At 32.9% G+C, this 64,897-nt stretch overlaps 9 protein-coding genes across 12 annotated transcripts; 3 read left to right on the top strand and 6 right to left on the bottom strand.

The window, feature by feature from the left end:
* The first annotated feature begins 1,626 nt into the window (after positions 1-1,626).
* On the top strand, positions 1,627-5,885 carry LOC100806071 (65-kDa microtubule-associated protein 1). Of its 2 annotated transcripts, XM_003519550.4 has the most exons (10): positions 1,627-1,829; positions 2,556-2,649; positions 2,749-2,952; positions 3,087-3,338; positions 3,456-3,671; positions 3,928-4,083; positions 4,165-4,476; positions 4,828-4,915; positions 5,045-5,193; positions 5,403-5,885. In XM_003519550.4, exons 2-10 carry the CDS (start codon positions 2,578-2,580, stop codon positions 5,700-5,702), a joined length of 1,749 nt encoding a protein of 582 aa, XP_003519598.1. In that variant the 5' UTR covers positions 1,627-1,829; positions 2,556-2,577; the 3' UTR covers positions 5,703-5,885. The 2 variants fall into 2 exon arrangements, with proteins under 2 accessions (XP_003519598.1, XP_006575692.1); XM_006575629.3 differs by having other exon boundaries at positions 3,928-4,476.
* Positions 5,886-7,740: 1,855 nt separating this feature from the next.
* Positions 7,741-10,446, top strand: LOC100806599 (protein HOMOLOG OF MAMMALIAN LYST-INTERACTING PROTEIN 5). The gene is made up of 6 exons (XM_003519551.5): positions 7,741-7,985; positions 8,123-8,223; positions 8,574-8,683; positions 8,949-9,024; positions 9,152-9,292; positions 9,404-10,446. The coding sequence occupies exons 1-6, from the start codon at positions 7,892-7,894 to the stop codon at positions 10,283-10,285; spliced, it is 1,404 nt and encodes a 467-aa protein (XP_003519599.1). The 5' UTR covers positions 7,741-7,891; the 3' UTR covers positions 10,286-10,446.
* A 5,211-nt stretch (positions 10,447-15,657) lies between these two features.
* LOC100805902 (indole-3-acetate O-methyltransferase 1) lies at positions 15,658-20,176 on the bottom strand. Its single transcript, XM_003518488.5, has 4 exons — positions 19,905-20,176; positions 19,368-19,793; positions 17,377-17,652; positions 15,658-16,398 (listed from the first exon to the last, which is right to left on the bottom strand). The coding sequence occupies exons 1-4, from the start codon at positions 20,013-20,015 to the stop codon at positions 16,042-16,044; spliced, it is 1,170 nt and encodes a 389-aa protein (XP_003518536.1). The 5' UTR covers positions 20,016-20,176; the 3' UTR covers positions 15,658-16,041.
* Positions 20,177-26,587: 6,411 nt separating this feature from the next.
* On the bottom strand, positions 26,588-34,331 carry LOC100807139 (uncharacterized). Its single transcript, XM_003519552.5, has 7 exons — positions 33,691-34,331; positions 32,524-32,911; positions 30,516-31,903; positions 30,182-30,295; positions 29,717-29,871; positions 27,801-27,901; positions 26,588-26,951 (listed from the first exon to the last, which is right to left on the bottom strand). The coding sequence occupies exons 1-6, from the start codon at positions 34,087-34,089 to the stop codon at positions 27,853-27,855; spliced, it is 2,493 nt and encodes an 830-aa protein (XP_003519600.1). The 5' UTR covers positions 34,090-34,331; the 3' UTR covers positions 26,588-26,951; positions 27,801-27,852.
* Positions 34,332-38,155: 3,824 nt separating this feature from the next.
* Positions 38,156-42,840, bottom strand: LOC100807666 (putative BPI/LBP family protein At1g04970). 2 transcript variants are annotated; one of them, XM_014770679.3, is made up of 6 exons: positions 41,989-42,840; positions 41,194-41,333; positions 40,575-40,935; positions 39,778-39,945; positions 39,259-39,384; positions 38,156-38,673 (listed from the first exon to the last, which is right to left on the bottom strand). In XM_014770679.3, exons 1-6 carry the CDS (start codon positions 42,391-42,393, stop codon positions 38,512-38,514), a joined length of 1,362 nt encoding a protein of 453 aa, XP_014626165.1. In that variant the 5' UTR covers positions 42,394-42,840; the 3' UTR covers positions 38,156-38,511. The 2 variants fall into 2 exon arrangements, with proteins under 2 accessions (XP_014626165.1, XP_014626162.1); XM_014770676.3 differs by having other exon boundaries at positions 39,697-39,945; positions 41,989-42,838.
* Positions 42,841-43,876: 1,036 nt separating this feature from the next.
* Positions 43,877-49,191, bottom strand: LOC100808198 (serine/threonine-protein phosphatase PP-X isozyme 2). 2 transcript variants are annotated; one of them, XR_005888608.1, is made up of 9 exons: positions 48,930-49,182; positions 48,396-48,548; positions 47,507-47,569; positions 47,284-47,369; positions 45,452-45,527; positions 45,107-45,375; positions 44,942-45,020; positions 44,426-44,583; positions 43,877-44,043 (listed from the first exon to the last, which is right to left on the bottom strand). XR_005888608.1 is itself a non-coding variant. In XM_003519554.5 (8 exons), exons 1-8 carry the CDS (start codon positions 49,077-49,079, stop codon positions 44,533-44,535), a joined length of 927 nt encoding a protein of 308 aa, XP_003519602.1. In that variant the 5' UTR covers positions 49,080-49,191; the 3' UTR covers positions 44,169-44,532. The 2 variants fall into 2 exon arrangements, 1 of the variants encoding a protein (XP_003519602.1); XM_003519554.5 differs by lacking the exon at positions 43,877-44,043 and having other exon boundaries at positions 44,169-44,583; positions 48,930-49,191.
* A 4,225-nt stretch (positions 49,192-53,416) lies between these two features.
* LOC100808722 (cell division protein FtsZ homolog 1, chloroplastic) lies at positions 53,417-56,630 on the bottom strand. The gene is made up of 6 exons (XM_003519555.5): positions 56,232-56,630; positions 55,618-55,717; positions 55,257-55,486; positions 54,726-54,893; positions 54,246-54,479; positions 53,417-53,822 (listed from the first exon to the last, which is right to left on the bottom strand). Exons 1-6 carry the CDS (start codon positions 56,493-56,495, stop codon positions 53,562-53,564), a joined length of 1,257 nt encoding a protein of 418 aa, XP_003519603.1. The 5' UTR covers positions 56,496-56,630; the 3' UTR covers positions 53,417-53,561.
* Positions 56,631-58,205: 1,575 nt separating this feature from the next.
* LOC100527042 (V-type proton ATPase subunit e2) lies at positions 58,206-60,203 on the top strand. The gene is made up of 3 exons (XM_003519556.3): positions 58,206-58,475; positions 58,844-58,891; positions 59,814-60,203. Exons 1-3 carry the CDS (start codon positions 58,378-58,380, stop codon positions 59,878-59,880), a joined length of 213 nt encoding a protein of 70 aa, XP_003519604.1. The 5' UTR covers positions 58,206-58,377; the 3' UTR covers positions 59,881-60,203.
* A 1,046-nt stretch (positions 60,204-61,249) lies between these two features.
* Positions 61,250-62,501, bottom strand: LOC100809798 (membrane bound O-acyl transferase domain-containing protein). Its single transcript, NM_001253080.3, has one exon. The coding sequence runs from the start codon at positions 62,415-62,417 to the stop codon at positions 61,362-61,364; it is 1,056 nt and encodes a 351-aa protein (NP_001240009.1). The 5' UTR covers positions 62,418-62,501; the 3' UTR covers positions 61,250-61,361.
* Between the last annotated feature and the right edge of the window lie 2,396 nt (positions 62,502-64,897).

The following is a 64,897-nucleotide window of genomic DNA, read 5'->3' on the forward strand; positions in this document are numbered from 1 at the left end:
GCCACCCCAAATGCAGCAATTATATGTAGGGATATAGAGGCTATCCCGTGCATGATCAAATATCAATTGATGATATAATTATATGATTATGCTAATAATGGATGGCTTACGTAGAATGAGAAGGCAAGTTATGGTCCAAGGAAAGTGATGAAATAAAAATGTTGTCACGTTGCAAAAGGGTTATAGAATACACTAAACAGAAATATAGGTAGCTTCACAGTGATGCTGTCATTACTCATTTGGACAGAGACGTGTTGGATTCGTAATGACAACCCTATCCCTGACCGCCAACTTTGCCTTTCCCATGTCTGGGGTTTTCCTATCCTCTGCTTTTTCCTTCTTTTTTTTTTTTCAGGTTAAATAATTATTCTCAATTTTTTTTAAGAAAAAGGGAAACATTCCCCCATTTGTTGCTAGCAATTGCCCCTGCCCTTAAGTTTTATAACGGTATTGGCCTTTATTGCACTCCATGGACTTGTCCTAGCCTGCAATTCCACGTTCTTATATATGCTTTGACTACCCATTCTCACTCTCACATCCAACATATGGTTTCAAAACAACTTAATAGATCACTATTGCACTTAGAGTACCATAGGAGATTTGAGTCTAGTGAGGGAGACAAATCTTCAATATAACCTGATTAGTCAATGTATGAATTTTTTTTTGTTAAAAAAGATATTTACATTTAATATTTGACAAGTATTTCGTATTATTTATACATTTTATTTTCTCTCTTTTTTATTTCTCACCAATGACATAAAAGTCATAATAAGACACACGTAAATTGAATAGCAGCTCAATGCTTACCCCACAACTGGTGCTGTGACACGGGCATGGTAATACTTAGTTGCCTTGTAATGTGATAAAATGGCTATTTGAGGGGCTCATTAAATTGCTTTTCCGTAAGCAACTTACCTTGTACTTAGAAGTGAATGATGGATTCTTTTAGCAATGTGTTTAGGTGGATGGAGATAAACGATTTCTGTCTTGTTTAAGTCTGTGTTTGTTTTTCTGTTGGGAAATCCCAAACAGACATGAATTCCTAACTTTTAGAAATAGCTGCTTCTCACAGAAAACAGAATATGAGAAGCCGCACTTTTTGACTTCAGCTGATATATGCAAAATAAACACACACTTTTGGCCGTTGTAAGAAGGTATTAAAAGATGATAAATTACAGTAAGATAATGATGATAAATAACAATAATAATTAAAATACATTGATAATGTAAGTTTTTTTTTAACATTATCATGTATGTGTTATAACTTTATGAAAAAAAAGTGTCAGAGAGATATAATATTGTTAACATTTCTTAATTTTAATAGAACAACAAGGTGAGACGACCGCGAGAGTGTTCCAATTTCAGTGAATATTAACTTTTTGAATTGAGAGTAAATTTATATCCTTTCATATGAGACAGATAGAGGGAGTCAAAGTCAAAGTTTTTAAGTAGAAGTAATTTGATGGTAGCATTTATAGTTAGATTTGAAAAAAATGAAGAGTGAGGTAGACAAGACACAGTGTCATGATCGTAAATAAAGGGGAAGGATTGGGGCAAGAAACGAATTGACTTGGAAGAGATAGATCATAAGATAGTCATTGTGGGTCCATTTTGTTTTCCTACACTAACACTGTACTCTGTGTCTTTCTAATAATCTCATCATCTAATCTTATTCTTATGACCCCATTATTATATCCACACTCTACACAACACAACAAAACCTCACTCTCTCTTTCTCTCTCTCTCTCTCTCTTTCACGAACTCACTCACTCAGTCGCTCACGCTCTGTTTCAGATCTGAAGAAGCCACATAACCCTAAGCTTCAAACGGTACGCATTTTTCTCCCTCGCGATCTTCTTCTTCTTCGTTTGATCTCCGCATTCCCCCAAGATCTGCTTCTTTCTCATAGCTCTGTGAATGCAAGCGAGCTCTGTCTCAAGTTGTTGTTTCACTCTGCATTTCTTTCAAGTTTCGTTCTTCTCTTTAGCCTGACCGTGAGCATTTCCTTTTTTTTTTTTTTTTGTGGATCATCTCATTTTCTTGCTACTTGTTCCTGATCATTGGGTTATTTTAGCTTCCATTTCGTAGAGTCATTTCATTCTGCTGTGATCGTTTGCTTAATTAGCTTTACCCTGCATTGGATTATGATTGTATCATATCATCATATGTAATGAACATAATCTAACTTGTTTGGAGATTTTCTTTGCAGATGCAATTAAAAAACTTCTTACTTTTTAACAATAATTATTAATAATAATAATATAATTATTATTATTAATTATTAATATTAAGAAGAAAAAAATTGGCTTATCTTTTCAAAGATCCTTATTTGAATTCGTTAGTTTAACTTATTAGGATGGGTAATTTTGGGTTACCGGAATTCAACATTTACCCACAATGGATTGCAGGTTTGCATTTATTATGCTTTAATTGCATTTGCATTGTCTTATAACAGATGTCTTCTACTTTCTTGATCTTCATAGAAGAGATGTTTCTCTATTCGTTTGGTGGAAGGAGAAAAATTTTTCATGTCATTTTTGTTTTTTGGGGTGCAGGGTAAGTGTCGCTGGGACTTCAATGGCAGTGACCGAAGCTCAAAATCCTCTTCTTGGAGAAAACACATGTGGTTCCTTGTTAAAAAAGCTTCAGGTAACTAACTACATTCAGCTATTCATCTTTGTCACTTAAGATGCGAATGCTCTACAGAATAATGGGATTAGATAATTACATTATCTTTATACACTGTAGGAAATATGGGATGAGGTTGGTGAGAGCGATGAGCAACGAGACAAGATGCTTCTTCAGTTAGAACAGGAGTGCTTGGATGTGTACAAGAGAAAGGTTGAGCAGGCTGCAAAGTCAAGGGCGCAGCTACTTCAAGCTCTGTCTGATGCTAAGCTTGAGCTTTCCACTCTTCTATCAGCACTTGGAGAAAAGAGCTTTGCTGGAATTGTTAGTAACTATTTTGACTATGTATTATATTGGCAATAATACACTACGCATTAGCTAAAGATTTTACTCTGTGATGCATTTAAATAGTAAAGTAGCAAACTAATTTCCTATGCATATTGTTTATTCTTTCACAGCCTGAGAATACTTCTGGAACTATCAAAGAACAGCTTGCAGCTATAGCACCAGTACTTGAACAGTTATGGCAACAAAAAGAAGAAAGAATTAAGGAGTTCTCAGATGTACAGTCACAGATCCAACAAATATGTGGAGAGATAGCCGGGAACTTGAACCTTAATGATGTTTCACCTGCAGTTGATGAGTCTGATTTGTCCCTGAAGAAGTTGGATGAATATCAATCCGAGCTCCAAGAACTTCAAAAGGAAAAGGTAATTCTGTTATAATGTTCAATAATGTGTCAGTTTGTCATTAATTTGGAAAATTCCATTTGATTTCATTCACAAAACAGCTCATTGAGAGTTTTGTTGCATTGCCTTGTTTGGCAGAGCGAGAGGTTGCACAAGGTTCTTGAATTTGTGAGTACGGTGCATGATCTATGTGCTGTCCTTGGTATAGACTTCTTCACTACTGTAACTGAGGTTCATCCAAGTCTAAATGACTCTACTGGTGTTCAATCCAAGAGCATTAGTAATGACACCCTTGCAAGGCTGGCTAAGACAGTCTTGACGCTGAAAGAAGATAAAAAACAGAGGCTGCACAAGGTAATGCATTTAGAACATTTCTTCTTAATTTTTATTTATGCAATAACTGTTAATGGTATAAGCTCTCAAATGTTAGGAATTTTGATATGTCGTGGTTTTTGTCTTGCTAATCATGTGTATGTTTTAAAAAAATCACCATCAATTCTGACTTTGGCACCCCAGAGTGATATTACCTACAAAATGTTTTTGCATTCATTTCTGCTTGACTTTTAATCTAATACCATTTTCTTTACTTTGACCTGGATATTTCATGCAGCTCCAAGAATTAGCTTCTCAGTTAATTGATCTTTGGAATCTAATGGATACTCATCCCGAGGAAAGGAGACTATTTGACCATGTTACCTGTAATATGTCAGCTTCTGTTGATGAAGTCACTGTTCCTGGTGCCCTTGCTCTGGATCTGATTGAGCAGGTAGGTACTAAAGAACTTATGAAGTTTACAGATTCGAGTTCCAAGTATGATATTAACTGTTTTTTTCCTTTAATAATAAAGGCTGAAGTGGAAGTTGAGAGACTTGATCAGCTGAAAGCCAGCAGGATGAAGGAAATTGCTTTCAAGAAGCAAGCAGAGCTCGAAGAGATATTTGTCTGTGCTCATATAGAAGTAGATCCAGATGCTGCCCGGGAGAAGATTATGGCCTTGATTGATTCAGGAAACATTGAACCAACTGAATTACTGGCTGACATGGACAATCAGATAGCAACAGCAAAAGAAGAAGCTTTAAGCCGAAAAGATATATTGGACAAGGTTGAGAAATGGATGTCAGCATGTGAAGAAGAAAGTTGGCTTGAAGATTATAATCGGGTACTTAAAATCTCGCTTCTGCTTTATTTTTTTTCTGAGTTTGAATGATTGGTTGTGCACAGTCGTGGATAGAGAGGTGAAGTAGTATTATGATCAGAACATTTACTATCATGTTAACAAAAATTGTAAATCCTTTAACCAGAGTCAATCTGTATCCGTCTTAAAGTCTGCTAGTTTTCAGTTTAAGTGATTTGTTATTTGACAAGATAATTGAAATGTTTCTTGCCCTGTTTCCAAAAATATATAGATTTTTTAGTTTTAGCTTTGCTGCAAGGTATGATCTTTAAATGGTTGCCTAATCCTCCTCATTTGGATTATAATTTTACACTCTGACACAACCTTGTAAAACAGGATGATAACAGGTATAATGCAAGCAGAGGTGCACACTTAAACCTCAAACGTGCAGAGAAAGCTCGGATATTGGTCAACAAAATTCCAGGTATTTGTTAAATGAGATTATAATCACCATCAGATACTGTTCTTATTAATTTAATCTGCTGTCGTTGTAAGCAAAACAAAATGATGCCACATTATTGGAATAATTTTGTTTCTGTTGGTGAAAATGCAGCTTTGGTCGATACATTGGTTGCTAAAACTCGTGCATGGGAAGAAGATCATGGCATGTCATTTACATATGATGGTGTTCCTCTTCTTGCCATGTTAGATGAATATGCCATGCTCAGACATGAACGGGAAGAGGAAAAACGGAGGATGAGGGTAAGTAACACTAATAAGATGATTAGGATTTAGGATTGACTCATTTTCAGCTTGATTTGAGCACTTGCTGATAATAATAAGACCACCACTCTGCGAGGAAATTAAAACTATCAGCTTGGCCTATTTCTGTTCTGTTCACTACTATTCTATATTTGTTGTACATACTGTGGTACTGAGAGGTCATAACTTATGGACTTTGCACTCTGTAGGATCAGAAAAAGCATCACGAGCAGCGAAACACGGAACAAGAAACCATCTTTGGTTCAAGACCCAGCCCTGCTAGGCCAGTTAGTTCCAGTAAGTCAGGAGGTCCTCGTGCTAACGGAGGAGCCAATGGTACTCCTAACCGACGGCTATCGCTTAATGCTCATAAAAATGGAAACAGGTCCACATCAAAAGATGGAAAAAGGGATAACAGACTATCTGCTCCGGTGAATTATGTGGCCATATCAAAAGAAGATGCTGCTTCCCATGTTTCTGGTACTGAACCCATCCCGGCATCACCCTAATGACGAGATCTTCATTTTCAACCCTATAATTTCATCTTTGTAGCATTGTCAAATTACTAGTTACTGCTTTAGGAATTATAATATGGGAGTGACAAGTAATTAGAGAGGAACTGTTCTGAGCTGTGTATGTTCAATTTGCCATTTTGGAGGTTTTCTCAATACATATGCCCTTTAATATGAAAATATACACAGTTAAGTCCTTGCCTTATTCCAAACCCTAGCTCCTATTCATTGGTTTGTTTCACTTTCCGTGTTTGAAATGGTGTTATTTCACGTCAAAGAATGGAAAATGCAGAAGCAACAAATAGTTGCCTCACGCTGTCCGGATGGTAAAAGTTCAAACAGGGCTTTGTTTTTGCAACCGAGGAGGTAAATATTATGGAGATTTACACTATGAGTAAAATCAGTGAACTTAATATTACACTTTAATTCAAAATCTTAAGATTCAGATTTATGTATATTTTTTTCACTTATATGATGTTGAATCTCTCTATTTTTACACGATTTGAGATCTCACTTAACATTTATATTCTAACATGATCAAACTCAGGTGAATACCTAAAGCTCAAACAGGATTCAACCTCAAAATTAAGATGAGATAATTTTTCACTAGTTAAATTTTTTTTATGCATTTTGCACTGGTTAAACTATGCATTCGGTGGCGAGATTTGTTTATATGGAATTATGCATGACTATTAAAGTTGAATTGATGATACGGAATAATTAAGAATTGAGAACTTTGTTTTTATATTCTACAACAGCAATAATAAAATTTGAATTTAAGATTCTATATAAATTTCTCAAACCTTCCACCACCTAATAGATTTAACCTCTTTTTTTTCTGTTTTCTTTTTTAAAAGCAAATGGGTATTATAAACTAGAAATTACCCAAAAAAAAGCTATGGTAATTTTGTCAACTAACAAAGACATAGATAAAAAAGTTAGAAATTAACAATGACAATACCTAATGCATTTTAACTGTCTTTATATTTACTCCTATACAAAGTCAGTTTTTTTTTAAAGCATGTCAAGTCAGAAATTAATTCATAACACCTTAGAATTTTCTTTTAAATATTTTTTTGAACTATCTTACTAATTGAAATGGTATTATCAACAAATTAGTGGTTCTGTTAAAAAAAATATAAGTGGCATTTGAACTTATTTTACTTATGCGGTAAAAAAACTTATATTTTGTACTATAAATAACTCATTTTACTTATACTTTAAAACCTCTGAAACATTTAATAATATGAGAAATGTTAACGGCGCTGTCTTGGACGCTTTTTTTCATTAAAGATCAACAACTTTAATCTCACTTATTATTAATGATTTTATTTTCTTATTTAAATATAAAACCTATCAAATTGATGATTATCAATAAATTTCAATCAATAAAAGATAAAATGTTGGAAAAAGAGTATTATAGAAAGTGTTGATAGTAATATAGTCTAATTTCTATGTATGATCTGCGTAGTATTGTAATGCAGTCAACTAACTAAAAATTATAATAGATATAAAGTATAAGATAATTATTAAAAAAGTAAAAAAAAAAAAAAAAAACAACCTTGTAACACGTTAATTTGAGATTGAATAATAAAAATGTAAAAATTCTTTACATTAGTGCATAAATAATTTCAATATTTTCTCTTACTACTAACTCTTAAATAATCAAATTAAACCTTTAATCGTAAAAAGTTCTTACTTCTCTGGCCACCTAAATTTAGTTATTGAGTTCCACTAATTAAAATTGTATTTATAGAATATTTTTTTTCAAACTTTCATCTATTTTTCTAAAATTCAAATCGCTGAAGCATATAGTCTACGAAGATCTAATTAACTGAATTCATGAAATTGAATTGTATGGTTTTAAAAGTCATCCTTTTCATCAATGATCTTGCAAATGACTAAATTTAATTTAAAATAAAAAATAAATATGATTTAAATATAAATAAAAATAACATGAATACATCCATTAATTTTTTTAAAATATAAAATATTCATCAATAATAGCTTTTTCTGTTTTAAAATATAGCAGCAATTTTTATTTTCTTAGTTGAGAAGTTTTTTCTTTTTCTTAATAGTTGCTTTGGCAGGGAAAGACGATCGAAGGCAGAAGCTTGGAATAAAGCCAACAAACGACGTCGTGTGGTTTCGAATACCTTGTGCGTTTTGAATCTCTGGAAATTGAGATGGCGAACGAGAACGAACCCGCGAAGCTGCTGTTGCCATACCTTCAACGCGCCGATGAATTGCAAAAGCATGAACCACTCGTCGCTTATTACTGTAATTCTCTCGTTTATTTTTATTTTAGATCGATACCTGCTATTTTTCATTATTGCAATTTTTGCTATTTCACTGATCTGAAATACTCCAATTGATGCTATAAATTCTTATGGTTAAATTACTTTTGGTAAAATTAGGTCGATTATATGCAATGGAACGGGGGTTGAAGATTCCGCAAAGTGAGCGCACGAAGACCACTAATGCTCTTCTGGTTTCGCTCATGAAGCAGCTTGAAAAGGTTCTAAATTAAACCTTGTTGATTTTTTGTGCTGGTTGTAGTCACAATTAACTTAAACTCAAAGGTGATCCGCAAATAAATAAATAAATAAATAAAGTGTTTTTTTTAATTAATCTCGTGGATCCCTAACTTTGTGTTGTTTTTTGAAAATAAGAAGGGAATATACTCTTGTTAAATGGATGTGTCTGAATCTGAATAATAATGAGTTAATGATACTATGGCATGTTTCAGTGACAACCAGCAGTTTCATTTTCCTTTGAAAGATGTTACTGGCTGACATGTTTGATTGGGTATGATTATGAAATTTTTATTTACTCAATTGATGTATCCGAAATATGTTGTTTTTACAGGATAAAAAGTCAATCCAGTTGGGGCCTGAAGACAATTTATATCTCGAGGGATTTGCTTTGAATGTGTTTGGAAAAGCAGACAAGCAAGATCGTGCTGGAAGAGCAGATTTGTGAGCTAAAATCACTTTTTTTTAAAAAAAATTCTGGGATTGAAACAAATAAGCCTTCAAGTTTGTATGTTGATTCTGTCGCATCATTTTCAATTCCTTTAATCTCAATTGTGTTGAGGCTTACAAGGGATTTTTGTATCTTGTTCGTTTCTCTTGAACAAAATAGTAGCTCATTTTCTTTACATACCATGTATCTGTCTTTTGCCAATTTTTTGCTATTCCCTTCACATGTGATAAGTTTTTGATATTCTTTCACGCTTTGTAGGACTACAGCAAAAACATTTTATGCTGCCAGTATCTTTTTTGAGATTCTTAATCAATTTGGAGCAGTTCAGCCTGATGTGTGTATTTCATCCGTTAAACCTTTCTTTTTTTTTGCATATCTCTTTGCATTTGGAAACAATTTGCAGCAAGAATATAACTTCCTGTAAGTGTATGTTTGATGCTTTTTTGAATTTCTTTTTACAGCTGGAGCAGAAACAAAAATATGCTGTGTGGAAAGCAGCTGAAATAAGAAAAGCTTTGAAAGAAGGAAGGAAGCCCACAGCTGGCCCCCCTGATGGTGATGAGGATCTGTCAGTTCCTTTGAGTTCTTCAAGTGATAGATATGTATGATTCAAAACTTAACCTGGTGTCTTCTGAGTTTGATCAGTAAGAAAAACATATAAATTGATTAATAAACAATTAATTTTCAAAACCTAACCTGTTATATTCTTTCAGGACCTTGGGACTACTGAAAATACTGTTTCCAGTCCTGGACCAGAATCTGATTCATCAAGAAGTTATCATAACCCTGCTAACTACCAGAATCTTCCAAGCATTCATCCTGCTGCTCCTAAATTTCATGATACTGTTAACGACCAACATTCTGCTAATATTCCACCATCTATGCCATTTCATGATAGAGTAGATAATAACAAGCATTCTTCCGTTGTTTCTCCATCATCTCACTCTTTCACACCTGGAGTTTATCCTTCCCAAGACTACCATTCTCCTCCACCTTCCCGAGACTATCATTCTCCTCCACCATCCCAAGACTATCATTCTCCTCCATCGTCCCAAGATTATCATCCTCCTCCACCATCCCAAGATTACCATCCTCCACCGTCCCAAGATTACCATCCTCCACCTGCTAGATCTGAAGGTTCTTATTCTGAGCTCTACAATCATCAGCAATACTCACCAGAGAATTCACAGCATTTAGGTCCTAACTACCCTTCTCATGAAACTTCCTCTTATTCTTATCCCCATTTTCAGTCTTATCCAAGTTTTACAGAAAGCAGCCTTCCATCAGTCCCATCAAACTATACTCATTATCAAGGATCAGATGTTTCATATTCTTCCCAGTCGGCTCCGCTAACTACAAACCATTCATCAAGTGCTCAACACAGTAGCAGAAATGAAACTGTGGAACCTAAGCCAACAACTACTCAGGCATACCAGTACGACAGTAACTACCAGCCAGCACCTGAAAAAATAGCAGAGGCACACAAGGCTGCAAGATTTGCCGTTGGGGCACTGGCATTTGATGATGTCTCAGTTGCAGTAGACTTCTTGAAGAAATCACTTGAGTTGCTGACAAATCCATCAGCTGGCCAGTAAAATTTTTTGTAAATCGAAATGTGGATTTCGGTGGTGTTTTCTACCTTTTATTTGCATGTCTTGTTTTGTATATTAGGTACATCATGCATTTAAAGTGTGAAAAAATTTGGGAAGATGAACGGAAATTATAAAATCTGCTGGGATCTGCAATCTTTCTTGTTTATCTGGTAGTTATTGATATTGGCTTGTTTGTCAAGGAATTGTGATACATATAAGATGACCGCCTGATGAATTTCAGTTGTCTGTCTGGAACAACTCTTTTTTTTGGTTTGGGTCTTGCTCTCAAATTCCGGTTCACGATCATTCATCTATTGACCCTGAGGATTTGAATCTCAGTTGTGAAATTCCTTAGTACATCATAACTACTTGTTGCTTGAGTTAATTAAGACATTCCATTTCAGAGATTAGTACAATTTGGTTTGTCATAAAAATCTATTACATTTTTAATGATTTTTTTAAAGGATGGTGACGAGTTTAAACAGCTGTATAGCCGGGCTAAATTTTATTGACGGAAATTGTCATATGAAAACTGAATTGGAATTAGTTTGTTAAGTTTAACCAAATTATACTTTAACTCCCGTTTCCTTTCATGCAAGGAGCGTGAAGTGTGGATTAAGTTATAGGGTATTTGGGTTATCATCTGAAAAGATCCAGCAGTTGAATCTTCTTATGGCTATGCAAAGAAATGCTGTTCTGTTCTGTTGTAACTAACCTTGAATGTGTCGTCACATGGACGTTGACAGACGCTTGACAAAAAACATAAAAGCCATCTTATCCTTCAAACTCTGATATCAGTCAGTGGCCCCTCAACGCTTGATAATCTTATTGAACCATTTAAACAAACGGATCCATAGAATAATTCCACACCTTAACTTGAGTCTACCCTGTTACATTACTGATCAGCTACTCCATAACTTATTCTCCTTTGATATTTTCTGTTGGAGAACATTGCATAAGAAAGCTGCAGCACATTTAACAGAGAAACAAGTAGCCCTTTTTATGGTCCTTAAAGCGTAGGTGCCTTGCCAGTTGCATGAAGATCTTTTTTGCCCCTCTGAAATGAAAAGACTTTTGCCTCTCGGAAGTTCATCCCTTTATCGGACAACTATGCTGCTGCTTTGTGTTTTTTTTGGTCTTCGATACAAGTCGAAACCGGGCCACAAAAGCCCAAGAGAAAAAGGAGTGTTCTAATGAGTGGTCCAACGGTAAAAAAAAAAAAAAGCAATTAGACACAGGTACGCCGTATGCTGCTTCGGTTCTGTTTCTGTCTCACCTCACATTGTTTTTCTTTTGACTAAATTACAATTGTACCCCTCGTATTTTTCTCAAATTACACCCAATATTTCTCTCCTTTTTACATTATTTTGGTCTTCCTTCTATTAATGTTGACTAGCGTCAATTAAGATGAAATTGCTCTACCATCTTTGTTACATTCACACTTCCTATGTTTTTTCTCAAATAGCACCCCGATACTCCTTCGTTTTTTAGATTACTTTTACCCCCTTTCTCTCTTGTTAAATAGTGTCAATTGAGATATGTGAGCAGACAAAATTATTTTAGCATCTTTGTTAAATACTCAATAACAAATTAACAATTGATTCCGTGAATGAATATTTCTTAAGGCAATTACAATTTTTTCTTTTAATATTTGACGCTTACTTATTGTTATTAACACTTGAAGAATATGTAGCTCTTGATTGAAACATTATATCAAATACCTAGCCATCAAAAATAAATATTTCAAAGAAAGGAATTAAAGACAACAGGTGCAAAACACTAAAATTTGAAGCAAATGATAATATTTAATCAATAGGTATGAAAACACGTCTAACAAAAACTTAACAACCAAACTACATAACACACACCAAAAAAATTGAACTAAAAAAAAAAAAAAAAGTGTTAATATATACGTACCGACAAAGTGAGTTCATGTCTAACAGTTGAGTTCACATCCAATTAGAGGAAAAAAAATGTTAAAATATTTTCGGATTGAAAATGGTGTCATGTCTTTTATAAAGTTAAAAGGAAGAAAATAAGAGTATTTTAAACATAAATTTTAATTAAGAGTCATGTGAACAATAAGTGACTACTTTCTATTAAATTTTAGTAGGTGTTTAGAAGGGAGAAAATTTGAGTGTAACATGAACTAAATAGTTAAGGGATTTTTATAGGGTGAAAAAATAGAAAGTGTCTAATGTACACAAGGATGCAAGTATAAATTTCTCTTTTCTTTTTCTTTTTGGGTCTTTCCCACTTTCAGCATGAAGTCGTCGTTCATCTCTTACGTATGGTACGTGTTGGGCTTTGATTATTGTTTAGAGAAAAACGTATATTAATTAAACTATCTCCATGAAAATTTAATAATAATTTTTGGACACGATAAATTACAAAATGAGCTAATTCAAACATTAACAAACACCCGAATCTTTTATTCTGCATTTTTTTTTCTTTTTCAATTGTCTAATGAACAAAGAAATATATACATAAGCCAAAATTTGTTGAAGTCATGCGCAACCAAAGAAAAGTAACGCAATTGTATGAATTTGTAACGGAATTGTCTAAGTATTGTCCTGTTTCGATATAGCTGCTGCTCTAGGTATCCAAAGCTTTAGTGACATTACATGCGCAAGAAGAGAAGCAAGTTGATTTTTAATAATATGTTCGTTTAGCCGCAGGACCATTAGTGAATTTCAGTCTAATGTTTTTGCCTTCTTAACTGGCTACAAATTGTTCTGTCAACGAAAAGAAAGGAACAACAGAAAGAGCTTCTTTCAAGCTAAAAGTCCAATTCTGAATTTTCATAACTCCTCTTGGAAGAGTAAAGTAAATAATTTTAGTTGTTGATGAAAAAATTTGCGGTTAATATTTCAACACATTCACGATTTGTTATGCATGTGTACGCAATATTGTCTATTAATTTTCTTATCAATGATCAATATCACTTAATTTTTTAAGCGAGTTGTTCACATTAAAGGAGACGAATCCGAATCTCCAGAGACGAGTTATCTTAATTTTATAGTACTAACAAAAATGCCGTGTAGCTGATTCAATGTTTATTAGGGGAAACAGATTTCAGGGCAATACCTGTTATGTTGGTTCTGTTACCTGAACAAACCATCCGATTGTTAGTTAATTTGAATTAGATTAGCAATAAAGTAATATGTTGTTGTCCTTCAATAATGCATAATATTAAAAAAACTTTAGCTAAAAGGTACTTTCTTGGTCAATTCATGTGTTATATGGCATACGGACAACTTTATATGCTCGTTGTGATGATGTTGGGACATTTAAACACAAAGCGATCATATAATTGGAGGTTCAGGCTTTAATTTGCTTCATTGTATACACTGTTTGTCAGTCTTGCAAACCTGTCTTCACTCCAACATAGTTTAGTTTAGGATGCTGTCTTCAACTAGGATATTCATGAATCATGAATATTTGTTTTATAAATTCCTGTTCCAATGGTACTGCTAGCTTGGTTTTAGTGGCTACCTTCCACGGGAGCAATTGGTAGTTTGGTAGATGCAACCAAGGCAAATAGTTCTTACCAATAACTTTAACTGTATTCCTTCATGTTTGCTTAGGAAGCTCTTATCTTCACCGCCAAACTAAATCTCAACAGCCTAAAACTTATCTTGGCAAATAAATGGGCAATTAAGCTAAGAATTTTGTCTTCATTTCCATTCAAGACAATGCATGCATGCTATAATGACTCATAATATAAACAGTGAACGACCACAGTACTCTCTAAAATGTGCATATAAGTAAGTGGCTGAGTTATTCAGAATTCCTAGTTGTGATCGTGATATTTTATTAACCAAAAGGGGCAAGAAGACAAAAGAAAAAAAACTGCAATAGGTTTTAATGTTTTATTCATGCTTATTTAATCGATGTGCAGCCATATCTGTTAAAGAGAAATTAAGGTTATCCATTCAAATAGTTTCATCTTGATATTAACAAAGGCATGGAATGTAATATTCTTAACTTAACTCTTGGAGGATACGTCTTAGGCGTCCTACATAATAAATAGACTTAGCAGTTCATACCACGATCCTTACTCTCCCCTTTTGCAATTAAACAAACGGAATGGGAAATAACTTTTCATTCTGTTGTTGTGAGGCTTATTTTAGATCTCAAAGATTACCTAAGGAGGACTCTTGTTATGGAAAGGCCAGTTTAGTAGTATGGATTGTTGAAAATCTCAAGCAAACATACTTGCTGAGGAAGAAGAGGATGCAAAAGACGAATAAAGAGGGGCAGCAGCAACAACAACAAAAAATGGGGAAGGAGGTCACATTAGAGGAGTGGCTTCTAAAATCACCAATTATAGAAAAGGGTGGTAACTGCAATGGTGACCATTGTGGTTTTAAGCATGTATCTGGGATTGATTATCCCTCAGTAACTAGAGAAGGTAACTATTTTTCTGACTTTGGGGGATATAGTTTGTCTTTGGAGCAACACTTAGATGGTGGTGATTATACAGATTTGTCTGTGGAGAATCTTTTGAAAGATGAAAAGGTTGATGTAAAAGAAATGGGGTTTAATTCATTGACTAGAAGCCAAAGTAGCAAGGTGAGGAAAAGGGTGAGCTTTAGACTGCAAGAAGTGTCAGAGACTATCATTTTGTATCCATTATAGATGGATTTTAATGAGTGTTAGTGCATTAATTTCTTTCTTTAATCTGTTTAATGTGAATGTGAGTTTACTACGATGGTTTGCGTCTCTCCTAACGTTTTGTAAAGTATGTGCTTGAGTTTTGGAGTGCAAGAATAAGGGATCAAAATCTCAAACTTAGCTAAGAATCTAAATTAATGATCCACCAACAATTTAATTGTAAGGTTCTAAACTATTTAAATAATATGTATAGTGGTGTTTGAATAAAATATATTGGTGTTTGAGCATTTCAAAGCAAGGAGCATAAGGTACTTTGAATTTGTTCCATTTTTCTGGAGCAGTTGATTTTGGCAGAACTTTACATGTGCCTCTATGTGGGGAAATCACAGTCTTTGTTACCTCCATGGGTTTCACTACCAGATCCTTAGATGATAATTTCCTATTCTTTTCTTTCTTCCCTGCTGTTTTCTGTGTGTTTTAATAGGATTCTTCTTTTTGTACTTCACTAAATATGTTTAGTTCTTTGTCATGGCATAAGCCTATTTAGCAAGACATGGTTGATATGACTCAATATAATGGTAACAGGCAGCTACTATTAAAAATGTGCTATAGGACAAACAATAAGTTAAATCACTTGAAAAGAAGCCGTCTTTCAACCTTTAAATTACAACAGAATAAAATTAATCATTTATCTACCTATTAGATCGGCAAATGAAATATATAAAAAAATGGTGTTAGATTGACGAGGACAAAAAAAAGAAAGAAAGAGGAAGTTGTGACTAAATCAAATGGCCTATCCAACAGCTCAGCTTGTTAGGTGCAAGTTCCATTCATACAACTCTCAAGATATGGACACTATAATATGTATGCTATGTAGAGAGCAAAATTAGTTCAGATCCAAGGGAACACAAGTCAGAAAGCACATGATGTGTAGCAAGTAACTAGAGTCAGCAATATGACACACAAACAACACGCAAAAGAGGGAGAAAAAACAATAGGTTGGAAGTGGTCAACCTCTCTTTTCTCTTTCTTTTGTGCATTCTTTCTGACTTCTCCTATGCAGTAACACAACACACGAAGAAAAAACAATAAGTCTTTGTCGTCTAACTATCTTCAAGTGACCTTTTTTTCTGAGTCTCTAATCATTGAACAAAAGAAAGGGATGCAACTATGTGAAAGAACTGTAGTTGCTCTAATAGCTCTTTGGCATGCATAGTGGCTCGATGCTCCACTCTAAGAAAAAGTTCCTCACTTAGTTTGTCACCAATGTGGGCATCAACAAGGACTCCACACACTGTCCTGCAGCTGTTGGCTAGAGCCCTGCCTACCTCACTTGCATCATCTGGTTGGTTGACCACAAGTGGACTTCCTCCTTTGAATACCTCAAGCTTGTCTATGGTAAATGAACCATTAGCTTCAACCACCTCCTTGAAGTCTTGCAGGCTTGCTGCATAGACTGGAATGTTAAAAGTATCTCGCTTTTCTTGGCTAATCAATCCCTGAAATCAAGAATATGATTTACTACAAAATACAATGTTCATGTCAATGCATAAAAGGATAGTCAATTGGTCTTTAAAGTGTGACTAAGTCCCGATCAAGAATTAGTTTCATAGTCGGTTTAAAGGATCGAAACTTGTGGGAATACCTTGAAATACCACTGGGGAGCTTAAGGTGGTACCAAATGAAAAAATCAAGACTTTTGCTTTTAAAAAGGTAACATGAAAAAAAAAATTCTCACATCAGTAATATATGACAATTTAAATTTACCATTCTATTAATAATGTATACTCAACCATAATGTGGAATTCTCCTTATATCTATAGCGTTAAGTTGGTAAATAAGATTTGCTATGACATATGTTTGAGTATCTGAAAATGTTTTAAAGTACTCAACACATCCTATTATGTAGCTAGGTGTCGTTATATTCTGTACTTCGTTGATTACAGTTTTGGAATTTGGATGTGTAACATGGTAGAGGATGATTCTTATAAGTACATGCCTTTGACTCTGTTCAAAGACATTGTTGGGTCCCATAGGCAATGATCATTGTATGAAAATTGATCAGATGAATGCATATCCATTTTGTCTATAGCTTTAAGACATGATGATCGATGTGATTCAGTGTTTGTTCTAAACTCTTAAGATATCCAAAGTCTAATTGTTGGTCAATATTATGGACCACAAGACACTGCCAGCCGGCAACTAATTATTATTTATGCCGACATGATGATCAAGAAATGGACGGCTAGATCAATATAGGGGTGGCTAATCAACGGCTGGGACCAATTTATTTTAAACGTGGCCAGTGAAAACTCATGATAAGTTGTGGTGATACCTACAACACTTGAGCATTATTTTGTCTTTTAATCTCTACAGTGTCTCAAACTTCTTTTGGTCTGCCAATGGGAAATAGAGGCTATGTGCCACTGTTGACACAAGCAAGCATGCATAAAAATGTTTGTGATTATGATAATTACCTCTTGGACAAGATCATCCCAAGCATCCTGAAAATGGGTCCCAACAAGAAGGCCAGCCCCACCTTGGTCTGTGGGGTCCACTGAAGTTCTGGCCAAGCAAACTAAGAACATGGACCCCTCTCTCTTCATCTCCACTGACCTTGCTCTCAGAAAGCCTGCCAAGTCTGTTTGGAATTGTTTCTTGTAGGCATTTGCCGTGCTCTGACCAGCCCCATGGATAAACACCCTTCCTTTGTTATATGCACTTGACCTCTTATCCACTACACATTCTGGCACCTGAACCAAAGTAAATTAATTGAAACCCAAAGAGTAAAATGTGCACTATTTTTTTTTAAAGACTATACATGTTTCCTAATTAATTCTGCTTGAATCGAGTAGAATCGAGTAAGATCATCATAAGCAACAAAGTTAATCCAATTACCTAACACGCACCTTAGCAAATTCAAATTCATGCAGTTTTACTTTTTTGTTGAACTTTGGGTACCTCACTATTCCTTGATCACTAATCAAAAATTAATTTCTCAAAGTACTGATTGAGAAACTTATTTTTTCTAACATACGTTTTTTCATATGTATGAACATAAAATCAAATCCTAATTACATACTTAAGATTATTTATTAATCATGTTGGTTCCATGCAGTTGTACTTTATTTTATTGTTCAAAACACTGCACTGTCTGCATACTTCTACTGCAAGAAATCAGAATTTTGTATGATAAAGAACATGTTATGTAACTGTGTGTGACCAATAAGCACCAAATAGTACACACTTTTACAGGGGGAATCCCGACTCCAATTGTATCTCTTTTGGTGATCAGATTCTATGTGCTGGCCCCATATATTATTGAAATTTAAGATGCATGAAAGTAGAAGAACATTGGGTGCTTAAGGCATGCATTGAAAATTACTGTCCAAACACGTTACTTGTTTCCCTGAAACATGATCCTTTTTTTCAACCCTATAGACCATGGGTTTTCTGCATTCACTTTTTGACCATAAACTATGAATTAAGCTTCAAATTAATGATGGCTTTACTATCTTATCCTCGGGAAGAGGCAAATATTCCTTTCATTTTGTCGTGGATATAACAGATTAGACGACAAAAACAACAGGAATAGAGAATCTTTGGTTATTGATGGGTAGGTTGGGGAGTGAATTAAAAGACTATGGAAATATCTTTTTAACAAGAAATTGCCTTAAAGGATTTATGAAATTAGTGTAATCGTGATCCACCAGAAGTTTCCAAGAAATGTGTGTGGTACCTTAAAGTTGGACTTCTAATCGAAAGGTTTATAAAGATCTTAGACAAACAAATGATGAAAGATACACATAAATGATTTGAAATAAATTATGACTTTGTAATAATTTAACCATTGCAAAGAGAAATAAACCAATTAATGAAAAATTTAGAAGTAAAAATGAAGGTATCCATTGAACTTACTCCCCACCCCCATCACAAACACACACACACACACACAAAAACTGCGTAAAATAGTTAATTCTTTAACTTGATAATTTTCTATTTCTAGAAACAATTACATTAAACATCACTTTATTTTTATTTTAAATATATACAAAACAATTTTATGATGTTTGTCATTCTCTATACAAATTTAAATATATTTAAAAATAAGAAGAAAAAAAATAAAAAGAAGTGACAATTTGACAACTATTTATTAAAAAGATGAAAAAACAAAGTCACAAACCAAAAGTCTAGAGTTGATATTAACAATTAAAAAAAGTATAAGCAGATTAAATTACACCATTCCTTGAAATACAAAATGTTTTTCCAATTTTAAATATATAACCCCCTTACAAGTTACGGGTATATATATATATATATATATATATATAGTGGTAGTACAAAAGAAAGTGTTGGTGTAATACTATTTTAAATAAATAATAAAGGTACCCTGGAAAAAATAAAGAGAAAAGAAGTATAGCGAGAATTTGAAAGAAATAAGAGGAGATATGAAGTAATATATTCTAACCTGAGATAGCCAGTGCAAAGAGAAGGTTGAGTGGAAAACATGAACGGACCTTGCCGGAAAAAGCCTCCGGTAGAAGGAACCGGGAACTCCGGCGGCGAAGTAGGAGCGGTGGTTGTTGGCAGCAAGGCATTCCTCCATGTTGACGGCGCCGTAGTTGGCGAGCGGAGGAAGGAGCTGGAAGAGTGTGTTGAAGTCATTGCTGGGAAGGTCTGAGAAGAAAGCCGAGAACTCTGGTGGCTGCCACCCCAATGCCTGGTACCTTTTCATCATGTGCTTTATTATCACATCCACCACGTTTATGCTGTTGCTCCCACACGAACACCCCAAGTCCGCCACCACAAATGCCACCCCATCACGTGCCTCAACAACCTCAACTCTGTCTAGTGTCTCTCTCAGAAGATGAAGCATGGACCTCGCATGTATGGCCTGCAATGCATACGTTACTTTGCTATGTATAAGCATGTTTTATGCGCTAACTTTACTTTTTCCTCCTTTTTATTAGAAACAAGTTTTATATCTGTTTAAATTGAATGGTACCTGTGCTTGGGAATTTTTGGCATAGCTGGCTTCTCCTTTGCCTCCTTTCATGCTAAGCAACTTCTCCAGTTTCATATTGGACACAACAACATTGTTTCCCATCGGAGCCATATATGGTGCAATAGGCCTTTGATGTGAGATAAATGAATGAAAGGGAAATTGTATATGAAAAATAGAGACCGAAGAAAGAGTATCTTGGGGTGAGAGTTTGGAAAATTGAGAGGCTAGAGTTTATATATATAGACATAGAATGGGGGGCTAGCTACTTATTATTTTCTCTGTATTATGTTAACTTCTGCTGTTAGCTACTATATATAAATTATGGCAACAAACCCGCTATTATTATTTTTGTTATCGTCATTATCATTATAAAATAGAAGATTAGTTTACAATGGGAAAAGAAAACTTGGAAAAGAGTTAAAAACTAAAAATGTGGGCCTCGTGTGCAACACGGAAGGCCCAAACTGGCGCCGGATCTTTGTATTCATATAAGCTACATACGAATATCAAATTCTGTTTGACCAAAACAAAAAAGAGTATGCATTTTTGTTAGAGAAATAACATTTTATTCACTTGTTGAAACAACTAATTATATCAATTCTGTTATTGGAGAATATGTCGTAAGATTCATCAAAAGATTAAGGTTTCGATCATCTGTAGCTATTTTTAATGGTAGAAGATCTTAATCACACACATACACAAAAGTTTATAATATAGCCAAAAGGCATTATTTAGGAACATAAACTTCATGAGCTGTGCAGTTTACTGCGAGCAGACGATCTAAATTCTGAATTAAAGTTTATTATACTCCATATATACTTTGATATCAGATTTAGTGTGTATAAATGATTAAAATATCTTATTGCATTAATTAATCCCTATATACTATGATATCAGAATGCCATATTGGTTATATTATCTGTAAAAAAGGTACTAAATCATAAGACAGTGAGTGCTATATGCAAAGTTTTCGATCATAGCCTTTTTCACTCTATATAAAAAAACATAGCTCAATGCATAATGATACAGCTAATTAAGCAGTTTAGATTAAAATATATTGTTAGATTATTGAGTAATGATACGTATTTTAAGGAATCAATTAACTGGCTACCTATGCGGTGAAAAACAAAGAAGATGACAATAATGGTTCCTAAGGCTACGTAAGTTTCCTTTCATTTGCCCAACGTTTGCCATGTAAATAACAACTTAAATTGATTACTCTTTACTAAGCAACTTTTACAATTTTTTATTAAGTTTATTCTTGTACTTTTTGTCGGCTGTTTAGGGCTTTATTATAAAATAAGGAGAGTCAAAGTAATCAATTAAAAACCAAATGATGATTAATTATTTCATTATTAATTAAGTCATCACCCCAGAGATCAAGGTTCATCAGTCTGTACCTACCAAAACGAATAAATGGAATGGTAGTATTTCTTTTCTGGGATGTAAATAGGAATCAATTAGTAAGTTATACTGTAATCAACTTTAAGCTACCATAAGCATTTACTCCAGGGCTCATCTTACTGGGGTTTTTTTTTTAGGTTGTGTTCCCTTTATTATACAAGTTCGTATAACTTTAATTTGATCTCTTTTTCGTTTGCTATTTTTTTCCCCTTAATATTCCTTTCACTTCCTATTTTTCCTAATTAAAGGCTAAGAAATTTTAAACCCTGAATTTATGGATAACAAAGATGGTTTTCACATATCCTTTTCGAAGAAAAGGTAAATTGAAGGTTTTGCTAAAAGCATGAGAGTATATTACTTTTCTGAAATCACAATTCAGATATGTGTCCTCAGAATCGGTCTTTATAGTTGGTAAGGGGAAAGAAATGCAACAAGAAGCTTCAAAGCAGATGCCCCAAGAATTCAGTTGCTTCACAACTACAGATTAATTCAGCAATAGCATGCATTGCATGTCATATTGTTAATCCTTTTTTTTTTTTACATATGGTCATCAATTAAGTTCATTTACATCTTAATATGAAACCGGCCGTGTTCTCTCGTATAATGAAGACGTTCAAAAACAGTTGAGAGAAGCAAACGTACGTTCTAGAGTTTTATCGGTCAAATTTGGGTATAAAGTTTCCTAATTGCAAATGGATTTCCATATTAAGTCATCGTGAATAAAATAAAATTATAATAATCATCTTAAAGTTACGCTTTTTTTAACTAAGTTAAATTTAAAGTTGTAATTACGAAACGTAATTTCACCACATAGCACATATATAAGAAAATTAAATAAATAAGTAAAAAAAAAAAACTGTTGAAAACGCCATGCATATCTATCCTCGGATTCTTCATTATAGGGGTCAAATTGTAGATTACGCAATATATAGAGACCGAGAGTAGGGGTGAGGGCTTCAGAGATGTCTTATAGCTAGGTTTGAGAAGGTTATCTGTATCTTTCACTACCTCTATATTATTTGGTCATAAAAATGAAAAACAAATGCATACATTGCCATCAACTGGTTTTTAAAAATTTGCCTCCGTGTACAATTCCATCAATAATGAATGGAAACGTAAGAACTTTGTTTTTGTAATTTCATTAATTATTGGATTATATATAGGACTAGGCTCTGAGACTTAATTAATTTCACATATCTCGGTTGAATGATCCTAGAAGTGCACTTAAAATTACGCAATCTGAGTTTTAAATGATACTACCTACAAAATTGTAATTAACTAACTGTATCTGTTATTGGCCTACAATGTATACTTATTTTATGTTGACAGTTTAATTAGTAGGGTTTGACACAAAACTATATTAGATTTAAGAACAAGAAAAGATAGGATTAACTTCCACAGTCAAAATCTGAACGGCACAAATAAATGATGTGATACTGTATATGACACTTTTTTTTTTTTTGCACTGCAACTATATATGACACTTAATTCCTCTGAAATTTAATTTACACTCGAATCCAAAAACTTGGAATCTTTGTCAACTGACTAGCTAATGCCCCCCTCCTTCTTCAAAGTCCAAAGTCCAAACCACCGTGATAATCGCCATTTACGTGAAACAATGCCGACCACTTTATCTTCTTACAATCTATATGCAATACTACTACCCTTGTAAAGAATGCTCACACACATTTTATGTTATTTTTTTAGCATATTTGGTTATCTCTTGCATACTTTAATTGTTAGTTTATGAACATTATAATAATCTAGCATCTACTTATATCTCTTAATTAATCGTTGCTTTGTTTTTACCTTAATCCCACATTCTGATACATGTTCAACGGGAGTGATACTCTCACAAAGGATGTCTTGGACATAACTCACACCAATTCAAACACACCCTAAAACTTAAAATCAATTGGTTCATTTGGATAAATTAAAATTTTAGTTTTTGCATCTAAGACTTTTAATACCTATAAAAGAAATTCAACATTTTAATCTTTTTATATAGAAAAACATTTATGAATTGATATCTATTATTTACCAAACTTGTAACGGTATTAGATTTGATCCCTATATTTGATACTATTTTTCATTTTAGTCTCTACTTAAAAAATATTTCATTTTATTTCCTATATAATAATGTTATATTTTAGTCCCTAGCTACTTGACATATCATTTTTTTTTTGTTTTATTTTCTTCATGAAATAAATTTCAACACAGTTATAACTTTAATAAACGTTAGGTATTAATTTGTAAATAAATTTTCAAATGAATATCAAAATATAGATTTTTTTTTCATATAGAGATTAAAACAAATCATGTCAAATACAAGAACTAAATTTACAATTTATCCTTTTCGTTTTCATACTTTGAATTTAACATCTATTTAGATTAGTGGATTAGGAATTATCACTACTCGTATTTTTGGTGAAACCAAAATAATTACGTTTGTGGTAGGCTACCTTTAGTTACTTAATAAGGTCATTCAACCAAAGAGAATAGGAGACTTTTAGCCCAAAGAGATATGTCAAAGACATGGTGGGATGGTCAAGAGTAAGTTGGTAGTTATTTCCCTTCTGCATATATGCTTGTGCAACGGTTCTCTGCCTAGTTTTTCTTGTGGGTGTGACCCTTCTGGTTCAGAACATCCGATTTGGACTTTTGAGACAGGAATGAGGCCTTATAATAAAGAAGAATAAAAGTTTTAATGAGAATGCTTACTCGTGGGTTGATGTTTGTGCTTTGTTGCTAGCTTAAGATCTTTTCAAAGGAATATATTTTGGTTTTGCAAGTTAAGCTTGGTTGCTGTGGTACTTTCTAATATCTTAGTAAATTTAGCTACAAATATATATTATTTTAGTTCAAAACCACTACGGTTAATTAATCACCTAGAACCACAACTTGATAAAAAATTATAAACAAAATCTTCTAGCTTTCTTTTGTCCTCTATGAATTTCATCTTTTTTTGTCTACTATACCATACGAAAGTTAAAAGGAGAGAACTTTTGAGGTCCAAATCCAATAAGTGATAATATAATATATAAATGTTTATTTATACATATTACTATTTCTGTTCAGCTCTTTTATATATATATATATCAGATCATATAACCTATTATATTTATACTTGTACTTTCCTCTCTATTTCTCTTTAGATGTCATTTAAGACTTTGGTTACTATAAATATTTTTTCAAATCCAATAATAGCTTGTGTACTTTTCTCTCAGAAAAGAAAAGAAAAAAGCTTGTGTGCTTTTCTTGCGTACTAGTAGCTCTGAGAATTTATCATATAAATACATTAAATCGGTCCTTTAAAATATGTATACGTGGCATATTAATTTAATATATAGTTTTTTTAGAGGAATTAATATATAGTTTATTCTTTTAATATCACATAGTTATGATCAATTTCTTTTTAAGTGGTTATAATTTGTGTACGTGGAGTATTCTCTTTTTTCTTTATTACATCCCACGACTTTTTTTTAGTTGTAGAACAATTGCTTTTCTTATAGGAATCGATAAAAGAAAATACTAATAACAACGCATTTTTAGTAGTAGATCAATTGTTTTTCTTTTTAGTCAAAACTATATGGAAAAATTATTTTCATATTTTTCTCTTGATAAAATTTAAATAGGTGGAACCCAATTAAAATTCATGAATATTTATTGTCAGATATATGATAATATTATATGAAATTTAAATTTAACACGAGAATCAATCTATTAACTCCCCAGCCACACACATTTTATGCTGTTCTGTTTATAATAGCAAATGGAATCCCATGAAGAGATCTTTCTTGGGCCTTGTGAATCAAACCTCAGAACAAAGAACATGGCCCAACACCCCCTTATTTGATCTTCGCATCCCCACCTTTTTTCATCATTGTTTTATCATAATTTTCACCATTGTTTTATCATGGAGACTGTCATCTCGATTATCAAGGTTAAAGAACATCCAATCTTATTCAAAATGAACAATTTATGACTTCATATGATCAATGTTAAAACCATCCAATCCTATCCAAAATGGACAATTTATGACATCAGTCTTTTAGTAGTCATACCGCCAAGTGAGCCAAACGACCATCAGGGTAGTTTTTTTTTTTTTTCTTTCTAAATTATCAATTGGGATTAAAATTTAAATCAATATCTGAAAATTAGTAATTCATAGGATACATTATCACTTATGAGCAAAAAGTCATAAATTATTTTATGATTTTTATTTATTTCATTGAAATCATAAAAAGTTTACGACTTTAATATTTTTTTAATATGACTTTAAACTTGTATGTATTTTAATTTTTTTAATTAAAAATCATAAATTATTTATGACTTTAAAATTATAAATAATTTTTTAATTTTATTTAATATATGTTATATTGTTTTATTTAATATTTAAGAAATACTCATTATTTGATAAATTTTAAGTTAATATTATTTGTTAATATTAACAATAAAATATTTTAATATTTTTGTTAAATAAATACATATAGTATATTTTAATATTTTTATTTAAATTTATGTCTTTTGCATTGTTTTTCTAATTTATAAAATAAATAATAATCCTTAAAATTAGTAAAAAATATTAAAATATTAAATAAAATAATATAAAAATAATATTATAAAAACAAATAGAAAATATAGGAAAAAAATTAAAAAAGAACAAATAAAATCAAAAAATTATTTGCAACTTTGTAGTAAAGAATTTACGACTTCTAATTAAAAAAAGTTAAAATATTTACGACTTTAAAGTAAAAAAAAAAAATTAAGCCAGAAACTTTTTTCTACGACTTCAATGAAAAAATAATAATAAAACAGTTTTAGACTTTTTGTTCAGAAGTTGTAGAAAATTCTACTACTTATTTCTTTTTGATATTAATTTAAATTTTACTCTCATTTAATAATTGAGAAGAAAAAAAAATTACCCCTTTCGTTTCGCCCGCCAAGTCATACAAAAACTCCATGTTGCATTACACATAATACAAAGTGCAAATGAGATGAATCTCCGAGACCGACCCAAGCAGGATTCAAATTCTTAACCCAAAATTCAGCATTAAGAAAGTAGTTTCATGTTTGAAAAGAGAAGTGAATATACCTGACTCAATAAATATCATTTTACTATTAAGTGGACGATTTGAACATGTTTTATTAAAATACCTGCTGTAAACAACCCATGACCCAATACTACAGCTCAGCCAGCAGAATCTAGAATACCTTGGCGATAGCTAGAAAAAGCATCACTGGTCGCCAAATTGATAACCAAATTGCCAGGTTATGCATTTTAGAAGAAATGGCTTTTGTACAAATGAAGTATCTTACAATTCAGCAAACTAAGGGAACTACACTGATCTAATTCAAAGATAATAATGTAATTATTGGGCCTAAAGAGCCTAATGCCCAAAAAAGAATTATACAGAATGAATATCTATCAGAAAAAGAACTACCAAAGCGAAAGCTAAACTAAGCAGTCCACAGATTCAGTTACATATTTTACACCAAAAGCAATTCATGCTGAAATGATAAAACACTCTGTACGAGGAGGCAATGCTTCTGCAATGTGCCTTATAATGGGTCTCAATTGAATCTTAATGCATGCTTAATTACCCATCCAAGAAATATCCTGTTCGAAGCCCCACCAAATACCTGCATCCAAACAAAAGCACATCAAAGATCAGTACAGGAACTGGGACGTTGAGAATCAAGACCCCACCAAATACCGCTTTTACCATTTTTATCTCTCCTTATATTGCTTCTTTGGGATACTATTCTCCCCTAACATCCCTTCATATATGTCTTCAAAATTATTTTAAAGGCTTAGGTGTCCATGCATCATATTACAGGCAAAAAAGCTAACCAGATGTTCTAAAACTGCATCGTCCAAATTTATCAATAACATGCTATGCATTCTTCAATCTACCTAGTTAACTATTGCTTCAAATAAGAGAAAAGAAGGAAATATATAAATGAAAAGTAGATTCACAACTTAATGTACATGAAGCTAAAATGACTATAATAAATGAATCAAGTGGGCTCGTGTTTGTTGCTTCCTCTATATTCATCTGTTCTTGGTCGGTTCCAAGTTTGAATTCACTTCTGTTCAATTCAGGTATCTTCTCTTAAAAATTATCCTCAATGTAAAGTTCAAAACCACTAAGACAGTAGTAGGCTGATTTCTGTTTGAAACGACTTGAAAGTCCTATTTGTTTGTTATGATTGTTATCCCAAATTTCCAATTATTTTTCCCTTGTTCCAATTTAATTGCTTCATCATGGAGATAAAGAATGTGATTATTAAATTATCATGTTTGGATTCTATGATTCTATGTTTGGATTCTATGATTATTAAATTATCATGTTTGCTTCATCGTGGAGGTTCTCACAATTTTACTAAGGCACACAAGTGATCTAAGGGGATAGAAATATTCAGTAGATACATTAGGATAAAAAAAAGTTTCAGCCGACAATATGGACCGATAATGGGTCAAATACTCACCACAAAAATGGCACCATGTAGGAACCACAAAACATATAAGTTCAAGACATAATCAACTGATTACAGGTTGAAATAACTTCTTGAATTCATCATAAAACCACCTGCAAAACAAGTCAAATCACTTAAGCACCTCAACAAAAAGAAAAGAAGAAAATTTGACAAGACCAAAATATCAACTCTGATTTTATTCAGATTTTTTCCAGATTGATTAAACAATAGGGTAGTAAATAAGGTGAAGTATCTATATCGGGTCAGCCCATATGTTATCTCTTTGTTAATGGGAAGTTAAAGTAAAGTACTCAGATTAGACTCATGGATTATGTTGGTCTTGTTAGCCTGGAATGTTTTCCAAGATGAGTAGGCTAACCGAAGTTATCAAATGCGACTGTTACCAAGGTAATTAGTAGTGCACAATAGCAGCAGAATGGCCACTGGGCACTACAGCCACATCTAGTGTTGTCAAATAGCCACTTAGTGCTATTGCATTACCGAACTCCTTGGATCCACAATCACAACTCCATCTGCTATTGTGGCTGCTATGGGCTTCGTGGTTGAGGCATAGACCCTGCATTCTCTTGTCATGTTTGGCAAGTCTCCAGCCAATTGAACTTTTGAATTAATATTATGTCAATTTTAGGCTTCTTTTTTTTTCTGCATACAACTTATTTTTTATGCATATATAATTGACATATATCATAATTCAACCACTCTGTGACTTTTTTTATTTGCCTGCAATGCTATCTGCTATATGATATAGCAGATTATTAGCTTTCCACAATTGATAACGCTGGCCACATTGATGTGTGGCATTTTTGGGGTCACAGCCAAATCACAACCTTCTCAAGCATAATCACAGAAGAATTGTGATGGGCTTCAAAAACCCAATTTTACCCCTGCAGAGGTGTTGTTTAGGAGGAGGGTGGGGTTAGTGGTGAAAATAACATTTACTCTGGTCATACATAAAACAAAAACAAAAAAAATACCCCCCAGCAGCAACGCACCAAAACCCTCCTCTTTCTTTCTCTTGCCCACCCACCCACACCAGAGATGACCTCTTCTCCGGACAACTGCAAGTACAGTGCAGGCTGCTCTTCTTTCTTCCCCCACATTCAACCTGTTTCCAAGGTGATTAATAGGACACAATAGCACCACAGAGCAGCCGCTGGGCACTACAGCCACCCTCCTCTTCTCTCTTTCTCTTCTCCAAAGACATCCTTTACTCTTGCCATCCACCCTTACTCACCAGAGAGAACCTCTTCTCTGGCAACTGCAAGTACAGTGCAGGCTGCTATTCTTTCTTTGCCAAATTGCCATTTCATTTCAGTTTTTGGCTTCCAGAATGTGCTATCCCACCCACTGTAGCGTTTTTGGGGTTGGCCGCTAGATTGATTACAAGGGTTTGTATGAGAATGGAGTTTCCTTCATCATATACATGAAAGTCCTTGTTTGTGATTGCCAGCCAGGTTCAATTGACAATTAAGCTTATTCATTCTTTTCCTGGTAAGGTAATTATCCCAAAATTAAGGAGTTTTTCCATTTTTCCCTTTTGAATCAAAATTTCATCAAATTGAAATAAAAATAGTAAACATGACATTCTTAATGCTCAGTCAAATTGGCAAGCAGCATGAAAATGTGTTTCAATTTTCAATTTTTCACCACCAATGGCAAGCCTAAACGATAGTTAAAAACATTTTATCTCCCTTTTCATACTCAGCTATTTGTTTCATCTCCCTGATTTCTATCATTTTCTACAAAAGAATATCATGCGATAAATTGTAATAATATTTTCTACTTGATGGCTGCATTAGAAATACAAAAAATTGTATAAAACTATTAACTTGAATGAAACAGGCACAAATTAAAACAAAATAAAATAAAAACTCTCTAGAATGATGGATGTATTTAAAGAAACAAACCTGCATAGGAAAATGGGCTGCACTCTAGAACTTTCCTCATTTCGTAACTGACATCGCCTGTCATTCTCTTGTTTAAATTTATCAGATGGGAGGACTTCACATGGCCCTCGAATAGAGCTAGCCATTTCAGTTCTATCACTATTAGATTCATAAACCTTCAACAAAGAAAAAATGTCCATACGCAATATAAGGTTCTGAACAGTGATCATGTCCAAGATGAGGAGCATAATCATTTGATTGGAATATCAATCAAAATAGAAATTGACTGCATAGGTTACAAGTTCAAACCAATAAACAGTTTATGGAGTATAAGTGTATGTAAACCAATCTAGCTTTAGATAAAAACTGATAGTTAACATACCAATGACAAACTTCCACACTTGCATGAATGCATTTATATCCATCTAATAAAAAAGACACATCTATTTATAATTTTATATATAAATCTGTATGTATAAAAAATACCTCGTTGACTTCAGATATACACGGATGACCAATATTCCCAGGCAAATCATCAGGAAAGTAGCAGTTTGTCACCTTAACCCACTTTAACCCAGTTTTGCAATCTTCCCACATAGACTGAAAAAAAGAATGGAATAAATCCCTATGTTAAAGTTCTAGAAATTTATAAAAATAGCATTCTACACAAGGGTTCAAATCAATCAAAACACAACATAAACAGTACACCAAAACAACTTTTTTGGTATTCATATCTACTTCACAATTTTTCAGCTAAATTTCTACAGGTATGATATAAACAACTGCTAGACTATAGTGGAAAGCATGATGATTTGCTTGCCTGGAGTTTAGAAGGAGTTAGTTTCCCATGGCCGGTGGGGAAAAGAGCATGACCCTGCAGCCTATATGTTACTCCATCAACACAGCAAGATTGGTAATACTTTTTCTCATCTACAAGTTGTACTACATCACCAATCCATTCTACAGCATGTGAACTATCTGAAGATAATGCAGAGTGCTGTCTACCATCAGTATTAGTTCCAGAAGTTCCAACAGAATTTTCAAGTGCAGCATCTTGGTCATCACGCTTTATATCATAAACTAAATTTTCTTCTCCATGAGATTCCTTCTGTTGGTTATTCATCATATTACTGTCAACATGTTTATCTGATGATACTTCAGCATTGTCTTGTGACATTGTATGTTCAACTTGAAAATCTTGTGATGATTGCAAATTTTCACACTTAGCTAGCTCAGATAATTTAGGAAGAGACTCAGATTCCGAAGTCTCTCTACCAGTCAAAACCTTAGAATTTATTTGTTGAGCAGAATTTTCACCTAGCAAGCAAGGGGAAGGACTATAAGCTGCACTAAGAGATTTCATAGAGTTCTTTGGATCAGGCTTCTTATCAATAGCTTCAATGGTGGATGAAATGCCAGTCCCTTGCATATCTTTGGTATCTGGTATCTTTGATTCGGATGGCAACTCAACATTGTGATGGCCACCGGAAACAGTTGGAACAGAGCTCCCATTTGTTGCTAACGTCTGTGGGATGACCTTTGGATCGATATTCTCTACTTTCTTCTCAGAACATGGTTGAACGCCACCTGTATTAGAGGGCAATTTTGGCGGTGTGTTTGAGGATCTCATGACACGACCATATTTTGGAGGCAAAGGCTTTCCACCACTTAAACTCAAGCACCTCATACAATGCCAATCAACTCTATTATGAATTCCTCTCAAGACTGATGGCTGCAGGCACTTCAAGTGAAATCCCTTTTCACAAGCATCACAGAGAAGTACAGTATCAACCTCATTGACACTGAGTTCACACATCTGACATGTGAAAGCCTTATTCATATAATCCCTTGATGGAGGAGTCCACGTGGGATGGACAGGAAGCTTTGGTTGTAACACTTTCTGGACAATCTTAGCAATATCAGTGTGACTAGGAATCAAAGGAGCCTGAACAATGTTTGTGGCCTGCAATGGCTGGTGCACACTAGGTAAATTTCCAGGGGCTGTTTGAGTGATAAATGGTCTAAAGCTCGAGTCTGTTGTTATTTGTGTCCCTGCCCTTGATACAGTTGCATCAGGTGTTCCCTCAACCTTGACAGAGTTATGAACAGGCACCTTGTTTTCTGATGCACTTCTGGCTAATGAAGCAGCTTGAGTCTGTATAGACCATGTTGGAGCATTCACCAAAGGTTGGTTTGCAGATGAATTTGCTACAGTTTAGAAGTTCTAGCATTCAGTTTCCAGTTTCAATTTCACGACTAAAATGTCATAAGATACACCCATGCACATTATAAAGATACAATAGAGAATAGACTACCACCTTAAGCTGGGGAAAAAAGAGAGAAGAAAATGCCAATATATATTTAAAACCTGAATGCCAGCATTCCATAACAGTTACATACAAATAATAGAGATTGAAGGAGAAAAAAGACAAATGAAGGTAGTTTAATTCCAGACTCTTGAAAAACAAGGAAACAGGAGCAACATCTGCTAGGAGATTATATCCATTCAATAACCTCACAATAGACCTATTCACCTATATATACACCAATTCAGTCAACTTTCAAAATACATCATGCATCACTCCAAGGTTTACATTGAAGAAACTCCTGTAAGTATACATCCATAAAAACAGCACTTTATTCTGAACATTCATTTAATGTTATGTGTTTTATTTGCTTCACAGTAAAATAAAATCCAAGTCAATGTATTCAATCCACATTTCATCATTCAATGAAACATATTGCACTGTTAATCATTCATCAATCGCAAATGTAACTCCACCAGTCCTTGGAAGTTGGATCTGGTGAGGAGCTTCAGAAGACAATACCTTGGACTTGCAGCATGTAAGGAGACCCATTTGATCCTCCATCAACTTTAAACTGTGGGCGTTCAACTTTAGGCAATGCTAAGGAAGATGAATTTCTCCCCAAGTGACTGCTAGGCATCACACCAGAAACCACTGGTGGTCTTACTTCATTGCCGGTTACTTGATATTGCAATGCTGCAGAAGATCCCGCAGAAACATGGGCAGGAATAGGCACTACGGTACCCATAGAAGGGATTGCTGGGTGGCTTGATTTATCAGAAGGAAAAATTCGAACAACATGTGATGGCACACGATTGTCAACTGGTCCACCAATGTTTGTTTGCAAGGGCTGAGATGTGTGTGTTGTAGAAGGTGTAGAAGATGCAGAAAATTTCTTTGCTTCTTCCATCTGGGAACCAAAATGATAGTAAATAAAGGAGAAAAAACTAACCAAAAGAAAAGGTATAGCATCATTCTTAGCATTACATGCATACTATAAATAAATTAATGCTCTTACTTGTGCGTGGAAAAAAAAAATACTTGTCTGATTAACAGAGTTCAACATTCCAACAAACTCGACAAAAAGCCCACTCAAGAAGGTAGTTTAAGATTAATAAGAGTGACAACACAAAACTAACCGAAAAATAATCCAATACTAGCTTAGCCAAGCCAAGCCAAGTAATTAAAGCTTATAAGTATACAGTGATCTGGTTAAAAGATTCCTTTTCCCTCCATAAAAAAATACAAAACAATTGCATAAGAATCGGGTGAATCCCGTGGTGCCAGGAACACAAAATTCTTAGTGCAAGTTTGGTAATGCGTTGACTACACACGTTACGCTTGTTTTCAGGTCAATATTGGAATGGAAGCTACATGTTGTTGCTTCTAAATTACGCGCGTGCGGGATGCATATCCAAACACACTGCTATCCTCATTTTCTTAACTCGGACACATTCACAACAACCAAGATAGACATAATGTAATATTCCTTAAGCACCTATCATAACAACGTTTCACGCAAATCAATAATTCAAAACAATCAGCACATACATAGGCTTTAACTTCAGCAGCTCATTTCAATGAGATGGTATTTCTTTTAATTCTACATATATGTTCACTAAATAACAAAACAAGTAAGTCAAAAGCATGATAAGTGTTAATTGAGCAGAGAGAGAGAGGGTTGGTTACCTTCCACTTAGCATGGGAATACCTCTCGGCAATGGACATCTTGGGAGTTCGAAACCCTAATCTCTGGTCCTTAAGCTTGGAGTTCAATCCAAGATCCTCGATGACGGTGCCAATAGCTTCCCCGGCGACAATATCCTTCGGAGCCAAACCCTCGCAGAGGCTCGCCAGCTTGGCGCGAGCCTCCCTCATGAGCTCGACCTCGGCGTCGGAGGGCTTCCTCCCGGCACGCACAGTGGCCATGGTGGAGAGAACGAGCACAATCTCCGCCACTCTCTTCAATTCGGCGCCTTCGTCGAATTTAGGTTTCTTGGCGCAGCGCTCGTCGGAGTACCCGTTCAGAAGCGGCGGAGGACGCTGCGGCTGCTCCTCCGGTTGGGGATCGGGGACGGCATCCTCCATGGGAGGGAAACCCTAGAGAGAGAGGAAAAGAAAGAGGTTTGAATTGGATGGGTTAATTAAAATTTTGGCGGGTAAGTGAATGTGTTTGAGAAATGAGAGGGATGAAGGAAGGTGAGTGAGGTGTTTAAGTAATTAGGTATTGGGATGGGTTAATAGTTGAAAGAAAAAGAGCGAGTTGAGTTTGGATGGCTGACCAGAGCCTTCCCTAGAGAGAGAAAGACGCCCACAGAATACAAAAATAAAAACGGCTTTTTGGCTAATTAATAACCCTCTATTTTAACTCCTTCCCCCTCTACTCGTAACGCGACTCACCCAGTTTCCCACTTTCCAGATCACCATTCAAAATTTGTTTTTTAAATTGTTACTACTGAATTATATATAGTTTATTAGAGAAAATTAAAATATTTATTTCCGATGACAAAATATTGAATTATATACGTTTAACGTTGAAATAAAATACACATAGCTTTTTAATTAGAAATATATAAATTCATTTATCTATTTTTTTTAAAATATATTCTAATACAATGATGGCAAGGATTGTGATTGAGATTTAAATGTACCAATGACCATATGGAATTAATAATTTTATTATGAAAACAAAACATGTTATCGGTTTAATTTGATAGCTATTAAATTCTTCAATCAAATATAAATGCAAATTTAAAAAGTTATATTTTGATTAAATTAAAATTTAATGTTAATTTGAAAAACTAATACGTAACCACACAATTAATTCAAATATAAATGCCTTCCAACATTAAAATTTAATGTTAATTTGAAGTAACAACAAATCCTCGCACTCAATATATTTCTATATATATTGAAGATTTCTTTATTGTTACCTTAATTTTTTTATATTTTACGAATTTATAATATTTATTATTTATTATATCAAAATTATAATGTTTTAAGGTGACATATAATATACTGTTTAATTAAATAATTTTTTAAATAATTATATATATATATATATATATATATATATATATATATATATTATTGAAGATTGCTTTTTTGTTACCTGATATTTTATATTTTATGAATTTATAATATTCATTATATTAAAATTATAATCATAAATAAATAAATGTATTTATCTTTTTTTTAAATCTATTACAATACAATGGCAAGGATTGTGATTGAGATTTAAATGTACCAATGATCATATGTAATTAATAATTTTATTACGGAAACAAAATATATTATTGGTTAATTCGATAGCTATGAAATTCTTCAATCAAATATAAATGCAAATTTAAAAACAGTCATCTTTTGATTAAATTAAGATTTAATGTTAATTTTAAAAATTGATACGTAACCACAAAATTAATTCAAATATAAATGTCTCCCAAAATTAAAATTTAATGTTAATTTGAAGTAACATCAAATCCTCGCAAAATATATATATATATATATATATATATATATATATATATATATATATATATATATATATATATATATATATATTGAAGATTTCTTTTTTGTTACCTTAATGTTTTATATTTTATGAATTTATAATACTTATTATTTATTATATCAAAATTATAATGTTTTAAGGTGACATATAATGTACTGCTAGTTGAATATTTCTTTAAGCTATTTTTTTATACCTAATGAATTAAAAAATTAGTTACTATTGAATTATATATAATTTATTACAGGAAATTAAAATATTTCTAATTGATATGTATAGTTGATTATACCAAATTATAAATATATTTTGAAATTGTGATTAATTGATACGAGCAATTGATAGTATATATAAATATTTTTTTAAATTGTTATTAATTTATACGTGCAATTGGTCCAAGTTAAAATAAGTAACAAAAAAAGTGATGTATTAAAATTGTGTGTTATGAAACAAATACGTGTAAAATGCTATTATTCAACCTACATTATGTTTAAACCAATTAGTGGCAGCACACAAAAAAAAAAATAGTATAATTATTTCCTAAATTGGTTTAAAAGTTAGAGTACTATATAATACCATTTTGATGACACACTATTTTTTATTTCTAACTCTCAATTTTCTTTCAAAAATTTTACGTGCACTTGTGTTGTGAGTACATATTTTTTATATTGCTTCGTTGTTATCATATAAGTATAACACATTTTAATTTTAATTTTTTTGCTGTTGAATGACGCCTAAAATTTCACTCATTGAAAAAATTAAGCCTACAACCATAGAATGTAGGGGGGTGTATTGGATTGGGATTTTGAGAGAATATTTTGACAAAAACAATCTTGAAGATTTTAAAAGATTATGTGGGATTGTATTGATTTTGTGGGATTTTAAAAGATTTTTTTTAAAAGACTTTTTACAATCAGGATTCTTAACCTAAGATTTTAATGGATTTCTAACACAGATTTTTAAGATTTCAAAGTACTTTATGGATTTTTAAGATTTCAAAGTACTTTATGGATTTTTAAGATTTTGAAAGATTAATACATTTTTAATTACTGCTGCTGCTGCTACTACTACTACTCTTTTATTTCGTTAGAATAAGTGTTTATTATGATATAATTAAAATTTATAAAAATAAATTATTTTAATATATAAAATATATTTAAATGTGTGATAAATCATTTAAGTTGAGATATATTAGTTATTTTTTCATTCGCAAATTCTTTTTAAGACTATTGAAATTTAATTTAGATATAGAGGTTAAAGAAGGAAATTTGAAATAGATAAACTTTTTTTTTTGGCCTAATTTCTGGTAGAACTATTAAAGTAGGTCAGTCCATCCCACTTAATCTTAGCTTGTGTGGATTAAGTTACTCTAATTAAGATTAAGATGAAGTTACTCTAACTAAGATCGAAATAGATAAAATTTTTTAAAGCTGAGATGAAGTTACTCTAACTAAGATTAAGTTAAAAATATTTTAGATGAGGTTGAGTTGAAATTATTATGGTCAACGACAAACTAAAGTTATTTTGAGCTAAGATTAAGTTCAAGTTACATTGGTCGAGATTGAGCTAAAGTTACTCTTGTCAAGGTTGAGTTGAAGATACTCTAGACAAGTTAAGTTGAAGTTACTCTAATCAATGTCAAGTTAAAAATATCTTATCTAAGGTCAAGGTGAAGATACTCTAACCAAGGTCATGCTAAAATTACTTTGATCGAATTTGAGTTGAAAATATTATAATCGAATATGAGGTGAAGATACTTTAGTCAAGGTGAGAATACTTTGATTGAGATTGATGTAAAAATACTTTAGCCAAGAAGAAGATATTTTAGTCAAAACCATTACAGACGAAAGAACTTTCTTCGAATATTTTTATTTTAATCCATAACATGTTATCATTTGTTCTTTTTTTTTAGTATAGATTAAATGTGATTTTTACTAGAAATAATTCTTTTTTGGCATGATAAGATTATTATGAATTACAAAATTCTCTTTTTAAAATTTTAACGTAATTACATAAAATTTAAACTCTAATTAAACTCGAATAACCTTGTTGCAGTTGATTCCCACACTCAACGTTCATATTTTTTTTCGTATCAAATGTCTTCAGAGAATCTAGCATTTTCTTAAAATGATTAATCTCTAATTATTAGGAAAAAATACAGTATGTTTTATGTACACTTAAAAAAATGGTTAAAGATGAAATTAGAAGTTTATTCGTAAATTTGAAACTACCATATTTAGTGCATGGGAACAAACTAACCTCAAGTATTTCACATATTCTTTTGAGAATTTTAGACCTAAAAATCTTATTGGTTTGAGATTGCATTTAACATGACTCAAAAGTAGAATTTTGGAGTTCTAAGCCAACAGACACTTGGATATCCAAGATACTCCAGTGCAAACTGCAAACAATGGCATCACACATGCTGAGACATCTAATCTAAGATGCCATACAAAATATGAAAGTGTATGATATATAAAGCGTATGCATGTGGTCTATAAAAGAAAAATGTATCTATGTTCCAACACACTGCTATTATAGTTGTTTCGCTCATTTGATAGTGGTGCAGAAATAAATGTTTTTTATTTTAAATAATTAGTATTTGTTATTTGTTAATACCTGGGAAAGAAAAATACTAATCTAGTATGATACATCCAAACAAAAGTTAATATTATTTTCACAAATTTACAAATAATAATGCCAATCCCTGATTAAAATTAATAAAGAGCCCAGGGCATCCCCAACCAATTAGGACGTTTGACTATTGGCAGTCTTTTCTTGTAATCTTCAGGACAGCATGATTTTCAACAGGTAAAATCCAGAGCTCCACCAATGATGAAATACATCCACAAATGGACTTGTGTTGTTCATGTCATTCACTCTTCACAGCTATCTTGACAAGTTGCTCATTACCTTATTACCACTTAGTACACAAAGCAGACGGATCTCTAATCAGAGCATCTTTATGATTCATAAGCTGGTAATTGGTTGAGATAGTAGTCTCCTCAGAAAGAAACATCACTACACACAGTAATCCGAGGGGGAGCATACAATATACAAACATTCTTAATGGCAAAACCATTAAGAATTGGCAGTGGAATTCCTCTCAATAACTGCGAGTTCAGGTATGGTATGATGACGGTCTTGAGGACGGTTGATGTCACTGACTGTAAATGTTTACCCAGTTAAAGAGTAAGATTCATCATAATAGCCTCAATATATAACAACTAAGGTTTAACATATTTCAAAATATAAATGGAGTGGTTTATATGTGCACATGAGATGAAGTTACATATGTGCTAAACCATGTGCAGAATTTTGATTTATGAATGAATCAATAAAGTGAAATTTGAAAGGCTAAAGGTTGTAAATGGGTTGAAAAGTTCTTGATGGTTAGTACACATGTTACCCGCTCAATGAATTATTTCCAGTTAAAAAAGATATTGCATGTCTACCCCCTCCCCTGGGGTCTTTCCCTCAAACTATGGCAGTGTTGTAATTTGTAATATCTTGGAAATAGACCAAAACATAAACCTGACACCTTGAATATATCATATATGTTTAACAAATGGTTGGCAAATGTGTCATTTTTGCATTTCACGTGACAATAAATCAAGTTTGTATACCACTGTGGTCTCTCTAATTGAAACAGAAAACACTCATGTTGTTGCCTTGTTGTTCAATTTCATCCAATTTCATATCAAAATACAAAGCAGCAAGCTGAAAAGATGATCACAATTATTCCAATATACCTGAATCAAATTCATGTGCAGTTTCCCTATTTTACTCCATTTCAAGGATGTGGAAAACTTTCTCAATTTAAGCCAACCAGCAAGATTGTTTCCTAAGATTTCCACAGCAAAAGAGGCACTAAAATCCTGTACCAATAACCAAGATTAATGGACTTGTTAGATAATGGTTACCTCTTTAATTCTACAAAAGAAAGAACTTTTAAGAAATAGAATCTTAGGCATGGACAAAAAAAAGTAGGCAACTCTGAATTTAATCAGAAGAAGATCGATACAAGGTTATGTGTGTGTGTATGATGACAAAAATGTTGAAAAGCTTGAATATCATATAGCTTAGTCAGAATGTAGACGCAGTATATTATGAGGGATGGCTACTTAAACAGTGTAAGGTTCATAAAATTTTAAACTATCCACTTCAATATTGACTTCATTTAAGCATACCACCGAGATGCATGCAACAGGTATGACTTCACCATCTTCCAGAACATCAATTGTTATATCTATGAAAATGTTGACACTGACATCTTTGTTTGTCACTTGTATATCTGGTGGAGAAGATACAGAGATATTAAGATTCATGTCGTCATTTGGATATTTTTTGTATAATTGTGGAATAAGGAATCTCCATTCAGCAGTGTTCAGAAGGGCCTGATCAGGAAGTTCATCAACAATCCATTGCATACTATCTGCCTGAGCACAGGAACAACAAACTATCAAAACTATATTTCAGTTTATAATAACATAAAAGTATCCGACGTAAAAAGCTTGAAGTGAAAAATGTTAACTGGAGCAACCCAATTTTTACATCAAAGCCTAATCAGCATCAACACTACTATTTTAATCTTTTTCTCATAAAGGATTCAATCCTACTGATGTTGTGGTGCAGCAGAGTAATGCAAGGTCTATTTGATGCCAGTAAGTAATCCTTTTATTTCCAAATTCAGAGCAATTCCAACAAAAGGTTCCATGACCAACCCTAATTATTAAAGAACTCAGTTCACTGATATGTATGAATAAATGATGCAAGAAAGCATGCAAACTATAGAACAACAAAGAAATTGTTTCTTCTGCAGATTCTAGATAATGCCAAAGCCTAAAGAAACAAGCTAACGTATTATGGTTCACTTGAAATATTAAGGTGGAAGAAATGTAACAAGTAATATTGTTTTTTGATGCATCAGAACAAATGCAACAAGTAATATGATGCTATTATACATCACGGATATAGCTTAAAATAAAAAGCAGAAGGGAGGAAAGGGAAAACTCCATTTATTGGACTAAGCCATAAAAAAGAAAAAGTAAAAACTTCAGAAACTTACAGTGAAGTAAAGCATGGAACCGGATTTGAAAACACTTTCATGTAATGAAATTGTTATCATCTTTGGTGAACTGCCACCACAGGAAGCAGAAAGAGAAAGGCCTGATCCTCTGTAGTAAGCTTGAGGTACCAAAACTTCATTTCTCCCTGTGAATAAACCATTAATTTCTAATTCAATAGCAGAATCACTCAGCACTGGGTTGTCCATGAAAGAAACATTTAGAGCAGCAGTTTCGTCTAATGGGATTGTTTTTGGAAGAGATTGCAATAAAAGGTCAAGAGTTGATATCCCCTCATTTATTTTCTTAGAAATTGCCTCTTCAACTGCAGATGCTATATTTCCTGCAAAAGCATCTACTAGCCTGCAAAAAAATTGAAATATAGCTTTATATTCCCCAGAATAGTTTTTGTTGCAGAAGATAACGGAAACACTCTTATCTGGCCTCCCAGTTTCAGGTCCCACAGTCTAAAGATTAGAGTATTACAGTAAAATTGAAACATAGCTCTGGGACGTGGAATTGTGAAGCCTTAATCAGCAATAAAAGAACATAATTGTCTAAGATAGTGCATGTGTAAGAGTTCCTAATAATCAAAAACCATGGCTTAAGAAGGTTCCTTACACTTGATAAAGCCAAGCTGCTCCACCATGCAACTTTATAGATAAATCTCTAACATGACATCCAGAATCCAGGAGATTCAACTTAAGAGTTCCTTCTTGGTTTCTTAAATTCACAGTAAGTCCCACTTGCAAATCATTAACCTTCCATCATAGCACAACACTACAGAATGAGGAATATAATTGACTAAACAGGTACAAAAAAATAATTATTTGCACAAAATTACATTACTCACAGAGTTTTGGCTATCAGATACTGAAATACACGTCTTTTATTGTTCATCTCAAGACCATATCTTTTTTTTTTTTTAATATCTCCATTATCCAGTTTCAATTATATTGAACGGGCTATGCTTTAACAAGTTGATCTCACTCCAATTGCAGGAAAAGGAAAATGAAATTTCAACCCCAACCTCTTTATAGCTTCAGTCATACAACCAGGCTAACCAATTTTTATCAAAATAACCAACTTCAGGAAAACATTTATTATTTAGTTCAAGCTCAAACTTTCTAATTAAAGCACAATGCAACAAAGCAAATTATAAGCAATCAAACAAAACGGTGCAACTTCACAAAAAGATAAAGAGTTTAACTTTTACAGTGTCAACCAATCAGTGAATATGATTTTAAAAGTAGTTATTGTAAAATTCAACAAACTTACTATAGTATACATAATAACTTGTAATTGGATGACAGTATAAAACACTTTAGATAGTGAGTGTGTAAACTATGTACTCAGAGATAAAAGGTAAAGTACTCAGTATACAATAAAAGTGAGTAATATTCTAGATTCATATACCTTCACAGTAGCGGTTCCACTGTCCGAAATTCCAATTGGGACTAACCAACTGCTAACAGAGTACCTCCAGTTCAAACTCAAGTCGGCAGTGGCACCAGAAACGACAAGAGCAATGCCTGTCTCTCCAGTATTAACAGATGAAGAATTAACTTGGATATGATTGATAGTGATGTCAGAAAGAACCACTTTGGCTTTTCCAACAAGAGGGACTTGCACAGTCTTCTCAATCTGTGGCAGCTGAGACTGAACAATAGAGGCAACAGCTTGGTCTATCAGAATATCCTTGGCAAAATCAAGGCCCTTATCAGATATGATCACAGAGATGAAACCCTCTTCATCAGTACCACTTGTGGAGGATGAAAGGAACAGAAGGGATAGAAGAAGAAAACAAATTGAGGGTGCCATTCAATTTTGCAGGTGTGAGGGATCAAGCCAATATCTTTAAGCAGACCAAGTTATTGAATTTTGAGCAAAACAAGTTTTGACTAGAGCATGGTTAATTCTTCATGTTTATCCGGTGAAAGATGAAAACTTAAACACACCCATATGATGAAATACCATACCAAGGGAAAACAGTTATAAGTATCCTTACTATTTTATCAGATTAGATCGTATTGGATTGAGGCTGAGTTTGTGCAAACAACGACCGGGAGGAACAGCAACTGTGAATGGAGACGTAGCAAGAAGAGGTTGGTTTAGGATTTTTGTTCAAAAAATATTATTAAATTGACATGGTGATGGCGTAGTAGTGATCATTGATTAATATATAACAACATGTGAGCTCCAGACCCACGCGACCTATATGTTTACGCTTCAGTATATTCTGATTTCTAACTTTTGAAAATGCATTATTTCACAATACTCCCGTTCCTGGTTGTATTTATCAGTTGATTTAGATTGAAATGAGGCAACAGTTTCTGTCACAAAAAAAAAAAAAAACTTTACTCTTATATCCTCTAAAAAAACAAAAAACTTAACTCTTGTACAAGTACATACAACTCAACTAAGTAAAATTTGTTTTATATTTTTGCCTTAAATTTTTTGAAAAGAGTAACCTTATATTCTTCTACTCTATCTTCCTATTACCTTATATGATAAGTATTAAATAAAAATTAAATTCATTTAATGTTTTGAAAATATAAAATATATTTAAAACTTACCATAAAGTATTGGGAAGATTTATAAGATAGAACAGGAGGATATAATGTTACCCAATTGAAAATAGACAATGCACCTCATCCTTATCCAGGCCAACCACATCCCAGATACATGTTAAAATAGAGGGGCATGATTTATTTATTGCTTAAATGAAATTTTGGTCGTCTTTTTTTTTTTAAATTCATAATTTTGATATTCTATTTTAATATAAAAACATATTTCTTACATTAATTTCTCATATTTCTTACATTTTGGATCCATGGTCAGTTTTGTCTAGTCTACATTAATTTCTTACATTTTGATTAATTAAATCATTTTTTAATGGTATCTAAAATAAAATATGTTAAATCTACAATTCAATTAAACCAAAATAAAAGAAACAAAATAAAAAAATTGAAGATGAGATCAAAATTATAAACTTTTAAAATATGAAAACTAAATATCTCTATTTTAAAATATGAAAAATCAAAATTATGGATTAAAGAAAATAGAAGAACCAAAATTATATTTACAAAACTAATAATAATATAGAAAGAAAAAGTCAAGGTCTTCTTAGGCTGATGGTGAGTTTGTACTTTGTTGTTTCCCAAATGAGAGTTGCTATTTGTTAAGAAAGTGTTAACAAAAGAGAGGCAAGGAACGAAATTTGTTTCCGACGAAAAATACAAAAATATCGACCTTTTGACAATAATAATGTCAAGGTATGGATGCCCATCGTCACTCCCCCCAATGAAAGTTGTTGCGGCCTTTTGTACTCCATTGGCTAAAAAAGAATCTATTCAAAGTGTTCATACAGATACAGGGGAAAGGGGAACCAGATCACTATCTTATTGTTTCCTATGCTGCAATTGCTGTCATGTACCTCCAGCTTTCACGACTAAGTCCTGACAAGTGAACCTTCAAATTCAAATTCAGGCAAGGCAATATTTCAGTACCAATCACCAGGTGTAAAAATTGGGCAATAATACATTTACACGTAATGCATAAATTGAAGATAATAAAATTTTATGGCCCAAACATGATAACCAAAACTCAACCAGTGGGTTTATTCCACAGATTATATATTTGGAAAGTTTTTCCCAATATTCCCTGATCCAATCCAATCCTCCTTCTTAAACAAGTTTTCATATATGCAAAAGTCATTTTCCCTCTAAACCTTCTGTTCATCCCAGCTTTTGAATGAGCAAAGGTAATAACAACATATTGCAAACCACATACAAATTCACAATACTGCTATTCATACTAAAGATGGGTGAAGTAGACGGATGGGATGCAGAACTGATTTATCCTTCACTGATTCCTCCCGAGTCAGACAACATCATCTCCATGATTCAAGTCTCCCACATCAATTTGAGCATGTAGATTATAAAAACAAAGAAATCCACTTCATAAAAAGTAATCTGGTGCTGGTTTCTTAGCAGGTGTTCCTCTTGATTCCTACATTCCATTAAAATTAAAAAAAAAAATTGAAAATCAATTGGCAATTTCACAATTAAATTTCCACCAGATCATATGTTAGCAAAGAACAAGGAACACCAATTGTTTGCTTAAAAATGAAAAGATAGAGCAATCCAAATGAAAACAAACTGATAAGTAAACAAAGTAAGATAAAACACATTCTTATAGTACTGAACCCAAGGTAATATGAAAAGCACATTCTTAACCACATGAATCAATGAATTTGACTATAGAGGGATTGAAGCTCATATTGCTACAATTTGAGAAAATTGGTATAGCTCACTCTGCGTCAGGAATTCATAATGGCAATAAATATCAGGTGATTTTGCCTACAAACCTGTGGAGCAGCTTCAAACACCCGGAATTGCTTAGTAAGATTTCCATCCAACTCCAGAATTGCAGCTACATTGCCACATCTATGACAAAGATGTAAAGTCTCTTACTAAAAACATCAGAACACAAATAAGAAAAAAACATTTTAACAGATTAGTGGATTAGGTACCTGTAGCAATAATTTGGAGCTGACCAGACAGTAACTATCTGGTTATTGAACATCCATTTATATCCTTCCATTACCAACTGATGTGCACGACATATATAGTCAATGTTATTGGAGTGGTTAAAGGAAGTAACAACACTGCCACCAAATAAGTAACCAGCACCACGGGGACTAAGACCCCAGCTATCCACAATATCTTCAGGATCTGACCATAGGAGGTCACACATGGCACCATCATGAGGTACTTCTTGCTTCCGATCAATGGTTCGTATCTAGATATCAACAATAAATAATATTGCTAGTGTACAATCTAAACAAAGACAAACAAAATAGGGTAAATTTCCTAACCTGATCCAGTGTTGAAATGGCAGGAGAAAGACCGCCATGAACACTGAAAATCTTGTTTTCAATTAGGGCAGACAAGCTGCAGTTTGTCGTTATCGAAATAGGAAACTATTAGTGGAAGAGGCAAGCTATACCAATTAAATCTGTAAGTGCAGTTAGGTTGTCTCACAAGCAACTTGACACAAAAATGTTTCCATTTATACCTCTTATCTCTTAATTTTTGGTTATTTCTATGCACAAGAAACGCTTGCATTTTAACACTTTTTTCGACACTCTGAAGTCTGAATGTTGTCAAAATAACCAAAAATGGATCAAGAAGCAATGAAAGATCATAAGCCATGTGATTGTACACGGATCAAAAAATCCTACCAAAAATATAAAAAGTATATTTTAACATAAAAGTATGATGATGTAATTAATTTAGACACGTAATAATACCACAAGACTTGGTAACAATTCAGACATTTATTTTGTAGTTCTTGTTTTATTAATAATAATGCATCTCGTTTTACATTTGATAATGATTTTGGGGGAGGGGAGCAGAAAGTGTACTGGACTTAGAAACCAGTCCAAAGATTAAAAAGACGTACATTAAATGAAGGCCCAAATCAAGCATAATTCACAACTTTTATAAGCCAAAAAATTAAGGACAGGGAAGAAGATCAGATCGAATCAGAAATGCTCAATCGAGAAGCGGAGAACAGAAGCACTCAACACTGAATCACTAGCCACTACAAAGATCAGAACAGAGAAACACTCCAACCCAGGTCAAAATAGGTTTCAAACAAGAACAGAGACTGAAGACAAGTATGGTTACCAAGGTCATACACAAGCAGAGAAAACAGGGAAAATTCTCAATTTCTGGTAAGCCAAGCCAAAACGAGCTTAAAATAGAGAAAAGATGGCAGAGACAAGTTCAAATAGAGGGAAATGGCTTAATATGGAGTGCCACATGAAGAAAGGAGGAGAGATTAGGGCAAATATATAATCTTTTCCCCACCAGTAACCAGTTCATAAAACCTAACCCACAATTTCACAGCTCACTCTGCAACTCGTTGAGGATAGATCATTCCGCAAGCTCATGAGCATCGTAATCCCACTCTCGTACAATTCTACATCTAAACAAGAACACAGAATAGCCACAAAACTAGATCATACGATCCTACAGGTAAGATTGACAACACTGCTCTCTTTATTATTGAATTGAATCCCATTATATAATACATGGAATTTACTTAATGATGGAAAGAGTGATGAGAAAGTATTAAATATTTGCTAGCATTTTCTGTCTACACACATATTAGACAAGGCTGTCAAAATAACCAATCAATGGATTTTAAAAGCACCCACTCAAACTTATTTCCCTTCCAAAATAAACGAAGACAAGCGACTAAAGCATCCTTCTTATTCTAACCCAGCTCAAGTCCACCCAAACCCCTTTCCCTCTTAAAATAGAAAGGGAATGTTTACATTCCGCTAGTAATTTCAAGAATGAATTAGACACTTGAAAGAATAATAAAGAAAAATAGTCCAGAATTTTTCTTTCTAAAGCGATAATTCCAATGAAAAACAAAACAGGCAGTCCTGGTGCCCATAAAACAAACAGACACTACAAGTAACAAGAGAGGAATTAGCAATTGCATGGCATGGAAAACACAATTTCCAGTGAGAGACCATTTCAGAATTTTTGTAGCAAATCAAGAAACTTTTGAGGAGAAGTAGCTCCCAATGCAAGACTCAAATCAAGTAATGTTTATATTAATATCTCGATCTGCTTTATGCCACCAACAGAAACTTATGTATAAAATCAGGTGATTTATCAGATATTAGCAAACCTTAAGTAGTCAAATATATCGGTACAATATCTCCAGACATTGACTGAACCATATTTTCGAAGGCACTCATCATAGAATCCATATACCTGTCAAGTGATGGATATTGAGTAAGTAATCTGGAGTCATAAAATATTTTAAAAAAATTTAGTGTCTTTCCCACTTTTCTTCATCATGTTAACGAAAAGGATTTCTTTCTTTCTTCTACTTTAGCTGATAGACAAACCTGAGTGATCTGACGGCTTTCATGGTTTCCCCTAATAAGTGTTATCCGATCTGGATACCTCACCTGATTGTATGTCATTAATTAGTTACAACAATAACGAACAAAATGAAAGAAGCATCATTAAGAGCACAAAAAGAATGAGTAGTTCAACATCTGACAGAACCTAGTTGTCAAAGTCAAAAAAACCTTTATCATTTGTTTTTCTTCTTTAGATCTTTTAAAAAAAATGATAAGAAAAAGAATTCATCAAGAGACAAAGTAGAAAGAATGAGGACTGTGCATCCTCTTAGAAAATAGATTAAAGAAAACAGCATAGACAAAAGAACATAAGCTCAAAAGCAAAGAGTAGTCCTTGTATTTTATAGACAAAGGAGTCCCTTGAGCAAGCAATGAGATTGCAAATAAAATCCTGTCTGACAAGAGAGTGAAAGGACAAAACTGCTGAGCAAATTTCACTCAATTCAAATGCACAAAACAATAACCAAAAGAACAAATTCAAAATTTTATTCTCCTTTTCACTGATAAAACCTTAATACCAGACCAGATTAACAAAACATCACCAATAACAAAGCATCCTTATATTACTCACATTATCTCACACCAAAAACTTGTAGAATTTCATTCCAACAATAGCACAATGTGTTCCCAAAAAAGAAAAAGATTAAAAAGTTAACTCAAAGACAATATATGCATGACCACCAAGCCCATGGCTCAGAGACCAACCACATTTCTGTTGTAATCATAGATTAAACTCACTGAAACATTTTTTAAATTGTTGCAAGGTGGCCAAAACAGATCTAACAAACAGAAAAAGCATAAAAAAAACATACAAACCACACAAGATGTTTCTAACTTGCAGTTTTAACATAAGAGAAGAATAGATAATCACCTTAAGAGCGAGCAGAAGCAGAAACGTTTCAACCGAGTAAAACCCTCTATCAACAAAATCCCCCAGGAATAAATAGTTAGTTTTGGGGCAATCCCCTCCTACTTTGAAAAGCTCCTTCATGTCATAAAACTGACCGTGAATATCACCACATATCTACACAAACCAGCAAAACTAATCAGTTGAAAACAACAAAAACCAGAAGCAGGATCATAAAGAAGAGTAAAACCGAACTGCACTGTAATAGAAAAAACACTTTCCGTGTGCCCCCGTGACAGCACCAAACATGAATTTCGTAAATAGGTCTAAATAAAAAGACACAAAAAACACCAAACCCCCATGAAAGAATGACACTAAACCTTTCTCTCGTGACTATATATGACATTTATTACAAACCCTAGATAGATTGAAGTTCCAAGTAAAGTAAAGTAGTTATCGTATTGAACTAAAATCCAATGAGGTAACTTTGTTGAGTGTGAGCTGAAATCAAAAGTAAATCGAAAGGCAGAAAGAGGAAACGGGGGTAGAGTGACTAACGGTGACAGGAGCGTCGACCCTTTGAACGTTGCTCTCTTCGACGAGGATTTCCATGGCTTTGAGGCAGAGCACCTTCACTTCAGACTCCTTAAGAGGCTCACACCTCTTCAACTGCTCTATTTGCCTGTCCAGGTCTGAAGATGATGACATCTCTCTCTTCTGCTTCAAGCTTTCCTCTTTATTTTCAAAATTACTCACTCCCTACTCCCTTCCTTTCCTCCTTTTCATCTTTTTTCTAACAGAGTTCTGCATCAGATCTTATATTCTACTGTTAGTTTTAATTCTCTCTAATTTTTATTTCTTTTTAATTAGGTCAAGAATCAAGATTTAGAGTGTATTGGATTACAATTTTAAAAAAATGTAAAAAAATCTTGTGGTATTCCATTAATATTTTTGAGATTTTTTTTAAGGAAAATAATAAAATATATTTAATTATGATTTTTTATAATTTATAAAAAGTTTTTTCGTATTAAAAATATATAATTTTTAATGTGTTTGTTTTAAGAAGAACGTGGATGATCGAACTTTTTGGTATAAAACATCTATGGAACAATGTTATTTAAACTTTTGCGATTTTATTAATTTCTTTTCTTTTTTTATTAGTTATTAGACTTTTTTTTCTTTCAACACACATATTATCTTATTTCTTTAATATTCTTCAAAATGTATGTCATATATATTTCTCCTTTTCTTTTGAGATAAAAATATCAAATATACTCCTCTTTTATGAACTTTTTTTCTTTATTTTCTAAATTAAATTAATATTTTATTTTATGTGTTAAGATTAATCATGTTTTTATGAGTGTCATTCTTAATTTCATCATTCACATAATACTTAATCCTCCTATCAATTTTCTATCCTTATTGCTATCTTTTAATATATGTTTATTATTACACCTCCATTTAAACATGTTATTAATTTATTTATTATAAAATAATTGTAGTAATTAAAAAATAAAAAAATCAACTTATAATTATAAATTTATTATTCAAATCCTAAAGTGAGAATGAGAATATGCTATTATAAGAAAAATTATATATATGAGGACATAAAGTTAAAATTAATATAACTATTAAAAAATAAAAAAAAATTATATCATTTTACTTTTTTTTATCTAAACCTCATAATTTTTTATTATTTTTTAACTAACTCTTATAATTTTAAATGTATTTTTAAAGATTTACATAATCCTTTTAAATCTTATAAATTTATAAAGTATTTTTAAATTCTTTAAATTTTTATAATATAAATTTATTAAAATTTAAAATATCATAAAATCTTATAAAAAAAATGATAGATCATAATACTGATACCTAATGTTTTAAATCACACAATTTTTAAAATTCTTAATACAATACACCTCTGCATCTCTCTACGGAAAGTTAATGTATGGCCGCAAACTAAGACTAATTTAATTTATATTTCTCACCGGCTGTTCTTCCATACTTCATAAACTTGAGATTAAAACCCTGATGAGTAATGATTTCAGTTATGTTATGTCACACTGTGTTGTAGTATTTTCTTTGTATTACAGTTAAAAAAATAAGAATTTTATAATATAATATATTTTTCAAGTAAATAAAAAATATTAAAAAAAAGTTAAACTGGTATTTATTGTTTTTTATCCTATAACAATCAACAATATTATAAACGTCATACTATTTAACTAATTAAATTAGATCATGCCAAATAGTATTTATTGTTTGAAATTGAACAGAGGAGATCAATAAAAATTGATGTAATCAATCAATAAATGTTTAGATTATTAAAGTCTCAATCAAAAAGGGTTATTAAAGTCATTGTTCAAAACTGTATTTTCAATCAAAATAGTTGACAATAAAAAAAACTTTATTTCTTTTTACACACAAGTATTGCAATTAGAAATTGAAAAAGCAGCTGTAAAAGAAATGAAAATGCAACTAAGAATCGAATGTTGATAGGTGAGTGTTTGATTAGTAGTTTTCATGGTTATATATATATATATATTGATGTAAAATTAAGAAAAAGACATTATCAAACAATTATGTCAAGTTTTATTGATAAAAAATTATTGATTTTTTAAATTAAGAAAACCTTTGAGTACCTTAAGATTTTCTAAAGGAAATTAGTCTCAATAAATGATCCATGATCCTTCTGACGATGCTGTGCATATAAAAACTAAGAAATGTAGATATATCACAATAAAATTATTTATTTTGACAACAAAATGACTTAAATTCTCATACAAATAGATTTTTAATCATATTATTAATATCCCTTTTAAAAATCATATTATTATTATATTAGTAAAAGAATTTGGTAGTTTGAAAAGGTTAGTGGACAACATTAAGATAATACAAATTATTCAATAGTATTAAGAATTTAATTGATGTGGTAAAAAAGAATCAGTCAATGACGTATCCTTATATATGCCAAGTTTGACCTTAAAATAATTACGTTAGAAAATATATTGATTTTTTAATTAGAGAATTGTGTAAACATTATACTGATAATACGTGACAGTTAAACTCAAATTATTTTTCTATTAATCAGAAAAAATTATTAATTGATGTGGTAAAAAAATATTAACAGCACAACTACGAAATCGTAAATAAAAAAAAATTACTGACGAATTGTTTGGAATTTTTAAAACCAAATTAAGAAGATGGGAGATGAAATGAATTACAAACCTTATTACATAGCATGCCCTTGTATCCATGTTTTAAAAAAGATATTAAATTAATTGAAATTGAGTCTAATAAAATTTGAGTTTCTTATGGATGAGTAGCACTAAATAATAAGTCAAAGTTACCAATAAATTGAAATAAAATAAGCTCAATCATCAAATTAAATAATAGAACCATATGCAGGGATTTTGTCTGTCGACATGCTCCTCGCGCAGTATGAGCATTAGTATAAAGAAAATGACAACACGATCAAATGTATATCCAACACCTTTATAGCAACTTTTACACGAACATGTATAATGACAAAATAATTGTAAATTTTCTTTTGATAATTAAATAAAGAACATAAATAATGATTAATATTTAATAGTTTAAGTTGCAGTAATAAAAGAAAACATAAAATATACACTAAAATCTTAACTTTTATATCATTCGTGTTTATATTAGGCTAAAATGTAATTCTGGTGTAATCTATGTAGCGAATCTCGGCTAGGGGTTCAAGGCTTTGTTGTCTCCCTTCCAAAACTAAATCTTTTGATTGAACTGTGTAACTAAATCTTTTCTTGTTCTCGGCTTAGGGTAACACTCTTATAGTAAACTTTATTGGGACCAAATCTCTTGTTTAGTCATATCGAAGTTAAATTATGTTAATATTATTGACATTTACTTGCTGCTTATATTTTATGTTTCTGTTGTGAAAACAGCGGGTGCAGAAGAACTTAGCGGTTTTAAATAAGCGAGCCAAGGGTGGTTGCTCCTGCATGTGCATGCTTTTATCAATGGTTGGTATAGTGGCTTTGGTTGTTATCATTTGGCTATTGGTCAAATATTTGTAATGTATAAAATACCCAACTTGCCAAGAGTCTGCCTTCATCTTTGTTTCTGCCGTGTGCACTGAAGCATCATAAGCAGGTTTCCTGATTTCTCTTGGTACTTTTCCAATGGAATGGAATTTGTTGAGGTCGTAAAAGGCGATGTATTGTAATTGGCATATTTAGGTGTTTATATATCGTGTGTGTTTTTCTCTTGTACAAATATGAAAGTGAATGCTACGGGCTGGAGTATCAATATGGTTGAGTTTTCACACATTTCTTTGTTACATTGTGGTCAAGTATTATGTACGTGACTTACATTAATATCGTGCAACTTTAATGTGCAACCCAGTTATAAAAAATAAAAAATAAAAAACTTTAATGTGCAACCACAACGAGGTACTTAAGTTAAATTTCTTGAATCCCATCATAACATTTCATTTTCCCCCTTTCATTTTACACAATTTAAGCAATTTTCTCTTTGATGATGTAATTTCAAAAAATTCACTAAATAAATACTACAAGTTACTCCACTCCTTCAATCTTATTAGTATTTATTTTGATTTTAACTTAAATTTTTTGTTTTTTTTTATTATTTTATTAAATTTTCTTTCAGCTATTCAAAACTTTATTTGTAATGGTTTCTAGAATATTTTTCTCAACTGCATTGATCATTCAAAGAACCAATACAACGTTTTCCTTATAAAAATAACCACTTTACCCTTCGACGACATCTAGATTAGTTAAATGTATTCTATTTACCAGATCTTCACACATTAGCTATAAGAATTCCTCAAAGCTTGATCATCATGCAATATCACACATAGACCCTTATAAGTAATGTGTCAAAACCTGGCAATAGAATACATTTAACTAATCTAGATGTCGTCGAAGGGTAAAGTGGTCATTTTTACTTTTGTAATTTAAAAGTGAAAATAAAATCACAACATATTCTCAAACTAAACAGCTTTTAAATTTGAAAAGAATAGTGCACATTGGAGGGGAAAGAACATCAAGAGAATGATATCTCACTTAATTAAGCATCAAGATCATTGTGTCCTACAATATAATATAATAATTTTTTTTTTGATCGGCCAATATAATATAATAATAATAATTGGAAAAATGAAAAAGGGTAAAAAGAACCATGCAACTAAAAAAAGAGCTTTCGCGGGGATGGTCTAGATTCAACCTTGTTTGAGGACTTGAGGGGAGGAGGGACTGCCTTGCTTTCTTGGCCCTCAGCCACCTTGTCAAGCAGCTTTGCAGCCCTTGGATCTGTTAGCAACTTCTTCTGAAAAGACTGTGAGAAGCCAGTTGCAATGATAGTCACGTGAATCTCCCCCGTGTAGCGATCATCAACGACAGCCCCAAATATAATATTAGCAGAAGGATCAGCCAAACTAGTCACAACCTATAAAAATTACACGTGTTAAGGACAAGGCAAATACGAAGAAAAGGTAGGAGTCAACCCAGTAAATATACCATACAGCAAAAGGCAAAATACAGCACAAACTGCAAAGAAAAACAGACCCCTGGAGGATGGAAATATTGATATTTTCCTTTCTTTTTTTTCTCTTCCAGTGAAAGGTTGGTTAGGTATCTAAAATTCCTGACTAGATGGTTTCCAGAGGAATACTTAATAAATTTTTTTAACATGTTACGGTAAATTGAATGCAAAGATATCAACATAACAAAAAACTGAAGCACTCTACTTGAAAATTGAAATTATAAACATAAAAATCAAGAAACATTATACGGTTAGTTTGCAACAAATTCACAAGATCAAAGGAATAACAAAATGTTTCTTAAGCAAGTGGTGACAATCTTTAAATACCTGAGAAACCCTGTTCACTTCCTGCAGGGTTATGTCCTTTCCTCCAGTAATATTATACACTACCCCAGTAGCTGACTGAATAGAGGATCCAATTAAAGGAGCCAAAGTAGCCTGTTCGGCTGCTTCTTCTGCTCGGTTTTTACCGGAGGAAACACCTACTCCAAGCATTGCAGTCCCAGAGTCTTTCATCACAGCTTTTACATCTGCAAAATCCACATTGACAAGTCCAGGTACCTGCAAGAAGGCACAACAGTTTATAATGTCGAGAAAAAAAAAGCATGGACATACCCTTGACATGAATGCAAAGCCAAAATGCCCAATTATGAAGAAGTGAGCCAGTGACCACTCAAAAGCAGTAAGGAACAAGTAGGTGGAGAATCGTTCAAGCTTTTTATGTTTCCCTTTTCTCTTTGCAAGTTACTGATCTAGTATTTTTGAATAGAAAAAAAATATGAATACGTAGTTTGCCAATCAACTCACAGTTATAATGTCTGATATTCCCTGTACTCCTTGCCGTAGAACGTCATCTGCAAGACGGAAAGCATCCTGAAGAGGCATCTGCTCATCAGCTATGTCAAGCAGACGGTCATTTGGAATCACTATAAGTGTGTCAACATTTTTCTGCAGCCTTTCGATGGCTTCAAAGGCCTGAAGAAAACCAAATGCAAACTAGAGACTTATTTTCTAGATTTCAAAACACAAACTAAAAGTTTCAGATGAACCATAGACTCTTATCAGCTAGATAAAATAAACTTCAGACGACAAATTATATATACTGGATGACACATAACTTAAATAACAAATTATACAGTGTGTTTGGAAATCCATTCATTTCAAAACAATGTCAAAAAATGAATTTCCAAACACACTTGTAACCAGGATAAAATAAACTGCAAAGGAAGAAGAAGACAAGTGATATTTTTCAACATAATAAAGAAAGAAGGTAATATTAATTAAGAGTAGAACTTTCAGTAGCCACATTCCCAAATAACGAGAAAAAAGGACACCTGCCTGCAAGGATCTCTTACGTCCTTCAAAACTGAAGGGATAGGTAACAACACCTACAGTCAAGTAACCTGCCTCTTTTGATATTTGGGCTACAACTGGGGCAGCACCAGACCCGGTTCCCCCACCCATCCCAGCCGTTATAAACACCAAATCTGATCCTTTAAGAGCATCAGCAATAGCATCTCTTGATTCCTCTGCAGCTTGTTCCCCCAAAAGTGGATTCCCGCCCGTACCTGCATCACTATCAGGCAATTTGAATCAAAGGCCACCCCTCAATTTCTCAAAAAATTCAGCAAAGAAACAAGACAGTAGCCACAAAAACAAATCACATCATAGCAAAAACTATACAAGTAGAGTGCCTGACCTAATCCACGAGTCAGAACTTCTCCAATTTTAATAGGGTTCTCAGCAGCAGAATTTAACAGTGCCTGAGCATCGGTATTTATTGCATAGAAGTCTACACCCTGATTGAAAATGCAGCAGAATTCGACAATATAATCAGCATTATTCACTTGGTGGCAGCAAAACACAAAGGTGAAAAACTAGATGCATTTCTTTAGGTGCTTTTGTGTCGTTCTCCAATCAGAAGAGTTTCACCTTGGCAACCTATGCTGACATTCAATGTAAGCATTTATTATGCAAACTATCAAGGTGAAACTCTAATTCTAACTGGACAAAGATCTCCTAAATAACTACATCTAAATGGTATTTTATCTTAGAGAATAATGCCACTAGCTACAAATTAACATTGGAATAAATAAGTGACTCCAAAATGTGCTATCAAGATAAAAAAGAAAAAAGTAAATAGAACTGCTATTAATAACTATCTAACTTGTACAGCAACTATTTTAAAGTGGTAAAACCTCCAAACACAAGAAGCAAAGCATCAAAGTCACTACAAATAGAAACCACTGAAAAAAAATCGATTCTGATAAGAACCAGTTATCGATGTTCCAAATTGGGAAGCAAAGACGATACCTGCAAACCACTACCGATCATGCGATTAACGGCATTGTTGCCGCCACCACCGATGCCGACAACCTTAATTTTGGCGTTATCTACGTAAGCGTAAGAGCATCTCACGGACCCGAAACGACGACTTAGGCGTTGAGGAGCAATTTTTGTTGTTCTGGGGTTGAGAGAAACGGAGGTTGTGAGTGCATTGTGGTGGAATATAGAAGAGCATGAGAGTGAGAGAAGCTCGTTTGCGTTTGGGTTTGTGAGGGGATGAAGCATCGCCATTTTTTTTTTCTTCTCTCTCACTCTCGATGGTTTTTATTTTATTTTTTTAAGTTAGGGTTTTAGGGGAAAGTGGAAATGGAAAGAAATTGAAGCTAATCACCCTCCAATTTTGAGTGGATTTTGTTTACTTGGTTAGATTTAAACCAGATGAAGGGACGTTGCTTAATAAAAACTAAGACGTCCTTCTTTACTCCAATTTAATTGATGTATATGACATGCCATCAAATATTTTTCGATAACTTTTTCTTTGATTTTATAAGTTTTTATTTCTATTTTTATTTAATAAATTAGAACCTTTATCATTAAAAATGAATAAAAATTTAATTGATGTATAAGGTTTAATCATTGTTTTAAAATGATGGCATTTTATGTTTTAGTCAAATTTAAAATATTTGAAGTAGTATTTTTTGAAATATTATCTTTTTATTCTTAAAATATTTATTTAATTTTATTATTATCATTTTTAAATATGTTATTTATGTCATTTTATATTTTTTTAACTATTTTAACAAATAATTTTACCAAATATTTATATAAGTTAATTTAAAAGTATGTTTCAATTACCATCTAATTTTAATTAGTTTTGTTGAATATAATTTAAGTCGTGTAAATATTATTTTATAATATAGTTTTTTTTTAAAAAAAAATTCAAACTATGCAGAGTCTTATTTGAGATTCAATGCACCTAAAGTTTTCATTTTATCAAAACTTCTGTATTTTAATATATAAGAGTAGATTATGATTTAGAATCAACGTGTTTAAGTTAATTGGTTAATTTTGATACATGAGTTATTATGAATTTTTTGAGATGTCTTTTTGATTTTTATGAATAAAAAATAATAATATTTGAATTAAGAAGCTTAAGTTAGATGATTTTATCTTGAAACTTTAATGTTTGAAAATCTGGACTAATTTTTTTTAGGGTAAATACTATATTTGAAACATTAGATTTTTACACTTGGAAATTTTATTACATTTTAATGTAGTGATTCGAAATTTTATTCTTGAAAATTTGGAATAGTAAGTTAAAGAACTATTCGTGGAGGTTTTTTGTTTTTTTATTACATGTTTTATTTGTAAGGTTTAAATCAAGAAGTTAAAATTTTTAAGTGGAAAATGTTCTGATTTACACTTTCAATTGTTCGGGTGAGAATAGGTCAGGCCTGTCTACAGGATTTATGATCTGACTTACATAAAGTCTGGCCTGGATTGACTTATTTAGGTTAGGCTCAGGTTTTTTAAAAAGTCTATTAAATTAAATAGATTAGATTTAGGCTTATTAAAAAAAATTTATAAGCCTGATAACCCGGCCTATATTTATATATATAAAATTTTTTGGGTATCAATATATACTTATATTATTTGGGTACAATCAAGTAAGACTTTAATTACAAATTAATGTGAATCATATGTCCATTTATATTTCTCATTATTTTTATTGGTTTTTCTATTAAAGTTTCTTTTTTCTTTAAACTTTCCTAATAGGTGGTGACTCGAGAGACAGGGATCAGACTATGTTAAACTTTTAAAAAAGGCTTCTAAGAAATCTATCAGACCTGATTAAACTTTTAAAAAAATCAAGCCAAGTTAAAATAAAAGTTTTTGATAGACTATAGGCTAGATTGAGACCTCAAAAATTCATATTAAATTCATATTAGACTAGACTTAGCCTTTAAAAGTCTGACTTATTTTCATCCCTATTCCTATGGATCAAGAAACCCAAATAGTAATTAGGATAGGAGATTTTCGTAAATCCCATAAGATGGGCCCATATGCGTGATTGCTCAGATTACGGCACTAAGGGGGTAATGTAAATGTTTCGTTCTCACTCTCACGTTCTTAATTTTTGTTTGTGTCTCTCTCGCAGGAATTAGGATCCGATATGGGGTTCTCGGTAACAACGCTAGTTTTCGCAGTGATTGGAATTGTGGCGTCCCTTTCTACCAGAATTTGTTTCAACAGAGGACCTTCCGCCAATCTGTATTATGCTTTGCTTGCTTCTTCATTTCTTTCTAGGACTTATGAAGCAATTTAATAATTGCTGTTGCTAATCTTATAAAAAAAAATCATAATCTCACATAGCTCATAGATCTAATATGTCATTGAAGGAATTATGATATGCTTTTTTTTCTCAGAGGCTGTAAGAATGCCTGCTTTGCATAACTAAGATATACTCAAACATCTATTTAATTAATATCTGATTCTGTTATGAATTCTCACAGTTTTACAATTTTAGTTAGTGGCAAAGTAGGTTTCTAAGATGATGTAAGTTGTCCTCATTGAATAATGTCTCCTCTCACAAAATTACTCTTCTCTGTATGAACTAATATCTTATTACTACGTTGCAGATTTCACCTAACTTTGGTTCTTACTGCAACAACATGCTGCTGGATGATGTAAGTACATGTTTGATTAGCAAGTTCTTTTAATTTTCATGGAGTTAGAATAGGAATTGCTGCACTGCTCCTGAGCTTATTGCCCCAGCTAGCTATTGATCTAATAGAAAAGGAATACACTAAAAACTAAGTTTTCATTTTTTCCTAAATGAATAACTTCTCTGGCTGAATGTGTCCATAATCAGTTCTGTTGAAGCTGTTTGTGTACCTGTACTTTTACTCTCCATGACCTTGAATTTGGAGTACTTTTTAGTTGAATTATGTTTGCTGTGTAATCGTACCAAACAAAAGTAATTGAAGAGGAATAGGTGAACTTTTCAAAATCAGGATATGTTTAGGCATACCCATGCCTTTGGTGCTTTACTTTGGTCATAAGATGGGACTTTTTGCTGCCATATTTCTCAAGGAGACCAAAGGATATACGATGGGAAGCTTTGGCTTGTGCTTGATACGTAAATTGACTGTAATATAAATTGTAGTGATGTTAACTGGAAATGCATAAAAACTTATGAGTAGTTTCTGAATCAAGAAGTCAAGTGCTTGAAAAGTTATCATTTCCCTGATATAACTACTTATTTGCTGTCTGACAATATGTCCAGCCTGATTAAGAGAGGAAGGAAAATGGCCTTTTGATGGAATGAACACATGCTTTGCTGAATTAGATTATTTTTTTTGGAAAAGGGGGAATACCAAATTCTATCTTCTTGATCAATTAAGTTCATTTTATTTCTCCTGGTGATGTAATTTTCATAGGTCTAAACATGCCTGCCTTAAGTTGATAAACTTTGGTTCATTAATTTATGGTTACATTTTACTTTGTTTCAATAGTAATTCTAACTGGTAAATATCCATGCCCTGTTTTATTTTCCATTAAGCTTTCTTTCTTTTTTTGCTTACTTTGGTTATTCATTTGCCATATCAGGTGGGCGATTGTATATCTGGCACAGATGAAACCGCTCATAGTACCTATCTTGAGTGAGGGTGAATAACTTTCTGTATAAACAGATGCAACTCTTCAGAATGTGAATCACTAGTTAGACGCTGGAGAGGAGTTGATTTCAGCTCTCATAAATCATTCAGTGTTTACTCTGGCTGGATCTGTATGTATTCTTGTTGGATAATGACGTTTCAGTTGGATCTTCCATTGCCGGCATTACCCCATGTTACAATCGTTGTATTCAACCCTCGTTCGTTCCATAAGTAGTGGTATTAAGTATGTATTTTGGTGAAATAAGTTGATACAAGAAAATTATATCTTGGTTTTACTATATTATATATATAAAAAAATTGATGAGAGGATTTTTTCATGCAATCATGATCTTATATATGATCCTGTAGAGAAGAAGGAAGCTCTGGTCATTACCAATTATAAGAAACGTGATGAATTATGAGACGTCACATGAATTTTTCATTTATTTTCGGCTATAATGTTTTCCATAAGAGCCAACATACATACAGATGGTAAAAAAAATGAAAAAGAAGCCTTCTATTTAGTAAACTGTAACCGAAATTAGCATGAGGTGAATATGTTTTCTTTTGCAATTGATTAATGCTTGCATCAAATGTGAATCCTCTCCTGTTGTGTTAAGTAACAAGATACGGTAATGTTGAAGAGAAAAATACACTTTACAAATATTTAACAATAATCATTACCCTTTATAAATTATATAGCAAATTACAAATGATTCACACACTGATTGTCCAGTTGAACCAAATTGAGAAATAGGATAAATGACATAAAAATGCCTTAAAAAACAACTCAATCAACCCTAACATGATATGACATTGAAGACGGAACATTTCATTTAATATGTCGTGTTATCACTTATCAAAATTTAACTAATAATAGGCACTTAAATCGAACATAAAAGAAAACGAGGTACTAAAATAAAAATTTCAAGTAAATTTACTTAGTCTCTCATTACTTCATTGACCATACATTTGCTATCTATTGGGAGTGAGTAAATTTTTTCAGAAGTCTTAGAAGTGCCTACGTTGTGTTATTAAATGTCACTCAATATGAAAAACATAACACAAGACAAGAAATGATCTCAAATTCCATTAATTATTATGAGATAGAAGTCTTATTTTCGATTAAGAAATTGATTAATGGTATCGTGGTTAAATCGAGAGCAATTACTTGCATAATTGATTTGGTGATAATTAGGGTGCAATGCGTAATGTGAGATCAAATGCGCCTTGATGATTGGGTAAATAAGGTAATATACGTTTAAATAGAGATTTGAGTATAGTGAGAAATTAAAGTTAAAAGAGATGCGGTTTTTATTCAAATACGTTTAAATATGCATGAAGATTATACAAGTTTGTATACATCAACATGCTGCACTTAAAAAATGATTTTTTTTTAATTTTTTAAGATTGATTTTATTCATTGTAACTTTTTTTTATGCATATGTGAATAATGGAAAATTTGACATAATAGAAACATATAATGTTCAATGAAATGGGACTAGTAAAATTTTCCCATCACACACTCAACTACATCGTTGAACTCCTTGATGGTTCTCTCATCTGTGCCATCATGCATCAACGGTGGAAAGAAGAGCCACGCGGCGGTGACTATCACAAACGCCACCGTAATGGGCCCACACAAGGCCCAATGCAGTCTCCATTTAGCGCCCAACCACTTCACCGCACCAAACTCCGCAACGGCACACACCCCATGGAGCAAAAAGAAGCACGTGACCTCCCACGTGGGACTAACACGTGTGACGTAGTAGAAAATCAGCTCGTGCATTAGACCAGACACCAAGAAAGTTGCCATGACTCCGGACACCGAGGCCCACTGGGGGCCCAACACGGTCTTGGACATTAATAATGACCTCACGGGTTTGTATACAGTGTGACGCAGAGTATATGTTACTATGAGGTTCCACCTTCTCCCCCAGAAATCACGCAAAGAAGTTGACAAATAAGGGTCATCCGACGGCAACTGAAGCTCAATCCCAAATGCAGCATTGACCACAATGTTGCATAGTCCCAAAACAACATCCATTAAAAGATACAGAAGGGTACAATATATGCCCAAAATAATTGTAGGGTGAAGTTTTTGTTTGTATTGATCTTTAAGGCTCATGAGTGAGAGACTGAAAAGAAAGACCTTGATTGGAAAAATAATGAAATGCAATTTTAATTTTGATTTTGATTTTGATTTTGAATTTAAGGGGGTTAGTCTAATTGGGAGGCATGCAAAAGAGAGGAAGTGAAGAAGGGAGTTTGAGTTTGGTGTGAGAGGGCCCAAATCAAAAGTGAAGAGGAGGAGTTTGAAGTTGGTGAGCCAAGTGATGAAGAAGGCAGTGACACCTGTTGGGAGGACAGTGGTGAGTTGAAGAGGTAGGATGGTGAATAGGTACAACACTGGGGAGAGGGTCAAAAACCTCAACAAGCCTTTGGGTACCCTTGATGATATGAAATAACAGTAACATAGGGAGGCTAGGATTGAAATCCATACCTTCATTAAGCTCTTGATTTCTCCTTCCATTTCCATACATTTTTGGCTTGCCATTTTGATACTTCTATTATTCTTCTTTGCCTTGATCCCCTTCTCGCCTGAATTCTAATCTCTGTGTTTTTGGTGCCATTGGAAAATGGGGGCACCTGTGGAACGAAACAGCTTTATTAATTGTTATAGACCAACAACCATTCTCGGGCCATAGCGCATAGTACATATTTCTATTTTGGCAAACCCTCGGTCTATTTTCAATTTCGGATTTGGTCCTCCTATAATTTAATTAATAAATTTGATTCCCGAGTTTTATAAGTCCTTGCAAAATTGATCCTGAAAGCTCAATTTGGATATTGACCGTTAACTTCAGACGTTGACTGTCACGTGCCAATGTGACGTGTCACATTTGGTCCCCCAATTTTACTCCAATTTCAATTTTGGTTCCCTTATAATTTAATTCACACATTTGTTCTCCCAATTTTATAAATTTATTTATAAATTCAGCCAAATTTCATTATTGGAGAAGTTGTATTTCAAATTTCAAACAAAAATATCATCATCATACATAAGTCACTTAAACAGTCGTATACACATGATATGAGCAAAAAAAGAAAAAAAAAAGGAGTTATTACAGAACCTGTTAAAGTAAGAGATCTGAAAATTTCAGACCCAGGTTGGGATTCATGCGCCACTTTCCCAAGTTGAACAACCCCGAAAGTGGGAGAGAGACAAAGAGTGATTTTTCTCTGGGTTCCAAATGAGTGAAAAACTTGCGATGAAAAAAGAAATGCGAGATTTATCAAGACCTACCATGTCTCTAACACCAGTGACTAAACCATTCAAAAAACCAATTTTGCAAGAACAATTTATAAAAGAATTTATAAAACTGGGGGACCAAATGTGTGAATTAAACTATAAAGGGATCAAAATCAAAATTGGAGTAGTGAATAGGCAATTTAGTCCCTGAGATTGTAACCACTTTGCATATTAGTCCCTGACTTAAATTTTAATTCATAATAGTCCCTAACTTTACCTCCGTTATGCAAATAAGTCCCTGCTGTTAAAATCTAATTTCCTCCGTTAGTCAAATGTCTATTTGGCAAATGTAAGCATCCAATGTGGCAGGTTTGAGTCCAAGTCAGCAATATTATGTGGCAAGGCAAGGACTGAATTGAAAAATTAGGTTTAAAAGAAATCAAAAATGAAGTAAACCCATTTTCCCTTTCACTGTTGCTCTTCCCTCCCCTGCAGCTGCCAAACCCTTCTCAAATTTACTGGCAAGATCGCGAACCGACAGACGTTTCTGCTGGTCCAACAGCTGTGCAGTCTCTCGCGCAACAACCTCCTTCATAGATAGCACTTTTGGACTATCCTTTGTCTCCATGATCTGATTGTTAACTCCGATTTTGTAATTAGGAAACCGAAGAGAAGCAAATATTATATCAGCCGACACCGCCGGCACTGCATCTTTTTGCATAGTATCCCTAAAATCACGGGTCATCCTCGTCATTTTCACGAACTATAACCTCTGCCAATCACAATAAAAATGCAGTCTTTAGCAACAATAACTGAGCAGATTACATTCCACTTAAAGCCGTCCAATGAATCTTTAAAAACAAACTAAAAGAACAAAAAAAGCATTCACTCACATATGTGCATAAACAGAACAAAAAAAAAATACTCCAAAATCAGAAACTAATAAATTGAGATACCACCACTCCACTCTGTCCACTAACCTAGTTCAAATCAAAAGCAAAATCTGACAGCTTGTAACAATGAAACTAAACCCTAATCCTGCTTCTTATCACATTTTCTTTTCTTTCTTTCTTTTTTTTCTGAGTTGGAGCAATAGGGAAAAGCAAGCTAACTAAAAAAAGACAAAAACAAAAACTTGAACTTACAGATCATGAAATGACAAAAAATGGGTATTTGAGGTTGGGATTCTTAGATCAGATGCAAAAGGGTTGCTGAAGTTTTGCTATCCACCAACAGGGTAACAATGAGAGAGAGAATATGGAAAGAAAGATGGTAGCTTTGCTTTTTGAAAGGAAAAAAGAGAATGGCGCCCGAGAGAGAGAGAGGGTGTGACCCCTCGAAAGGAAAAAAGAGAATGGCGCCCGAGAGGTTTGGCAGCTGCAGGGGAGGGAAGAGCAACAGTGAAAGGGAAAATGGATTTACTTCATTTTTTATTTCTTTTAAACCTAATTTTTCAATTCAGTCCTTGTCTTGCCACATAATATTGCTGACTTGGACTCAAACCTGCCACATTGGATGCTTACATTTGCCAAATAGACATTTGACTAACGGAGGAAATTAGATTTTAACAGCAGAGACTTATTTGCATAATGGAGGTAAAGTTAGGGACTATTATGAATTAAAATTTAAGTCAGGGACTAATATGCAAAGTGGTTACAATATCAGGGACTAAATTGCCTATTCACTCGTAAAACTAATGTACCAAAAGTACAATTTTACCTAAAAAAGATGAAACCTTCGCGAAGAGCCACTCAGACGTTGACACGTGACAGCTAACGTCTGAA

Source organism: Glycine max, chromosome 2 (assembly GCF_000004515.6).
Source record: "Glycine max cultivar Williams 82 chromosome 2, Glycine_max_v4.0, whole genome shotgun sequence".
Taxonomy (NCBI): Eukaryota; Viridiplantae; Streptophyta; class Magnoliopsida; order Fabales; family Fabaceae; genus Glycine; species Glycine max.

Excerpts from the sequence above, each read along its gene's own strand:
- LOC100807666 (XM_014770676.3), bottom strand. The coding sequence starts at position 42,393 with ATGGCACCCTCAATTTGTTTTCTTCTTCTATCCCTTCTGTTCCTTTCA. Across the intron at positions 39,946-40,574 it reads GTTCCATGCTTTACTTCACT|GCAGATAGTATGCAATGGAT; the intron begins GTAAGTTTCTGA and ends TCCTGTGCTCAG. Across the intron at positions 38,674-39,258 it reads TGCACATGAATTTGATTCAG|TCAGTGACATCAACCGTCCT; the intron begins GTATATTGGAAT and ends AAACATTTACAG.
- LOC100809798 (NM_001253080.3), bottom strand. The coding sequence starts at position 62,417 with ATGGCAAGCCAAAAATGTATGGAAATGGAAGGAGAAATCAAGAGCTTA.
- LOC100806071 (XM_006575629.3), top strand. The coding sequence starts at position 2,578 with ATGGCAGTGACCGAAGCTCAAAATCCTCTTCTTGGAGAAAACACATGT. Across the intron at positions 2,953-3,086 it reads AAAAGAGCTTTGCTGGAATT|CCTGAGAATACTTCTGGAAC; the intron begins GTTAGTAACTAT and ends ATTCTTTCACAG. Across the intron at positions 4,916-5,044 it reads ATTGGTCAACAAAATTCCAG|CTTTGGTCGATACATTGGTT; the intron begins GTATTTGTTAAA and ends GTGAAAATGCAG.
- LOC100805902 (XM_003518488.5), bottom strand. The coding sequence starts at position 20,015 with ATGGCTCCGATGGGAAACAATGTTGTTGTGTCCAATATGAAACTGGAG. Across the intron at positions 17,653-19,367 it reads CTTTGCACTGGCTATCTCAG|GTGCCAGAATGTGTAGTGGA; the intron begins GTTAGAATATAT and ends ACTTTGGTTCAG. Across the intron at positions 16,399-17,376 it reads GGGATGATCTTGTCCAAGAG|GGATTGATTAGCCAAGAAAA; the intron begins GTAATTATCATA and ends TCTTGATTTCAG.
- LOC100806599 (XM_003519551.5), top strand. The coding sequence starts at position 7,892 with ATGGCGAACGAGAACGAACCCGCGAAGCTGCTGTTGCCATACCTTCAA. Across the intron at positions 8,684-8,948 it reads CGTGCTGGAAGAGCAGATTT|GACTACAGCAAAAACATTTT; the intron begins GTGAGCTAAAAT and ends CACGCTTTGTAG. Across the intron at positions 9,293-9,403 it reads GTTCTTCAAGTGATAGATAT|GACCTTGGGACTACTGAAAA; the intron begins GTATGATTCAAA and ends ATATTCTTTCAG.
- LOC100808722 (XM_003519555.5), bottom strand. The coding sequence starts at position 56,495 with ATGGCGATGCTTCATCCCCTCACAAACCCAAACGCAAACGAGCTTCTC. Across the intron at positions 54,894-55,256 it reads GACGTAAGAGATCCTTGCAG|GCCTTTGAAGCCATCGAAAG; the intron begins GCAGGTGTCCTT and ends GGTTTTCTTCAG. Across the intron at positions 53,823-54,245 it reads AAGTGAACAGGGTTTCTCAG|GTTGTGACTAGTTTGGCTGA; the intron begins GTATTTAAAGAT and ends TAATTTTTATAG.
- LOC100807139 (XM_003519552.5), bottom strand. The coding sequence starts at position 34,089 with ATGGAGGATGCCGTCCCCGATCCCCAACCGGAGGAGCAGCCGCAGCGT. Across the intron at positions 31,904-32,523 it reads TTACATGCTGCAAGTCCAAG|CAAATTCATCTGCAAACCAA; the intron begins GTATTGTCTTCT and ends TCTAAACTGTAG. Across the intron at positions 30,296-30,515 it reads TAACTCCTTCTAAACTCCAG|TCTATGTGGGAAGATTGCAA; the intron begins GCAAGCAAATCA and ends TCTTTTTTTCAG.
- LOC100808198 (XM_003519554.5), bottom strand. The coding sequence starts at position 49,079 with ATGTCATCATCTTCAGACCTGGACAGGCAAATAGAGCAGTTGAAGAGG. Across the intron at positions 45,528-47,283 it reads GATATATTTGACTACTTAAG|CTTGTCTGCCCTAATTGAAA; the intron begins GTTTGCTAATAT and ends GACAAACTGCAG. Across the intron at positions 44,584-44,941 it reads TGTTTGAAGCTGCTCCACAG|GAATCAAGAGGAACACCTGC; the intron begins GTTTGTAGGCAA and ends AATGGAATGTAG.
- LOC100527042 (XM_003519556.3), top strand. The coding sequence starts at position 58,378 with ATGGGGTTCTCGGTAACAACGCTAGTTTTCGCAGTGATTGGAATTGTG. Across the intron at positions 58,476-58,843 it reads AGAGGACCTTCCGCCAATCT|ATTTCACCTAACTTTGGTTC; the intron begins GTATTATGCTTT and ends ACTACGTTGCAG. Across the intron at positions 58,892-59,813 it reads ACAACATGCTGCTGGATGAT|GTGGGCGATTGTATATCTGG; the intron begins GTAAGTACATGT and ends TTGCCATATCAG.